The sequence below is a fragment of the Salvelinus fontinalis genome, chromosome 36, assembly GCF_029448725.1.
Source record: "Salvelinus fontinalis isolate EN_2023a chromosome 36, ASM2944872v1, whole genome shotgun sequence".
Taxonomy (NCBI): Eukaryota; Metazoa; Chordata; class Actinopteri; order Salmoniformes; family Salmonidae; genus Salvelinus; species Salvelinus fontinalis.
Genome location: NC_074700.1, coordinates 27,882,183 through 27,954,271, shown reverse-complemented (window position 1 = coordinate 27,954,271; position 72,089 = coordinate 27,882,183). Strand labels below are relative to the sequence as shown.

The 72,089-nt window shown below is 49.8% G+C and overlaps 2 protein-coding genes across 2 annotated transcripts in view; both read left to right on the top strand.

The window, feature by feature from the left end:
• The window catches only part of LOC129835554 (broad substrate specificity ATP-binding cassette transporter ABCG2-like), an 83,526-nt gene extending 77,454 nt beyond the window's left edge, over positions 1 to 6,072 (top strand). Inside the window, exons 13-15 of the mRNA XM_055901240.1 lie at positions 1,634 to 1,788; positions 3,145 to 3,314; positions 3,462 to 6,072. Coding sequence (XP_055757215.1) covers positions 1,634 to 1,788; positions 3,145 to 3,314; positions 3,462 to 3,609 — 473 coding nt within the window. The 3' untranslated portion in view covers positions 3,610 to 6,072. The remainder of the gene's footprint in view (positions 1 to 1,633; positions 1,789 to 3,144; positions 3,315 to 3,461) is intronic.
• A 7,966-nt stretch (positions 6,073 to 14,038) lies between these two features.
• LOC129835553 (broad substrate specificity ATP-binding cassette transporter ABCG2-like) lies at positions 14,039 to 48,725 on the top strand. The gene is made up of 16 exons (XM_055901239.1): positions 14,039 to 14,207; positions 14,901 to 15,121; positions 25,890 to 25,949; positions 26,803 to 26,917; positions 27,130 to 27,282; positions 27,363 to 27,520; positions 28,595 to 28,746; positions 29,391 to 29,492; positions 29,699 to 29,831; positions 30,011 to 30,128; positions 35,281 to 35,363; positions 37,747 to 37,836; positions 39,660 to 39,784; positions 46,573 to 46,727; positions 47,460 to 47,629; positions 47,777 to 48,725. Exons 2-16 carry the CDS (start codon positions 14,916 to 14,918, stop codon positions 47,922 to 47,924), a joined length of 1,968 nt encoding a protein of 655 aa, XP_055757214.1. The 5' UTR covers positions 14,039 to 14,207; positions 14,901 to 14,915; the 3' UTR covers positions 47,925 to 48,725.
• The last annotated feature ends 23,364 nt before the right edge of the window (positions 48,726 to 72,089 follow it).

Below are 72,089 nucleotides of genomic sequence, written 5' to 3'. Positions count from 1 at the left end.
CGCTAGGTAGACCCTCCACCCTCGTAGACACAGTGAACACTAACCCATGATCGGTGGGTAGACCCTTCACCCTCGTAGACACAGTGAACACTAACCCATGATCGCTAGGTAGACCCTCCACCCTCGTAGACACAGTGAACACTAACCCATGATAGCTGGGTAGACCCTTCACCCTCGTAGACACAGTGAACACTAACCCATGATCGGTGGGTAGACCCTCCACCCTCGTAGACACAGTGAACACTAACCCATGATCGGTGGGTAGACCCTACACCCTCGTAGACACAGTGAACACTAACCCATGATCGGTGGGTAGACCCTCCACCCTCGTAGACACAGTGAACACTAACCCATGATCGGTGGGTAGACCCTTCACACACACACACACACACACACACACACACACACACACACACACACACACACACACACACACACAAACCAATGAACGAACACACACACACACACATCATTAGTCATTGTCATGTCACATATTCTCTGTCTCTTCAGGTTTTAAGCTACAACAGTTCATGATCTAGTATTATATTTCTATGTTGTTTTCTAGAGTTGTATTTCTATGTTCTGATCTAGTATTATATTTCTGTTTTGTGAACTGGTATTGTATTTCTATGTTCTGATCGAGCATTGTATTTCTTTGTTCTAATCTAGTGTTATATTTCAGTTCTCGTCTAGTGTTATATTTCAGTTCTCATCTAGTATTGTATTTCTATGTTCTAATCTAGTATTATATTTCTCTGTTCTGGTAATTTATTATATTTATCTGTTCTGATCTAGTATTATTTTTCAGTTCTCATCTAGTGTTATATCTCTATGTTCTGCTCTAGTATTATATTTCTATGTTGTAATCTAGTATTACACTTCTCTGTTCTGATCTAGTATAATATGTATATTTTTATTTAATTTATTTTTATTTATTTTACCGTTATTTTACCAGGTAAGTTGACTGAGAACACGTTCTCATTTGCAGCAACGACCTGGGGAATAGTTACAGGGGAGAGGAGGGGGATGAATGAGCCAATTGTAAACTGGGGATTATTAGGTGACCATGATGGTTTGAGGGCCAGATTGGGAATTTAGCCAGGACACCGGGGTTAACACCCCTACTCTTACAATAAGTGCCATGGGATCTTTAATGACCTCAGAGAGTCAGGACACCCGTTTAACGTCCCATCCGAAAGACGGCACCCTACACACAGGGCAGTGTCCCCAATCACTGCCTTGGGGCATTGGGATATTTTATTAGACCAGAGGAAAGAGTGCCTCCTACTGGCCCTCCAATACCACTTCCAGCAGCATCTGGTCTCCCATCCAGGGACTGACCAGGACCAACCCTGCTTAGCTTCAGATATGGTCTGATCTAGTATATTTCTGGTCTGATCTAGTATATTTCTGTTCTGATCTAGTATATTTCTGGTCTGACCTAGTATATTTCTGGTCTGATCTAGTATAATATGTATGTGGTCTGATCTAGTATATTTCTGTTCTGATCTAGTATATTTCTGGTCTGATCTAGTATATTTCTGTTCTGATCTAGTATAATATTTATATGGTCTGATGTAGTATATTTCTGTTCTGATCTAGTATATTTCTGTTCTGTTTCTATATTCTCCAGGGTTTAAAGCTACAGTGGAGGCCTTCTTCCTGTTCATGTTGACCGTAGCTCTGGTAGCCTATACAGCTACTGCTATGACCATGGCGATTTCAGCTGACCAAAGTGTTGTGGCGATCGCCAACATCTTCATGACCATATCCTTCGTCTTCATGATGGTGAGAGAGAGGCTAAATCATTTGTGATTGTTTCCTTAACTTGTTTTGCCAATGTTAGCATGTGTTTCCCATGCCAATGAAGAACCTTTGAATTGAATTGAGACACACACACACACATACACACACACACACACACACACACACACACACACACACACACACACACACACACTAATATGAGATGATTTTAAACATCAAACATTATGTTGCTCTCCTCTTCTTCTCCCCACCTCCCACTCCACTCCCCTTCCCTCCTCTCCTCTCCTCCCACTCCCACTCCCCTCCCCCCTATTCTCTCCCCTCCCCTCTCCTCCCACTCACACTCCCCTCCTCTCCCCTTCTCTCCCACTCCCCTCTCCTCCCACTCCCGCTCCCCTCTTCCCCTTCCCTCCCTCCTCTTCTCTCCACTCCCCTCCTCCTCTCCTCCTCCTCTTCCCACTTCACTCCCCTCCCTCTTCTCTCCCCTCCCCTCCCCTTCACTCCCCTCCCCTTCTCTCCCCTCCCCTCCCCTCCTCTCCCCTCCCCTCCCCTCCTCTTCACTCCCCTCCCCTCCCCTCCTCTTCTCTCCCCTCCACTCCCCTCCCCTCCCTCTCCCCTCCCCTCCCCTCCCCTCCCCTCCCCTTCTCTCCCCTCCACTCCCCTCCCCTCCCTCTCCCCTCCCCTCCCCTCCCCTCCACTCCTCTTCTCTCCCACTCCTCTTCTCTCCCCTCCACTCCCCTCCCCTCCCTCTCCCCTCCCCTCCCCTCCCCTCCCCTCCCCTTCTCTCCCCTCCACTCCCCTCCCCTCCCTCTCCCCTCCCCTCCCCTCCCCTCCACTCCTCTTCTCTCCCCTCCTCTTCTCTCCACTCCCCTCCTCTTCTCTCCTCTCCCCTCCCCTCCCCTCCCCTCCACTCCCCTCCCCTCCCTCTCCCCTCCCCTCCCCTCCCCTCCACTCCTCTTCTCTCCCCTCCCCTCCTCTTCTCTCCACTCCCCTCCTCTTCTCTCCTCTCCCCTCCCCTCCCCTCCTCTTCTCTCCTCTCCCCTCCCCTCCCCTCCTCTTCACTCCCCTCCCCTCCCTCTCCCCTCCCCTCCCCTCCCCTCCCCTCCTCTTCACTCCCCTCCCCTCCCTCTCCCCTCCCCTCCCCTCCCCTCCCCTCCCCTTCTCTCCCCTCCACTCCCCTCCCCTCCCTCTCCCCTCCCCTCCCCTCCCCTCCACTCCTCTTCTCTCCCCTCCCCTCCTCTTCTCTCCACTCCCCTCCTCTTCTCTCCTCTCCCCTCCCCTCCCCTCCTCTTCACTCCCCTCCCTCTCCCCTCCCCTCCCCTCTCCTCCCCTCCTCTTCTCTCCCCTCCCCTCCTCTCCCCTCCCCTCCCCTATCAGATCTTCTCAGGCCTGTTGGTGAACCTGCCCAGTATTGTTGATTGGCTAGCCTGGTTCCAGTACCTCAGCATCCCTCGGTACGGACTAACGGCTCTCCAGATTAATGAGTTTGTAGGCCTGCAGTTCTGTGGAGACATTCCCCACAACGGCACCTTGCCCCCTGGTATGACGTAAGTGATAATGTCCCACTATACCTTTTTTAAATTATCCATTGATGTCAGGAGAGTTATTTTACAAGGGAGAGCTGTCTCTCAGTGAGATTCTCCACAATTGAGGTGTTTGTTTCTGAGGTAGGAACCTTTCTATCCTGTGTCCAGGTGCACGGGGGAAGACTTTCTGAAGAACCAGGGGATCGACTACACCACGTGGGGGCTGTGGCAGAATCACGTTGCCCTGGCGATCATGACCGTAATCTTCCTGGCGATCGCGTACCTCAAACTACGTTTCACCAAGAAGTTCACATAGAGGTCAGGGGTCACAGGTTAAGCCTATTGTACACCTTCACCTTCCTGTTCCGTCCCCTTTGTCCGCTCAAACGAAATGCTGCAATATCCAACTTCCACTTCTGTCCGCATGGGACTCTGAAATGTCTGCATGGACTCTGAAATGTCAGCATTTACTCGGAAATGTCTGCATTTACTCTGAAATGTCTGCATGGATTCTGAAATGTCAGCATTTACTCTGAAATGTCTGCATTTACCCTGAAATGTCTGCATTTACTCTGAAATGTCTGCATTTACTTTGAAATGTCAGCATGGACTCTGAAATGTCAGCATGGACCCTGAAATGTCAGCATGGACCCTGAAATGTCAGCGTGGACTCTGAAATGTCAGCGTGGACTCTGAAATGTCAGCATGGACCCTGAAATGTCAGCATGGACCCTGAAATGTCAGCATGGATTCTGAAATGTCAGCATGGATTCTGAAATGTCAGCATGGATTCTGAAATGTCAGCATGGATTCTGAAATGTCAGCATGGATTCTGAAATGTCAGCATGGATTCTGAAATGTCAGCATGGATTCTGAAATGTCAGCGTCCGAAGGACACTTTTCAAGGGAAGTGCGCAGATGCAGACGGGATGTTCGATTGAAGCCGAAGTTGAAATGAGGTATTTAGAGGTCAGGTGCAATGTTCCTGAGCAAATTTCAGGTCTATTGAGCGGAAACTTGAAAGTTGTGAGAATTCTGTGCAACTTCCGGCGCACGTTTCCAGTGAACACTGAGGCTGTACCAGTACAGTTTTAGACAGTAGCAAACAGGCTATTGTGGCTATTGGAGCATCATGTAGGCCTACCAACAAAACCAATGGAGTAAATCACATAATAGCTTTTGATTTTGCGCACAGAAATGCACTTTGATCTGAAAAGTGCCTCGCGGGTGATTGAAAGACGTGAGCTCCAGGTCAATAGAATTCTCTTCCGTTGTGGTTCTGTTTCAGCCTACAAACAAAATCACAGACTTAATCCAAGTTTGATTGTTTTTTTTGTTTGTTGCATTGAAAAGGGGTCTGCTATAATGTTGATTAGAGAATAAAACACTGATCTTTGTAGTACAAACTAAATGGGATGAATTTTCACTCAGTGAATATTTTAAATCTCTTGAGTCTCTCAGCATCCTGGTATTTCTGTTTTTTTATTTCTGGTATTCAATGATTTCTCCATCAATGTGTCTTATCTACAGATGTTTAAATCATGTCTCAAGATGTCTGGGATTATTTTTTAACCACTTCTGTTTTTTATGAAGTGCAATTTGTTTTATCGATGCAACACAACGTGTATTGATACCAAATATATTGATGATTTGGTGCGCTGTAAACACAGATACTAAATACTTATGCAGTAGTTCAAACGGTACCCTGTTCACTACTGTTGAACAGGGCCCCTAGGACTCTGGACACAAATAGTTCCCTACTGTTGAACAGGGCCCCTAGGACTCTGGACACAAGTAGTTCCCTACTGTTGAACAGGGCCCCTAGGACTCTGGACACAAATAGTTCCCTACAGTTGAACAGGGCCCCTAGGACTCTGGACACAAATAGTTCCCTACTGTTGAACAGGGCCCCTAGGACTCTGGACACAAGTAGTTCCCTACAGTTGAACAGGGCCCCTAGGACTCTGGACACAAGTAGTTCCCTACTGTTGAACAGGGCCCCTAGGACTCTGGACACAAGTAGTTCCCTACAGTTGAACAGGGCCCCTAGGACTAGACACAAGTAGTTCCCTACTGTTGAACAGGGCCACTAGGACTCTGGACACAAGTAGTTCACTACAGTTGAACAGGGCCCCTAGGACTCTGGACACAAATAGTTCCCTACTGTTGAACAGGGCCCCTAGGACTCTGGACACAAATTGTTCCCTACAGTTGAACAGGGCCCCTAGGACTCTGGACACAAGTAGTTCCCTACTGTTGAACAGGGCCCCTAGGACTCTGGACACAAGTAGTTCCCTACTGTTGAACAGGGCCCCTAGGACTCTGGACACAAATAGTTCCCTACTGTTGAACAGGGCCCCTAGGACTCTGGACACAAATTGTTCCCTACAGTTGAACAGGGCCCCTAGGACTCTGGAAACAAGTAGTTCCCTATGGTTGAACAGGGCCCCTAGGACTCTGGACACAAGTAGTTCACTACAAAGGGGCTAGGTTGCCGTTTTGGACACAGCACTAGACATTGTTTCTATTTACGTTTTGTACACTATCTACAGCACAGGAGGCTGGTGAGGGGAGGGCGGTGCATAATAATGGCTGGAATGGAATCAGTCACATGGAAACCACGTGTTTGCTACCAATCCCTTAATTCCGTTCCTGCCATAAATATGAGCCCTACCTCCCCAATTAAGGTACCACCAGCCACCTGTGAGGAACAGTATAAAAATGTTAATTAATTATGCAAATTATGCAATTATGCAAATAAAACACAATATCAACTTTGTACTTGTTCTATTTCCTCTCCTGTGTATCAACACACACACACACACGCACACACGCACACACGCACACACACAACACAACACAACACAACACAACACAACACAACACAACACAACACAACACAACACAACACAACACAACACCACACCACACCACACCACACCACACCACACCACACCACACCACACCACACCACACCACACCACACCACACCACACCACACCACACCACACCACACCACACCACACCACACCACACCACACCACACCACACCACACCACACCACAACACACACACACACACAGGTGAAAGAGAAAGAAGGAAGAGAGAGAGGGAGAGGGAGAGAGAGAGGAGGGACAGAGAGAGTGATAGAAGGCAGAGAGAGAAAGAGAAGGTAGAGAGAGTGAGAGAAGGGAGTGAGAGCAGGAAAGGGAGGAGAAAGAGAGTAAGAGAAGGGAGAGAGAGAGAGAGAGGGGGAGAGCAGGAAAGGGATAGAGAGAGAAGGTATAGAGAGATTATGAGAGAGGTGTTAAGAGAAGGGATAGAGAGAGAAGGTATAGAGAGATTATGAGAGAGGTGTTAAGAGAAGGGAGAGAGAGATTATGAGAGAGGTGTTAAGAGAAGGGATAGAGGGTATAGAGAGATTATGAGAGAGGTGTTAAGAGAAGGGATAGAGGGTATAGAGAGATTATGAGAGAGGTGTTAAGAGAAGGGAGAGAGATAGAAGGTATAGAGAGATTATGAGAGAGGTGTTAAGAGAAGGGATAGAGAGAGAGAGAGGGGGAGAGCCGGAAAGGGATAGAGAGAGAAGGTATAGAGAGATTATGAGAGAGGTGTTAAGAGAAGGGATAGAGAGATTATGAGAGAGGTGTTAAGAGAAGGGATAGAGGGTATAGAGAGATTATGAGAGAGGTGTTAAGAGAAGTTACAGAGAGATTATGAGAGAGGTGTTAAGAGAAGTTACAGAGAGATTATGAGAGAGGTGTTAAGAGAAGTTACAGAGAGATTATGAGAGAGGTGTTAAGAGAAGTTACAGAGAGATTATGAGAGAGGTGTTAAGAGAAGTTACAGAGAGATTATGAGAGAGGTGTTAAGAGAAGTTAAGAATTTGTATCATTATTTATTTAACCTTTATTTAACGAGGCAAGTCAGTTAAAAATAAATTCTTATTTACCATGACGGCCAAAGCCGGACAATGGAGGGCCAACTGTGCGCCGCCCTATGGGACTCCTAATCACGTCCGGTTGTGATACAGCCTGGAATCGAACCAGGGTGTCTGTAGTGAGATGCAGTGCCTTAGTCTGCTGCGACAACAGACTCCTACATTCCCTCAGTGAAAGCAATGTCCTGAGCAAATGTCAAATTGGCTTTTGTTTACCAAACTAATGTACAACAGACCACGTATACACCCTGCGTACCCTAATGGACAAACAAAACAAAACAAAAGCAAAGCCTTCTCATGTTTGTTGATTTTCAAAAAAAGCTGTTGATTAAATTTGGCACGAGGGTCTGCTATACAAATTGATGGAAAGAGGTGTTACCATTATAAAATCCATGAACACAAACAGTTAAAATGGCCAAAAACCACACACACACCAGGGGGTGAGACAGGGATAAATCTTGAGCCCCAACCTCTTCAACATACACTATATATGCACAAAAGTATGTGGACACCCCTTCAAATTTGTGGATTCGGCTCTTTCAGCCAAACCTATTGCTGACAGGTTGTATAAAATCGAGCACACAGCCATGCCATCTCCATAGACAAACATTGGCAGTAGACTGTCCTTTCTGAAGAGCTCAATGTCTTTCAATGTGACACAATCATAGGATGCCACCTTTCAAACAATTCAGTTTGTTAAATTTCTGCCCTGCTAGAGCTGCCCCGGTATTGTTATTGTGAATCTCCCAGGGAGCAGTGGGGTTAACTGCCTTGTTCAGGGGCAGAACGACAGATTTTTCACCTTGTCAGCTCTGGGATTCGAGCCAGCAACCTTTCAGTTACTAGCCAAAGGGGCTAACCGCTAGGCTACCTGTCGCCCCGTAAATGAGCTGTCCTCCCCTCAGCAGCCTCCACTGCTGTATAGTATCTGAGGAACTAAAAGCATCTGCATATATCATGACAACATTTTGTGTCATTTGTTTTGGTACGTTGTGGTCTCTGGCTAGGGTTTTTTCGGCTGTTCATGCACACAGAACATTTTCTGGAGGCAATCTGAAGTCTACACACCATTTCGTCAGTCATTGGTCAACAGTAGGGATTATTCAATGAAGTGTTTGTTGTCATTTCGACTACAGTTTTCATACACATTTCGTGTATGAAAAGAAATACTGCATCTTAGTTAGATGTAAAATTCCGCGACTAAGATCTCCTCGGCAAAAAAATGTCAAAAACCAATGACAGATTTCGTGAGTTATCTTGTGAGTTAAGCGTATACTGGCTACAGGGTCTCAAGATGGACAAACAGTACTGTTGCCGCTTTTTTTTTCTCAATTTTTTTAAAACGAAGGTCTTTCAAGGGCATATGCGAGCACACTCGTTCGGTTTGCCTAGCCGCGTTTAGCTAAACCGAAGCATGCGGAAGCCTTTAGGAAGACTGATGCCCAGCAAACCGGGAACATTCCCGGAACATTAGCTAAAATTCCCATTAAGTTCTAGTTAGGATTTTATCTAACATTAGGATGATAACAAATCTTAAAAACTATGTTTTTACCTGGTTAAATAAAGGTGAAATTAAAAATAAAAATACATTTTTTTTAAACCCAGCTGGAAACCATGTACTTTACCAGTGTATACCGTTCCACTCCAACCTTTACCATGAGGCCCGTCCTCCCCAATTAAGGTGCCCCCAACCTCCCGTGCTATACAGTCAAAATGTTTTTTGATAAGAAACTATTTTTATTGTTACATTTTATCCTTACATTCACCAAAAAAAAAATGTGCAAAACATCTGTAACAATCAAGACAGAGAATTCTCCAAAAAGTTCTCATTAGGTTTCCAGGTAAAAACACAATATACCAGAAATATTTTCTCAGCAAACCAAAAGTGGTTCTATGAAAGTTCCCAGAACGTTTGTTAGGTCACGGCAAATGTTCTCATAACACAAAAGCAGTCTGTTTAGTTCTTAGTTTTCTGGAACTGAGGAAGGAAGACCATGAATACAGCTGGAGCTGGACCAAGTTCATACCTGAGGAAGGGCGGTTGGGGACGGTGTGTGTGCCAAGTATTTTACTTACAGTGGGGTGTTGGGGGGTGGTGAATGTTATGTATGCCTGGTCTCTCTCCAACAACCAAACACAGCAGTGGTTTCATCTTGTGAAATAGTCCAGGTCTGGCTAATGCAAACTGTCTTAACCCAGGAGGGTGGGAGGACTAAGGTCAATGTAGAGTAACGTTAAAGATTTAACATTTAGAAATATTATAATGGGACTAGAGCTGGACCAAGTACATATGAAGACTATAATGGGACTAGAACTGGACCAAATTTTCTTGCCAGTGCTATTAACTATGATTAATCTGGTTTTGTAACATCAATGTCACTCTGGTCTCTCTCTCTCTTCCTTTCTCGCTCTCTCTGACCCTCCATCTCTCTCCCCCCCCTCTCATCTCTCATCCCCCTCTCTCTGACCCTCCATCTCTCTACCCCCCTCTCTCTCTACCCCCCTCCCATCTCTACCCCCCTCTCTCTACCCCACTCCCATCTCTCATCCCCCTCTCTCTGACCCTCCATCTATCTCCCCCCCTCTCTCTACCCCCCCTCCCATCTCTCATCCCCCTCTCTCTGACCCTCCATCTCTCTACCCCCCCTCTCTCTCTACCCCCTCCCATCTCTACCCCCTCTCTCTCTACCCCCCTCCCATCTCTCATCCCCCTCTCTCTGACCCTCCATCTCTCCCCCCCTCTCTCTCTACCCCCCTCCCATCTCTCATCCCCCTCTCTCTAACCCTCCCTAGCTCTTAATTCAATGGGCTTTATTGGCATGGGAAACAGGTTTACATTGCCAACGCAACTGAAATAGCGAATAAACAAAAGTGAAATAAACAATAACAAATTAAGAGTAAACATTACACTCACAAAAGTTCCAAAGAAATAAAGGCATTTCAGATGTCATATTATGTCCATATACGGTGTTGCAATGATGTGCAAATAGGTAAAGTACAAAAAGGGACAATAAATCAACTTAAATATGGGGGTGCAGTTCACAAATGGTGCTGCTGGTGTAACATAATACACCGGGAGTCAGGAAGCGGGTGCAGAAGGTGAGTTAAATAATGAAACCATACAGATGAACAAACATGAGAAGCGTACTGAGAGAAAAACAATACAGTTGAAGTCGGAAGTTTACATACACTTAGGTTGGAGTCATTAAAACTCGTTTTTTCAAACCACTCAACAAATTTCTTGTTAACACACTATAGTTTTGGAAAGTCGGTTAGGAACTCTACTTTGTGCATGACACAAGTCATTTTTCCAACAATTGTTTACAGGCAGATAATTTCACTTATAATTCCCTGAATCATAATTCCAGTGGGTCAGAAGTTTACATACACTAAGTTGACTGTGCCTTTAAACAACTTGGAAAATTCCAGAAAATTATGTCATGCTTTAGAAGCTTCTGATAGGCTAACTGACATCAATTGAGTCAATTGGAGGTGTACCTGTGGATGTATTTCAAGGCCTACCGTCAAACTCAGTGCCTCTTTGCTTGACATGATGGGAAAATCAAAAGAAATCAGCCAAGACCTCAGAAAAATAATTGTAGACCTCCACAAGTCTGGTTCATCCTTGGGAGCAATTTCCAAACGCCTGAAGGTACCACGTTGTGGGGGTGCTTTGCTGGTGACACTGTCAGTGATTTATTTAGAATTCAAGGCTCACTTAACCAGCATGGCTACCACAGCATTCTGCAGCAATACGCCATCCCATCTGGTTTGCGCTTAGTGGGACTATCATTTGTTCTTCAACAGGACAATGACCCAACACACCTCCAGGCTGTGTAAGGGCTATTTAACCAATGAGGAGAGTGATTGAGTGCTGCATCAGATGACCTGGCCTCCACAATCACCCGACCTCAACCCATTTGAGATGGTTTGGGATGAGTTGGACAGCAAAGTGAAGGAAAAGCAGCCAACAAGTGCACAGCATATGTGGGAACTCCTTCAAGACTGTTGGAAAGACATTCAATGTGAAGCTGGTTGAGAGAATGCCAAGAGTTAGCCAATCTGTCATCAAGGCAAAGGGTGGCTACTTTGAAGAATCTCAAATGTAAAAAATATTACGATTTGTTTAACACTTTTTTGGTTACTACATGATTCCATAGGTGCTATTTCATAGTTTTGATGTCTTCACTATTATTCTACAATGTAGAAAATATAAAAAATATAGAAAATCCCTTGAATGAGTAGGTGCGTCCTAACTTTTGACTGGTAATGTACGTACTGTATAGCTCTTTATCTCTGTCTCTCTCTCTCACTATCTCTTTCGCTGGTGGTGAGTTAGATAGATGGACGGACGGACGGACGGACGGACAGACAGATAGCACTCTCTCTTTCTCTGGTCGTGAGATGGATAGATAGATATCACTCTCTAGTGGTGCAATGTTAGAGAGACGTATTGTGGTTGTGTAACTGTACTTTACGATGTTGGGCCCTTCCTTTGGCCATGGAAAAACCCTGTGGGCCCTGGTCAAAAGTAGTGTACTACATAGGGAATATAATGCCAATGGGCCCTGATCAGTAGTAGTGCACTACATAGGGAATAGAATACAATTTAGGATACACCTTCAGATAGGTAGTTAACAAAAGGAAGAGCATGTCCACGCCCTTAGTACAAACTCTCCTGATACAGAATACCTGCCAGATAACACCTGTACAACATTTGACATTGTATAAGAGGACCTAGTGCTGCAAGGCCACACACACAATGGGATTTTGTGTGAGAGGTTATGCCTGCCATAAACAGGTGTCACTGTGTGTGTGTGTGTGTGTGTGTGTGTGTGTGTGTGTGTGTGTGTGTGTGTGTGTGTGTGTGTGTGTGTGCGCATGTGTGTGTGTGTGCGCATGTGTAATAAGGTGTAACCCTTATTTAAGGTAGCTCTGGGCCAGGGCGTTAGGTCTACAACGCGTGTAGTTAAGAGACATAACCTATATTTCTTGTTACAAAACCCTCGCTATAAAAGGGAATTATTCAATCCCATTTTACGGCCAGCCAGAGGTGGGTACATGTGTTCCGGTCATAAACCAACAGTCATAGTTAAATTCAAAATGGCACCACATTCCCTACATGGGCCCTGGTCAGAAATACAAACTCCAAGGCATTTTTAACTTAAATACCTTTAGAAAATTTTACTCAAAGTAAATGAAAAGTAATTATTACTTAAAAATGTTTGTGATACTGACTTAAAACTAAATGAGAAGTCACATAAACTAAAACATTTTCATTTTATGATTACAAATTAACTTTTTACCCAGCTTGCTGTACTGTAGGTAGATTTTTGGGGGGGATTGTTTTTAATATCTGTGTTTTTGCATGTACATTGAATGATTGATTGATAAATCGAATGCCACAGAAAGATAAAGAACATACTTTTTCCTAAACTAATCCAGTCATTTGTTGTTTAAATGGTAGTCTCCTCACACTGTTCCTAACCCTGGCAGTCATTCTGAATGCAGTTTGTGGTTGAATAAAAATGTAAACGGTTGGATATCCTAACTCTTGGCTGGATTCAAATAGGAATTACATATCACTTTGCAAGCCACTTTGACTTGCAGGAAGGGTTGCACAATTCTGGGAAATTTCCCAATTTTTTCCCCATAAAATCCAGGTTGGAAGGTAAATTGAAATCCTTCAACCAGGATTTTGGAAAGATCTGTGAAAGTTACTGGAATTTTGCAACCCTACTTGCAGGCCTGGTGTGGCCTGTAAACCACGAGTTTCATGCCACCGTATTAGGGTAAAGCTTAAAAAATAACAACTCACTTGGTGAAGACCACAGGACTGAACATGAACGAAATCAACCAGCTTGTCTCTAACCACGTTTACATCCACAGTTTCTATGGAAGTAAAGTCATTACTGTATTTAAAAAATAAAAATCACAACAGCTGTGATGAAAACAGGAAGTTTCGGAAACAATTTTTTTAAATGCCCGACAAATAATTTGTTTATTCAACATGGTGGGATGTGTTAGTAAAATTAATTATGGGAGAAATTGTAGCATAAAGGCCTTTGTGCGCAAATATTTATATAATAACCATCATATCGAAGTAAACTTCGAGTCACGGGATGATACTGTGTATGGTCCTCTCACTATAGTTTGATCGGCTACGTACATATCAAATAAATAATGAGGAACTTCACAGGGGGGTGAAAGTGCACAGTGATCTTGATTCTCCTGTCCAATAAATATAGAGGGTCTTTATTCTGGCGACATGATGATGGATATTATCATTTCGAAAACGTTGAACTTTAGATTGCTTTTTATTTACTACGTCAAAGCTTAAGTAAAAAAAAAGAACCGTACATGTTGTGTGTATACGTCATCACGCACTGATTTCTATCAGCGGTAAATCCATTTGTTGGAAATGCAACGTTTCTTTATGCCGGACTGCAGAATATTCACATGGAAATCTTTCGCCAATTGGATGGAAATATAACTTCTGTCACTAATAAATTCAGCCATGGGGAAATTATATTGGAGGCGGGGCGTTATTCAAAATGTTCACATTTGTACAAAAAAAAATCTTACCAGTTTGAGTAATGACTACAAAATCCCTTTTAGTAACTGTACTCAGATATATTAAGTAAAACAGGTTTCCTCAACAACAAAAATAATTGCATTGACAGCACATTGTGGTTTACACTGTGTAGGCAATAGGGCGTCATTTAGGACGTAAAAATATCCTGCCGCTGATCAAGCAGCTGTCCTGCTGTTATGTAGCGGTTTCCTCTTATCAAACTCTGACCGCACCGCAGGGCTGTAAAACTACAAAACGTGCTGAAGACACAGCAGCGCATTCATAGCTCTCCAGCTAGGTTAGACAACACACAGTTCCAAGTCCACCGCAAGGAGGATTACATAAATTGACACCGAGTAACGTTAGTAGTTTAGCGTCAACTTTCAATTACACGCGCAGGGTAAGTGACACTAAATATGTAGCCTATTTTTGATTGAACAATTATTGGCGCCTGAAAATGTTTGTTTTTAACGATAATGAATTAATGCTACAGTTGTTTAACTTAAAGATGGGAACGGTAGAGAGAAATGGGCAATGTTTACATGATATCACTTTACCTTAGCAGAAAGGCACCAGCCAAATGAACCCGTCATAATTATTCCCACAGGCTACCTCGCTGTCTCATTTCTGACAGACATATCCCTATAATTATTCCCACAGGCTACCTCGCTGTCTCATTTCAGACAGACATATCCCTATAATTATTCCCACAGGCTACCTCGCTGTCTCATTTCTGACAGACATATCCCTATAATTATTCCCACAGGCTACCTCGCTGTCTCATTTCTGACAGACATGTCCCTATAATTATTCCCACAGGCTACCTCGCTGTCTCATTTCAGACAGACATATCCCTATAATTATTCCCACAGGCTACCTCGCTGTCTTAGTTCTGACAGACATATCCCAGTAATTATTCCCACAGGCTACCTCGCTGTCTCATTTCTGACAGACATGTCCCTATAATTATTCCCACAGGCTACCTCGCTGTCTCATTTCAGACAGACATATCCCTATCGTTTCCCTAATAGGAGAGCCAAGTGCTCAGCATATGTGGGAACTCCTTCAAGACTGTCTATCATTTCCCTAATAGGAGAGCACCGTCAGAATGTCGGAGCAGTACATCAACCAGATCCCGGGGATTGAGGACACCGGAACTAACGGGACTCCTAAATATGAGTCTATTGATGCTGTCAAGTCCCTTCAAGGTTCAACCGTTAGTTTCCATAACATCCACTATAAGGTGACGCAGAGGAGCGGCTGTCTGTGTATCAAGAGGAAGACTACCACCAAAGACATTCTCATAGATCTGAAGTAAGTTGACTAGACGCTGTTGTTGAGATTTAATCAGGCCTATATATATATCTCTCTCTCCTATATATATCTATTTAAAATACAGTACCAGTCAAAAGTTTGGACACACCTACTCATTCAAGGGATTTTCTTTATTTTTAATATTTTTTACATTGTAGAATAATAGTGAAAACATCAAAACTATGAAATAACACATATGGAATCATGTGGTAACCAAAAAAGTGTTTTTGGTTACTACATATTTTTTTTATATTTGAGATTCTTCAAAGTTGCCACCCTTTGCCTTGATGACAGCTTTTCACACTCTTGGCATTCTCTCAATCAGCTTCATGAGGAATGCTTTTCCAATAGTCTTGAAGGAGTTCCCACATATGCTGAGCATTTGGCTGCTTTTCCTTCACTTTGCTGTCCAACTCATCCCAAACCATCTCAATTGGGTTGAGGTCAGGTGATTGTGGAGGCCAGGTCATCTAATGCAGCCCTCCATCACTCTCCTTATTGGTCAAATAGGCCTTACACAGCCTGGAGGTGTGTTGGGTCATTGTCCTGCTGAAAAACAAATGATAGTCCCACTAAGCCCAAACCAGATGGGATGGTGTATCGCTGCAGAATGCTGTGGTAGCCATGCTGATTAAGTGTGCCTTGATTTCTAAATAAATCCCTGACAGTGTCGCCAGCAAAGCACCCCCACACCTCCTCCTCCATGCTTCACGGTGGGAAAACCACACGTGGAGAACATCCGTTCACCTATTCTTCATCTCACAAAGACACAGCGGTTAGAATCTAAAATCTCAAATTTGGACTCATCAAACCAAAGAACAGATTTCCACCGGTCTAATGTCCATTGCTCTTGTTTCTTGGCCCAAGCAAGTCTCTTCTTCTTATTGGTGTCCTTTAGTAGTGGTTTCTTTGCAGCAATTCGACCATGAAGGCCTGATTCATGCGGTCTCATCTGAACAGTTGATGTTGAGATGCGTCTGTTACTTGAACTCTGGAGTATTTATTTGGGCTGCAATTTCTGAGGCTGGTAACAATAATGAACTTATCCTCTGCAGCAGAGGTAACTCTGGGTCTTCCTTTCCTGTGGCGGTCCTCATGAGAGCCAGTTTCATCATAGCGCTTGATGGTTTTTGCGACTGTACTTGAAGAAACGTTGAAAGTTCTTGAAATTTTCCGGATTGACTGACCTTCATGTCTTAAAGTAATGATGGACTGTCGTTTCTCTTTGCTTATTTGAGCTGTTCTTGCTATAATATGGACTTGGTCTTTTACCAAATAGGGCTATCTTCTGTATACCACCCCTACCATATCAATTTACTATAGGCTGTAGTCCTTAGACGAACCACATCAGTCTACTATACGCGACAGCCTTTACAGAGGAACCATATCAGTCGACTGTAGACTGTAGTCTTTACAGAGGAACCATATCAGTCTACTGTAGACTTTACAGAGGAACCATATCAGTCTACTGTAGACTTTACAGAGGAACCATATCAGTCGACTGTAGACTGTAGTCTTTACGGAGGAACCATATCAGTCAGAGAGAATGCTTTCTGATCCCATTATAATGATCCTATTATAATGGGGAGACTAGAATTCTATGTTTGAAATGTAAACCAACTCTTAAGTGGCTCTAGATAAGAGCGTCTGTTAAATGACTAAACATATCTGTTGTGCTCCTGTGTGTGTGTGTGTGTGAAGCGAATCCACCAGGGGAGGAGGGGACGTACATGTAAACATAAAAGACCACTCAGATCAAACGCATGACTCTAAATATTACCTTCTGTATCAGAGGAAGGAGGTTCTAGGTTCAGGAGACCGGCAGGAGGAGATGCTCACACACGCACACGCACACACACACACACACAGGCCAATACACGCACACGCACACACACACACACACACACACAGGCCAATACACACACACACACACACACACACACACACACACACACACACACACACACACACACACACACACACACACACACTACCCTAAATAATATTAAACCCAGACATTTCCTAAATAATACCTATTGAATCAGAGGAAGGAAAGGGACTGGTTCAGAGGCTCAGCAGGAGGACACACACACACACACACACACACGCTGGGGTCATGGGCCAGTACTATCCTAAAACCCCCTGCTTTCATAAGTCCATTATGTTAAATAAGGAAATTACTTTCAACGTGTAACAACAAACCATATCCCATGTTGATCCACTGGGAGACACGCCTACTCCCAGCTCCCATGTTGATCCACTGGGAGACACGCCTACTCCCAGCTCCCATGGTGATCCACTGGGAGTCACATCGAGAGGGGGAGCTGGGAGTAGGCGTGTCTCCCAGTGGATCACCATGGGAGCTGGGAGTAGGCGTGTCTCCCAGTGGATCACCATGGGAGCTGGGAGTAGGCGTGTCTCCCAGTGGATCACCATGGGAGCTGGGAGTAGGCGTGTCTCCCAGTGGATCACCATGGGAGCTGGGAGTAGGCGTGTCTCCCAGTGGATCACCATGGGAGCTGGGAGTAGGCGTGTCTCCCAGTGGATCACCATGGGAGCTGGGAGTAGGCGTGTCTCCCAGTGGATCACCATGGGAGCTGGGAGTAGGCGTGTCTCCCAGTGGATCACCATGGGAGCTGGGAGTAGGCGTGTCTCCCAGCGGATCACCATGGGAGCTGGGAGTAGGCGTGTCTCCCAGCGGATCACCATGGGAGACTGGAGAGGGGGAGCTGGTAGTAGGCGAGTCTCCCAGCAGATCACCTAGGATGTTACTATCGCTGTACTAAAACTTTAGATAAAACTATACTAAATATATTCACATCACCGAATACTTGATAGAAACACACTGTTTTGCAATGAAGGTCTACAGTAGCCTCAACAGCACTCTGTAGGTGTAGCCAGAGGACAGCTAGCTTCCGTCCTCCTCTGGGCACATTGACTTCAATACAAAACCTAGGAGGCTAATGATTCTCACCCCCTTCCATAGACTTACACAGTAATTATGACAACTTCTGAAGGACGTCCTCCAATCTATCAAAGGATCAGAGAACGAATCTAGCACTGAAAGCATAATCTACAACTAGCTAGCACTGCAGTGCATAAAATGGGATGAGTAGTTGAGAGAGAGAAACACAATAGTTTAACAGTTTTGAATAATTATTTTTTTCCAAAATTAAGGAGAAGCAAAAAGAGAGAGAGAGTGGGAAAGCTAGCTATATTTTATAGTAAAAAAATGTTTTCACTTGATTAGCTAGTGTCAAATAAAGCTAGCTAGTTTAGCCTACTCAAACACCCGGCTCAAACAAAGAAGGATGCTATGTTACCTAGTTGGCTATGGCTATCCGACACTGGAACTCTTCCAAGTCAAGGTAGGCTTTTAGTTTTATGAATGTATTGCCACCGGGGCCCGGCAGCGTATCTGGTAAACGGCTTGCTGCTGACTGTGACCTGTACTGCATAATTGTAGCGTGTTTACGAACACGTTCATTTTAGTGGCTATGTTGACTATGACGTGACAAGGATGTAGGCTGTGTGTATCGATTTAGTGGTTATGATATGAAGGTTTGGCTTGGAAATGTTTTTTTTTTCTTCGCCTGGTCACAGACAGCTGAAGTCCACAAGGGAAGGAAAGGAGTTGAGAGGAGGAGAGCGTGTGGAAAGATACGAGAAGAAATTAAACAGAGCCTCCAGAAAGTATTCAGACCCCTTGAATTTTCCACATTTTGTTACGTTACAGCCTTATTCTAAAAAAGTGTATATCATTCCCCCCCCCCCCCTCATCAATCTACACACAATACCCCATAATGACATCACAATACCCCATAATGACATCACAATAGCCTATAATGACAAAGCAAAAACAGGTTCTTAGAAATATCACATTTACGTAAGTATTCCGACCATTTACTCAGTACTTTGTTGAAGCACCTTTGGCAGCGATTACAGCCTTGAGTCTTGTGTATGATGCTACAAGCTTGGAAAACCTGTATTTGGGGAGTTTCTCCCATTCTTCTCTGCGGATCCTCTCAAGCTCTATCGGGTTGGATGGGGAGCGTCGCTGCACAGCTATTTTCAGGTCTCTCCAGATATTGATCGGGTTCAATCTCCCTACCTGCTCTGGCTGGGCCACTCAAGGACATTCAGAGATGTGTCCCGAATCCACTCCTGCGTTGTCTTGGCTGTGTGCTTAGGGTCGTTGTCCTGTTGGAAGGTGAACCTTCGCCCCATTCTGAGGTCCTGACTAGTCTCCCAGTCCCAGCAGCATGATTCTGCCACAACCATGCTTCACTGTCGGGATGGTGCCAGGGTTCCTCCAGATGTGACGCTTGGCGTTCAGGCCAAAGAGTTAAATCTTGGTTTCATCAGACCAGAGATTCTTGTTTCTCATGTGCCTTTTTCTGAGGAGTGGCTTCCGTCAACCACTCTACCGTAAAGACCTGATTGGTGGAATGCTACAGAGATGGTTGTCCTTCTGGAAGGTTCTCCCATCTCCATAGAGGAACTCTGGAGCTCTGTCAGAGTGACCACCGGGTTCTTGGTCACCTCCCTGATCAAGGGCCTTCTACCCCGATTGCTCAGTTTGGCCGGGCGGCCAGTTGTACGAAAAATCTGATTGGTTTCAAACTTGTTTCATTTAAGAAGAGGCCATTGTTATTGGGGACCTTGAGTGCTGCAGAAATGTTTTGGCACCCTTCCCCAGATATGTGCCTCGACACAATCCTGTCTCAGAGCTCTAAGGACAATTCCTTCGACCTCATGGCTTGGTTTTGATCTGACATGCTCGGTCAACTGTTGGACCTTTCCAAATTATGTCCAATTCATTGAATTTCTCACAGGTGGATTCCATTTTAGAAACTGTAGGTGCTGTTGGTGTTGACCCCTCACCTGAGTGATCGTGTGTGTGTGTGTGTGTGTGTGTGTTGCGTAAGAGAGAGCAGTCTGTGTGTTTACGTTTACTGTAGGCATTACATAGTCATATAACCAGCCACTTTTTTTCTTGTTGAGGAGCTGTGTGTAATTATTGTGTAATTATTAACTATAGTGTGTGTGAGAGGTGAACATCACCTGATATACCCCATTATACACTCCCTACCTACAGCAACATCACAACATCACCTGGTCCCGTGTGGCTCAGTTGGTAGAGCATGGCGCTTGCAACGCCAGGGTTGTGGGTTCAATTCCCACGGGGGGACCAGGGTTCAATTCCCACAGGGGGACCAGGATGAATATGTATGAACTTTCCAATTTGTAAGTCGCTCTGGATAAGAGCGTCTGCTAAATGACTTAAATGTAAATGTGATATACCTCATTATACACTCCCTACCTACAGCGACATCACCTGACATACCCCATTATACACTCCCTACCTACAGCGACATCACAACATCACCTGACATACCCCGTCCTTCAGCTCCCCTCAACCCCTCCAGCTATCTCTGAACACCATCCAGTCCCATCCTTCAGCTCCCCTCAACCCCTCCCATCTATCTCTGAACACCATCCAGTCCCATCCTTCAGCTCCCCTCCCATCTATCTCTGAACACCATCCAGTCCCATCCTTCAGCTCCCCTCAACCCCTCCAGCTATCTCTGAACACCATCCAGTCCCATCCTTCAGCTCCCCTCAACCCCTCCCATCTATCTCTGAACACCATCCAGTCCCATCCTTCAGCTCCCCTCAACCCCTCCCATCTATCTCTGAACACCATCCAGTCCCATCCTCCCCTCAACCCCTCCCATCCATCTCTGAACACCACCCAGTCCCATCCTTCAGCTCCCCTCAACCCCTCCCATCTATCTCTGAACACCATCCAGTCCCATCCTTCAGCTCCCCTAAACCCCTCCCATCTATCTCTGAACACCATCCAGTCCCACCCTCCCCTCAACCCCTCCCATCTATATCCTAACACCATCCAGTCCCATCCTTCAGCTCCCCTCAACCCCTCCCATCTATCTCTGAACACCATCCAGTCCCATCCTTCAGCTCCCCTCAACCCCTCCCATCTATCTCTGACCACCATCCAGTCCCATCCTTCAGCTCCCCTCAACCCCTCCCATCTATCTCTGACCACCATCCAGTCCCATCCTTCATCTCTCCTCAACCCCTCCCATCTATCTCTGAACACCATCCAGTCCCATCCTTCAGCTCCCCTCAACCCCTCCCATCTATCTCTGAACACCATCCAGTCCCATCCTTCAGCTCCCCTCAACCCCTCCCATCTATCTCTGAACGCCATCCAGTCCCATCCTTCAGCTCCCCTCCCATCTATCTCTGAACACCATCCAGTCCCATCCTTCAGCTCCCCTCCCATCTATCTCTGAACACCATCCAGTCCCATCCTTCAGCTCTACTCAACCCCTCCCATCTGTCTCTGAACACCATCCAGTTCTGGACCTTTCTATTCTCATAGTTTCTACAGATTGTAAATTAAAGTTAAACACATTTGTTAAGTTTTATTATAATATTGAAAGGTATACTTATCAAATCACCCAGTGTTGCTATTTGCTGCTTTACTGTAGCTCCAAGTAAATGTTGCACATTTTTGTTGTTGTTGCCATTCTTGAACTTGCGACCAAAAACAAACTACATATGAACAGTACCAAAACAAACAATTCTGTTCGCAGCAAAATCTGCAGAGCTGGTTGTATCTCCCATATATATATATATATATACACTGCTCAAAAAAATAAAAGGAACACTTAAACAACACAATGTAACTCCAAGTCAATCACACTTCTGTGAAATCAAACTGTCCACTTAGGAAGCAACACTGATTGACAATAAACTTCACATGCTGTTGTGCAAATGGAATAGACAAAAGGTGGAAATTATAGGCAATTAGCAAGACACCCCCCAAAACAGGAGTGATTCTGCAGGTGGTGACCACAGACCACTTCTCAGTTCCTATGCTTCCTGGCTGATGTTTTGGTCACTTTTGAATGCGGGCGGTGCTCTCACTCTAGTGGTAGCATGAGACGGAGTCTACAACCCACACAAGTGGCTCAGGTAGTGCAGTTCATCCAGGATGGCACATCAATGCGAGCTGTGGCAAAAAGGTGTGCTGTGTCTGTCAGCGTAGTGTCCAGAGCATGGAGGCGCTACCAGGAAACAGGCCAGTACATCAGGAGATGTGGAGGAGGCCGTAGGAGGGCAACAACCCAGCAGCAGGACCGCTACCTCCGCCTTTGTGCAAGGAGGTGCACTGCCAGAGCCCTGCAAAATGACCTCCAGCAGGCCACACAGTACCAGACAGAGGTTAAATGCAAAAATGTATGTGTGAGTAAAGAGGCAATAAAGAGATAATAAAATATTATTGTTCAAAAGTTATGTCTGTCATGTGAAACCTGCAACAAACATTGTTGTAAATGGGTGTAATTGTCAACTATCTTCCTCTGCAGTTGCTCACGTGTTTGAGTGAGCGACAGGGAGAAAGAGCTAGAGAGAAATGGGAGAAACTTTACGTTCTGTTGAATCAGGACACAATGGTTTTGCACTTGAAAATAAAAAGCTGAGTTAAAATAGGATTTGATTTGCTTTACAATCTTATATTTTTACAAGCGGTGCTATTTCAAGTTGATATGTTACCAGAAGAGGTTCCATTTCAAGTTGATATGTTACCAGAAGAGGTTCCATTTCAAGTTGATATGTTACCAGAAGAGGTTCCATTTCAAGTTGATATGTTACCAGAAGAGATTCCATTTCAAGTTGATATGTTACCAGAAGAGATTCCATTTCAAGTTGATATGTTACCAGAAGAGATTCCATTTCAAGTTGATATGTTACCAGAAGAGGTGCCATTTCAAGTTAATATGTTACCAGAAGAGATTCCATTTCAAGTTGATATGTTACCAGAAGAGGTGCCATTTCAAGTTGATATGTTACCAGAAGAGATTCCATTTCAAGTTGATATGTTACCAGAAGAGGTTCCATTTCAAGTTGATATGTTACCAGAAGAGGTGCTATTTCAAGTTGATATGTTACCAGAAGAGGTTCCATTTCAAGTTGATATGTTACCAGAAGAGATTCCATTTCAAGTTGATATGTTACCAGAAGAGATTCCATTTCAAGTTGATATGTTACCAGAAGAGGTTCCATTTCAAGTTGATATGTTACCAGAAGAGGTTCCATTTCAAGTTGATATGTTACCAGAAGAGGTTCCATTTCAAGTTGATATGTTACCAGAAGAGGTTCCATTTCAAGTTGATATGTTACCAGAAGAGGTGCCATTTCAAGTTGATATGTTACCAGAAGAGGTTCCATTTCAAGTTGATATGTTACCAGAAGAGGTTCCATTTCAAGTTGATATGTTACCAGAAGAGGTTCCATTTCAAGTTGATATGTTACCAGAAGAGGTGCCATTTCAAGTTGATATGTTACCAGAAGAGGTTCCATTTCAAGTTGATATGTTACCAGAAGAGATTCCATTTCAAGTTGATATGTTACCAGAAGAGATGCCATTTCAAGTTGATATGTTACCAGAAGAGATGCCATTTCAAGTTGATATGTTACCAGAAGAGGTTCCATTTCAAGTTGATATGTTACCAGAAGAGATGCCATTTCAAGTTGATATGTTACCAGAAGAGATTCCATTTCAAGTTGATATGTTACCAGAAGAGATGCCATTTCAAGTTGATATGTTACCAGAAGAGATTCCATTTCAAGTTGATATGTTACCAGAAGAGATGCCATTTCAAGTTGATATGTTACCAGAAGAGATTCCATTTCAAGTTGATATGTTACCAGAAGAGATGCCATTTCAAGTTGATATGTTACCAGAAGAGGTTCCATTTCAAGTTGATATGTTACCAGAAGAGGTTCCATTTCAAGTTGATATGTTACCAGAAGAGATTCCATTTCAAGTTGATATGTTACCAAAAGAGGTTCCATTTCAAGTTGATATGTTACCAGAAGAGATTCCATTTCAAGTTGATATGTTACCAGAAGAGGTTCCATTTCAAGTTGATATGTTACCAGAAGAGATTCCATTTCAAGTTGATATGTTACCAGAAGAGATTCCATTTCAAGTTGATATGTTACCAGAAGAGGTTCCATTTCAAGTTGATATGTTACCAGAAGAGATTCCATTTCAAGTTGATATGTTACCAGAAGAGATTCCATTTCAAGTTGATATGTTACCAGAAGAGATTCCATTTCAAGTTGATATGTTACCAGAAGAGGTTCCATTTCAAGTTGATATGTTACCAGAAGAGGTTCCATTTCAAGTTGATATGTTACCAGAAGAGGTTCCATTTCAAGTTGATATGTTACCAGAAGAGATTCCATTTCAAGTTGATATGTTACCAGAAGAGATTCCATTTCAAGTTGATCTGTTACTAGAAGAGGTGCTATTTCAATTGGATTTACTTACTCTACACTCTGAGAAAAAAGGCTTCCAAAGCGGTTTTCCGGCTGTCCCCATCAGACAACCTTTTTTGGGTTCCAGGTAGAACCGTTTTGGGTTCCAGGTAGAACCGTTTTGGGTTCCAGGTAGAACCGTTTTGGGTTCCAGGTAGAACCGTTTTGGGTTCCAGGTAGAACCGTTTTGGGTTCCAGGTAGAACCCTCTGTGGAAAGGGTTCTTCAGGTGCACGGGCTACTAACGTTATCAGGACAAAGGAAACCAGACACATGCTCATTGCGACACATGGAGCACTCCAAACAAAATACAATGGGGGGAAATAACAAAACTCAATGGTTATGAAATAAAAAAACTTGTTTCTCACTAGTGTAGTCTGTGGTGAACACCTCAAACAACGTTACCGGTCCGAGAATGAGAACCGGTAAATTACTGTAATTTACATGCATGTATTAAGAGAAATTAATGAATGAGAACCGGTAAATTACTGTAATTTACATGCATGTATTAAGAGAAATTAATGCAAATGATGGGGATTAACATTTACTAGGCCTACTGGTGACATATGTAATGGAGACTTGATAAAAAATAAATAAAAAAGAGCAAACAATTCACACAATGAAACACTGAATGCGCAAGAATTGGTGGAAGACAGCTGAGTGCATGCATTCTGGGAAAAGAGATTACCCCATATCTTCACCATACACCCCTCCCCCTTTCTTCTTGTTTCAACATTGTAGACTATACTCAAGATTATATTATCTTCACATATTGTAGACGCTTTTCACTGACCACATCAACTCAATCAGCTTGACCTATTGCCACGAGCACTACCTAAATCGCGGGCTTTCCACATAGACATAGACTTACACACTTGTACTTTTCCAACAACCCACAGCTATTTTAAAACAGTTAAATTAATGATCCCAGGTGGATAAGTCATGCACCTTGGTGAAGTATATTGAATGGTTTTATTTTGACGGGAGTAATTATTGTGATTTATTAATATTTGACCATGCTGGTCATTTATGAACATTTTGAACATCTTGGCCATGTTCTGTTATAATCTCCACCCGGCACAGCCAGAAGAGGACTGGCCAACCCTCATAGCCTGGTTCCTCTCTACGTTTCTTCCTAGGTTTTGGCCTTTCTAGGGAGTTTTTTTTCTACACCTGCATTGCTTGCTGTTTTGGGGTTTTCGGCTGGGTTTCTGTACAGCACTTTGAGACATCAGCTGATGTACGAATGGCTATATAAATACATTTGATTTGATTTGAAAAAAAAATTGATTTGATTGTAATTTTGGCGATACTGTTTTACCAACTGCCAACCGTTCTCTCGGAGAACATCTGCGGGGGCATCAGATTTGTTGTCCAGCTCAGCACTAACAGATGTTTGTTTCCTGTCTCTACAGCGGTCTGATGAAACCAGGGCTGAACGCTATCATGGGGGCCACAGGAAGCGGGAAGTCATCGTAAGTGACATTTTCAGCTGACTCTGTGAACTAACATTATGTGTAATGGTTGTGATGTGGTTGTTTAAAAAAAGTTTGTATGATAGTTGTGTTATAGTTGTGTTGTAGTTGTGTAAAGGTTGTGTTGTAGCTGTGTAAAGGTTGTGTTGTAGCTGTGTAAAGGTTGTGTTGTAGCTGTGTAAAGGTTGTAGTTGTGTAAAGGTTGGGGTTGTATTATAGTTGTGTTGTATTATAGTTGTGTAAAGGTTGGGGTTGTGTTGTATTATAGTTGTGTAAAGGTTGGGGTTGTGTTGTATTATAGTTGTGTAAAGGTTGTGTTGTAGTTGTGTAAAGGTTGTAGTTGTGTAAATGTTGTGTAAAGGTCGGGGTTGTATTAGTTATGTAAAGGTTGTGTTGTGTAAAGGTTGTGTAAAGGTCGGGGTTGTATTATAGTTGTGTAAAGGTTGTGGTTGTATTATAGTTGTGTAAAGGTTGTGGTTGTATTATAGTTGTGTAAAGGTTGTGGTTGTATTATAGTTGTGTAAAGGTTGTATTATAGTTGTGTTGTGTAAAGGTTGGGGTTGTAGTTGTGTAAAGGTTGGGGTTGTAGTTGTGTAAAGGTTGTGTTGTAGTTGTGTAAAGGTTGTGTTGTGTTGTGGTTGTGTTGTGTTATAGTTGTGTAAAGGTTGTGGATGTGTTGTGTAAAGGTTGTGGTTGTGTTGTAGTTGTGTAAAGGTTGTGGTTGTGTTGTAGTTGTGTAAAGGTTGTGGTTGTATTATAGTTGTGTAAAGGTTGTGTTGTAGTTGTGTAAAGGTTGTGTTGTAGTTGTGTAAAGGTTGTGGTTGTATTATAGTTGTGGATGTGTTGTGTGCAGGTTTCTGGATGTCCTGGCAGCCAGGAAGGACCCAGCAGGTCTGGCTGGAGAGGTGTTGATAGACGGAGCTCCTCAACCTCCCAACTTCAAATGTCTCTCAGGATATGTGGTCCAGGTAGAGGACTGACACACACACACACACACACACACACACACATACACACACACACACACACACCAGTGACCAGACTATAGTTACGAGTGTCTGGTCTTCTCTCTCTCTCACTCTCTCATTCCCTCCTCTCCCCCTCACTCTTTCTTTCTCTCAATCTATCCCCCCCTCTCTTTCTCTCTCTCGCCCCCCCCCCCCACCCCACCAACCGTCAGGATGATGTGGTGATGGGGACTCTGACTGTGAGGGAGAACTTCCGTTTCTCTGCTGCGTTGCGTCTCCCGTCCTCCGTCAGCCAGAAGGAGAAGGAGGACAAAGTCAACCGACTCATCACAGAACTGGGCCTCACTAAAGTAGCAGACTCACGGGTCAGTGTGGACGGGTGTGTGGAGGGGGATGGGGGGACAGAGAGAGTGTGTGACTATGAATGTGTGTATTCTGTCTCCAGGTTGGTACCCAGTTGATCAGGGGTATATCAGGAGGGGAAAGGAAGAGGACAAACATCGGTATGGAACTGATCATCGACCCTCCTGTTCTCTTTCTGGATGAACCCACCACAGGCCTGGACGCTAGCACAGCTAACTCTGTACTACTACTGCTCAAGAGGTAGAACCTGGGTATTGTAGTTCTAATATTGTAGGGTTAGTCTGGGTATTGACGTTTTAATATTGTAGGGTTAGTCTGGGTATTGTAGTTCTAACAATGTAGGGTTAGTCTGGGTATTGTAGTCCCCTTTCTGGATGAACCCACAACCGGCCTGGACGCTAGCACACCTAACTCTGTACTACTACTGCTCAGGAGGTAGAAACTGGGTATTGTAGTTCTAATATTGTAGTTCCAATACTGGGGGGGTCAGTCTGGGTATTGTAGTCTGAATATTGTAGTGCTAATATTGGGGGGTTAGTCTGGGTATTGTAGTCTGAATATTGTAGTGCTAATATTGCGGGGTTAGTCTGGGTATTGTGGTCTGGGTATTGTAGTGCTAATACTGGGGGGTTAGTCTGGGTATTGTAGTGCTAATACTGTGGGGTTAGTCTGGGTATTGTAGTACTACTACTGGGGGGTTAGTCTGGGTATTGTAGTACTACTACTGGGGGGTTAGTCTGGGTATTGTAGTGCTAATACTGGGGGGTTAGTCTGGGTATTGTAGTGCTAATACTGGGGGGTTAGTCTGGGTATTGTAGTGCTAATACTGGGGGGTTAGTCTGGGTATTGTAGTACTAATACTGGGGGGTTAGTCTGGGTATTGTAGTGCTAATACTGGGGGGTTAGTCTGGGTATTGTAGTACTAATGCTGGGGGTTAGTCTGGGTGTCGCAGTCTGGGTGTCGTAGTCTGGGTGGGTGGGTATTGTAGTCTGGGTATTGTAGTGCTAATACTGCGGGTTAATCTGGGTATTGTAGTCTGGTTGTTGTAGTCTAGGTTTTGTAGTCTGGGTATTGTAGTGCTAATACTGCGGGTTAGTCTGGGTATTGCAGTCTGGGTATTGCAGTCTGGGTGGGTGGGTGTTGTAGTCTGGGTGTTGTAGTCTGGGTATTGTAGTGCTAATACTGCGGGTTAGTCTGGGTGTTGCAGTCTGGGTGTTGCAGTCTGGGTGGGTGGGTGTTGTAGTCTGGGTATTGTAGTCTGGGTGTTGTAGTCTGGGTGTTGTAACACTAACCTCCTCCTCTCTCTCTATCAGGATGTCTAGTCATGGCCGTACCATCATCCTGTCCATCCACCAGCCTCGTTATTCCATCTACCGTCTGTTTGACAGTCTGACTCTGCTGGTTAGCGGTAAACAGGTTTACCACGGCCCCGCTCAGAGGGCTCTGGACTACTTCTCTGACATCGGTGAGACTAAGTCATTACAAATGCCACGTTTCTAGTTCACACTCCTCCTGCTAACCAGACAGTGGAGTCTCAGCTCTCTGCTGATAAACCAGGTTATGAAATGTCTAGAGTTACTAAACAGTTATTATATCCATCATTCTATTGTCTCTCTTTAGAGGTTAATAAGATGAGATGCATTTTTGGTGTGTTACCTTCGGACGGCAGGGACAGGTATTGGAATCCGGCTCGAAGGACCAAATTGTTACGAGAATTATGTTCTCAATGTTCATAAACCAATTCAATTAAACGACTCAGTCTGCTAAATCAGGATTTGTAAGATACTGATTTGAAATGAAAACACAGAGGCCCAGTCTACAGTAGTCAAATGTTTATTTACGAGAGCGCTCCCCTGTTGTACAAAAGCAATTCATTTTATACTGGCTCCTCACGCACACACATTCACACTAACATCAGCACACAATGTCCTGCTACCCAGCTCCACATTATGAAATGTCTAGAGTTACTAAACAGTTATATCCATCATTCCATTGTCTCTCTTTAGAGGTTACTAAGATGAGATGTATTTCAGATACATTCAGTGTATCAATGTTTCAACCTTATCTGTATCTATAAACAATGTAATTACAACTGTCATCGTTACCCAGGGTACACTTGTGAACCCCACAACAACCCGGCTGACTTCTTCCTGGACGTGATCAATGGAGATTCTACCGCAACCGCCTACGATAAGATAAAGGAAGCAGACGGTGAGTTCTGATTGGCTAAGGAGCAGGAGAGTCAGTGGGCAGGATCAGTCAGGTCATCCAATGGAATGCATATTTTGTCTCTTCATATTCTCCCTCCCTAACTTTGTTTACCCGCCATTGACCTCTGTTCTGGCCCCTCTATCCCTTCCCCTCCCGTCTTCTCCACCCCACCAACCCCCCCCCCCCCCCCCCCCCCCCCCCCCCAGACTCGGACCCAGACAGGGTAACCAGTTCCAGGCAGAACATCGAGGACCATCTGGTCCAGGAGTACCGGGGGAGTCAGTTCTATGGAGAGACCAAGGCCCAGTTAGAACGCATCACCATGAACAGAGAGTACAGGTAATAACACACACACTCGCGCTCTCTCTCTGTGTCTCTCTCTCTCTCTGTCTATTTCTCTGTCTGTCGGTCTCTCTGTCTGTCTGTCGGTCTCTCTGTCTGTCGGTCTCTGTCTGTCTGTCTCTGTCTGTCTGTCTGTTCTCTGCATGTTAATGGACAATCTTCTTGTTGTTCTCCAGTGTGAAGACTCCCTCTCGGACCATCACGTACAACACCTCCTTCTCTACTCAGTTCAGATGGGTCCTGAAGAGAACCTTTACTAACCTCATCCTCAACCCTCAGACATCCTTCGCTCAGGTGTGTGTCTACGTCTCTCTGTGTGTCTAGGGGGGGAATAGTGCAAACTGTAAAGTTTGGTGGAGGAGGAATAATGGTCTGGTGCTGTTGTCCATGGTCCGGGCCCCTTAGTTCTAGTGAAGAGAAATCTTAACCTTACAGCATACAATGACATGCAAGATGATTCTGTGCTTTCAACTTTGTGGCAACAGTTTGGGGAAGGCCCTTTCCTGTTTCAGCATGACAATGCCCCCGTGCACAAAGCCAGGTCCATACAGAAATGGTTTGTTGAGATCATTGTGGAATAACTTGACTGGTCTGCACAGAGCCCTAAACTCAACCTCATCGAACACCTTTGGGATGAATTGGAACGCCGACTTCAAGCCAGGCCCTAACTGCCAAACATCAGTGCCTGACCTCACTGATGCTCTTGTGGCTGAATGGAAGCAAGTCCCCTCAGCAATGTTCCAACATCTAGTGGAAAGCCTTCCCAGAATAGTGGAGGCTGTTACAGCAGCAAAGGGGGGGACCAACTCCATATTAATGCCTTCCCAGAAGAGTGGGGGCTGTTTTAGCAGCAAAAGGGGGGGACCAACTCCATATTAATGCCCATGGTTTTGGAATGAGATGTTCGAGGAGCCGGTGTCCACATACTTTTGATCATATAGTGTATAAGAAAGCTCAGGAAAGATATATATATATATATATATACAGTACTATATATTTTGATTTGTGTTTTTTTTCTTCATAGTTTTGATGTCTTCACTATTATTCTACAGTGTAGAAAATAGTAAAAATAAAGAAAAACCCTTGAATGAGTAGGTGTGTCACTTGTGGGGGTCGTAGAGAAAAACGGAGAACACCATGGTGTTCGTCAGTCTCCACTTTCCACAGTGGCGTCGTATTGCTTAGTGGACATCCAGCCAACGGTGGGGAAGCATTGGAGTCGCCGTGGACCAGAATCCACTGTGGAACGCGTTGGGCACCATGTAGAGTCCATGACCCTACCAACTGTGGGGAAGCATTGGAGTCGCCGTGGACCAGCATCCACTGTGGAACACTTCGTCACCATGTAGAGTCCAAGACCCTACCAACTGTGGGGAAGCATTGGAGTCGCCGTGGACCAGAATCCACTGTGGAACGCTTTGGGCACCATGTAGAGTCCATGACCCTACCAACTGTGGGGAAGCATTGGAGTCGCCGTGGACCAGAATCCACTGTGGAACGCGTTGGGCACCATGTAGAGTCCATGACCCTACCAACTGTGGGGAAGCATTGGAGTCGCCGTGGACCAGCATCCACTGTGGAACACTTCGTCACCATGTAGAGTCCAAGACCCTACCAACTGTGGGGAAGCATTGGAGTCGCCGTGGACCAGAATCCACTGTGGAACGCTTTGGGCACCATGTAGAGTCCATGACCCTACCAACTGTGGGGAAGCATTGGAGTCGCCGTGGACCAGAATCCACTGTGGAACGCGTTGGGCACCATGTAGAGTCCATGACCCTACCAACTGTGGGGAAGCATTGGAGTCGCCGTGGACCAGCATCCACTGTGGAACACTTCGTCACCATGTAGAGTCCAAGACCCTACCAACTGTGGGGAAGCATTGGAGTCGCCGTGGACCAGAATCCACTGTGGAACGCTTTGGGCACCATGTAGAGTCCATGACCCTACCAACTGTGGGGAAGCATTGGAGTCGCCGTGGACCAGAATCCACTGTGGAACGCGTTGGGCACCATGTAGAGTCCATGACCCTACCAACTGTGGGGAAGCATTGGAGTCGCCGTGGACCAGCATCCACTGTGGAACACTTCGTCACCATGTAGAGTCCAAGACCCTACCAACTGTGGGGAAGCATTGGAGTCGCCGTGGACCAGAATCCACTGTGGAACGCTTTGGGCACCATGTAGAGTCCATGACCCTACCAACTGTGGGGAAGCATTGGAGTCGCCGTGGACCAGAATCCACTGTGGAACGCGTTGGGCACCATGTAGAGTCCATGACCCTACCAACTGTGGGGAAGCATTGGAGTCGCCGTGGACCAGCATCCACTGTGGAACACTTCGTCACCATGTAGAGTCCAAGACCCTACCAACTGTGGGGAAGCATTGGAGTCGCCGTGGACCAGAATCCACTGTGGAACGCGTTGGGCACCATGTAGAGTCCATGACCCTACCAACTGTGGGGAAGCATTGGAGTCGCCGTGGACCAGCATCCACTGTGGAACACTTCGTCACCATGTAGAGTCCAAGACCCTACCAACTGTGGGGAAGCATTGGAGTCGCCGTGGACCAGAATCCACTGTGGAACGCTTTGGGCACCATGTAGAGTCCATGACCCTACCAACTGTGGGGAAGCATTGGAGTCGCCGTGGACCAGCATCCACTGTGGAACACTTCGTCACCATGTAGAGTCCAAGACCCTACCAACTGTGGGGAAGCATTGGAGTCGCCGTGGACCAGAATCCACTGTGGAACGCTTTGGGCACCATGTAGAGTCCATGACCCTACCAACTGTGGGGAAGCATTGGAGTCGCCGTGGACCAGAATCCACTGTGGAACGCGTTGGGCACCATGTAGAGTCCAAGACCCTACCAACTGTGGGGAAGCATTGGAGTCGCCGTGGACCAGAATCCACTGTGGAACGCTTTGGGCACCATGTAGAGTCCATGACCCTACCAACTGTGGGGAAGCATTGGAGTCGCCGTGGACCAGCATCCACTGTGGAACGCGTTGGGCACCATGTAGAGTCCATGACCCGACCAACTGTGGGGAAGCATTGGAGTCGCCGTGGACCAGAATCCACTGTGGAACGCGTTGGGCACCATGTAGAGTCCATGACCCTACCAACTGTGGGGAAGCATTGGAGTCGCCGTGGACCAGAATCCCCGTGGAACACTTCGTCACCATGTAGAGTCCATGACCCTACCAACTGTGGGGAAGCATTGGAGTCGCCGTGGACCAGAATCCACTGTGGAACGCGTTGGGCACCATGTAGAGTCCATGACCCGACCAACTGTGGGGAAGCATTGGAGTCGCCGTGGACCAGAATCCACTGTGGAACGCGTTGGGCACCATGTAGAGTCCATGACCCGACCAACTGTGGGGAAGCATTGGAGTCGCCGTGGACCAGAATCCACTGTGGAACGCGTTGGGCACCATGTAGAGTCCATGACCCTACCAACTGTGGGGAAGCATTGGAGTCGCCGTGGACCAGAATCCTCGTGGAACACTTCGTCACCATGTAGAGTCCATGACCCTACCAACTGTGGGGAAGCATTGGAGTCGCCGTGGACCAGAATCCACTGTGGAACGCGTTGGGCACCATGTAGAGTCCATGACCCGACCAACTGTGGGGAAGCATTGGAGTCGCCGTGGACCAGAATCCACTGTGGAACGCGTTGGGCACCATGTAGAGTCCATGACCCGACCAACTGTGGGGAAGCATTGGAGTCGCCGTGGACCAGAATCCACTGTGGAACGCGTTGGGCACCATGTAGAGTCCATGACCCTACCAACTGTGGGGAAGCATTGGAGTCGCCGTGGACCAGCATCCACTGTGGAACACTTCGTCACCATGTAGAGTCCAAGACCCTACCAACTGTGGGGAAGCATTGGAGTCGCCGTGGACCAGAATCCACTGTGGAACGCTTTGGGCACCATGTAGAGTCCATGACCCTACCAACTGTGGGGAAGCATTGGAGTCGCCGTGGACCAGAATCCACTGTGGAACGCGTTGGGCACCATGTAGAGTCCATGACCCTACCAACTGTAGGGAAGCATTGGAGTCGCCGTGGACCAGCATCCACTGTGGAACACTTCGTCACCATGTAGAGTCCAAGACCCTACCAACTGTGGGGAAGCATTGGAGTCGCCGTGGACCAGAATCCACTGTGGAACGCTTTGGGCACCATGTAGAGTCCATGACCCTACCAACTGTGGGGAAGCATTGGAGTCGCCGTGGACCAGAATCCACTGTGGAACGCGTTGGGCACCATGTAGAGTCCATGACCCTACCAACTGTGGGGAAGCATTGGAGTCGCCGTGGACCAGCATCCACTGTGGAACACTTCGTCACCATGTAGAGTCCAAGACCCTACCAACTGTGGGGAAGCATTGGAGTCGCCGTGGACCAGAATCCACTGTGGAACGCTTTGGGCACCATGTAGAGTCCATGACCCTACCAACTGTGGGGAAGCATTGGAGTCGCCGTGGACCAGAATCCACTGTGGAACGCGTTGGGCACCATGTAGAGTCCAAGACCCTACCAACTGTGGGGAAGCATTGGAGTCGCCGTGGACCAGAATCCACTGTGGAACGCGTTGGGCACCATGTAGAGTCCATGACCCGACCAACTGTGGGGAAGCATTGGAGTCGCCGTGGACCAGAATCCACTGTGGAACGCGTTGGGCACCATGTAGAGTCCATGACCCTACCAACTGTGGGGAAGCATTGGAGTCGCCGTGGACCAGAATCCCCGTGGAACACTTCGTCACCATGTAGAGTCCATGACCCTACCAACTGTGGGGAAGCATTGGAGTCGCCGTGGACCAGCATCCCCGTGGAACACTTCGTCACCATGTAGAGTCCATGACCCTACCAACTGTGGGGAAGCATTGGAGTCGCCGTGGACCAGCATCCCTGTGGAACACTTCGTCACCATGTAGAGTCCATGACCCTACCAACTGTGGGGAAGCATTGGAGTCGCCGTGGACCAGCATCCCTGTGGAACACTTCGTCACCATGTAGAGTCCATGACCCGACCAACTGAGGCTGTTCTGAGGGCAAAAGGGGATGCAACTCAATATTAGGAAGGTGTTTTTAATCTTTAGTCCACTCAGTGTCAATATATATATATGAGATTATGGTTCACAGAAAGAACTATGTCTGTTGACCGACCGATATACTCACACGTTAAAAACACACACACCGACCAACAGACCGACTGACACAAACACGTTAAAAACACACACTTGGACCGACCGACACACACATAAAATAATAATAGACTGATACACAAATGTTAAATACACACACAGACTGACCTACCTACCCACCTACCTACCCACCTATCTAACTATTAATCTAATCTACCCACCTACCTACCTACCTACCTATTAACATAATCTATCTATCTACTAACTAACTGACTATCTCTCTATCTCTCCCAGATTGGAGTGACTGTATTCCTGGCCCTCATCGTTGGGGCAATATTCTTTGGAGTGAAGAATGACCAGAGTGGCTTACAGAACAGGTCTGTGTGTATGTTTTTGTGTGTGTGTGTTTTAACAGGTGTGTGTGTTTTTAATACAGTAATACATGCCATTTAGCAGACTCTCTCTTCCATAGCGACCTGTTTTCTTATAGGTGGCCCCAGCAGGGATAGGGCTGTGGCTCCAGCAGGGATAGGGCTGTGGCCCCAGCAGGGATAGGGCTGTGGCCCCAGCAGGGATAGGGCTGTGGCCCCAGCAGGGATAGGGCTGTGGCCCCAGCAGGGATAGGGCTGTGGCCCCAGCAGGGATAGGGCTGTGGCCCCAGCAGGGATAGGGCTGTGGGGGCCAGCTGGTTATTGTCTTGCAAAAGTCTGCCTGTCTCATGGTAACTGGCCGTTAATTAACATAAACACGGTTAGAATCTCCACGCTGATGATGGAACATCTACATTTTAAATCCACTATTTATTTTAGTTCTAAAGAAACAGTATGATATGAAGAAAATGTATTTCAGAAGAACAGAATATGAGTTGGTCTACTGACTGTTATCTGTCTATGCTCCATGTTATAGACTGTAGACTTGTTCATTTATCAGACTAGATACTGTATGTTATCTGGCTATGTTATAGACTGTAGACTTGTTCATTTATCAGACTAGATACTGTATGTTATCTGTCTATGCTCCATGTTATAGACTGTAGACTTGTTCATTTATCAGACTAGATACTGTATGTTATCTGGCTATGATATAGACTGTAGACTTGTTCATTTATCAGACTAGATACTGTATGTTATCTGGCTATGATATAGACTGTAGACTTGTTCATTTATCAGACTAGATACTGTATGTTATCTGGCTATGTTATAGACTGTAGACTTGTTCATTTATCAGACTAGATACTGTATGTTATCTGGCTATGATATAGACTGTAGACTTGTTCATTTATCAGACTAGATACTGTATGTTATCTGGCTATGATATAGACTGTAGACTTGTTCATTTATCAGACTAGATACTGTATGTTATCTGGCTATGATATAGACTGTAGACTTGTTCATTTATCAGACTAGATACTGTATGTTATCTGGCTATGATATAGACTGTAGACTTGTTCATTTATCAGACTAGATATGCTTATAAGTCCCGTGCCATTATTTTATATTACAGGATTATATAGTATGAAGAATAAAATTGAAAGGATATTTTTCCCATTCGGGAGCGAGCGCATATAAAGTGACTATGTTGAGCGTAAAAGTGATGATTTGAAACAGGTGCTCGACCCCGGTTTTAAAGTTTTTTTTGTCAACTTTATTTTGTGAATGATACAAACCTTAGAATGCCTTCAGAAATCAAAACGTATATGGGCAGCATGATGCGACTATAGGATATTGATGTTCCCGAGAGTCGCAAAAACAAAGGTTGCTTTTCGTTCCTCGTTGTCAGGCTGCACACACACACACACACACGCTGTTCTCTCATCAAGTGATCATATTTTCACCCATCAAACTATTCTGAATTTAATCTTGTATTTACTAATATGTCAAATTAGTTTCGATTTTAGAATGGCCCATTTTATCAAACGCACAGGAACAGAGGCAAGACAAATACGTGTCATCAGTATGCGCTGGAATGGAGGTGATTTATTAGTTAATCTCCCCCCCCCCCACTGACGTCAGGTAGACTACTCCGGTCATTTCGCTGCGCAACAAGTGATATTCCGTCCAAATTCTGTATACCATGGGCTCTCCAACCCTGTTCCTGCAGCTACCCAGTGCCTCATTTGCGAAACCAAGTGAAATCTGTTTGGGAACATCGATAGTAACATGTTTTTCAAAAGGAAAGCTATTTAATTAAAGTGTTTACAGCCTCTCTCTCTGCGCGCTGGAGAAAGGAATGAAGGAGAGAGGGGAGGGGATGGATACTCACAGTAGCTAAAAGTAAGATGGCATCTTATTAATTATGAAAATGCACTATAATTAAGCTATTCAAAATCAAATACAAATGCGGTAGGCTATGTATTGTATAACGGCACAATCATTATAATATATATTTTTTTAAATACTTTTTTTTTGCGGGACAATAGAGCCCTGAGTACCAGGCCAATAAGGACCTGATGATCGTTAGCGAGTTGGGTATAAGAGTGCGCAAGAGGAGATTACTGTGACTCAACAGTCATGTAGAATTTGACAACGGTCATGAGTCATGTGACTGCCAGTTCGGAGGTAATACCGTCCCCACAACAGCCCTAAGCAGGAATTGAATGAAGTTGTATATGTTCCACAGTGAGTGTGTTTAACGTGTGTGTTGAATGTGTGTGTATTTAACGTGTTTGTGTGTGTGTTGTATGAGTGTGTGTGTGTTGAATATTTGTGTGTTTAATGTGTGTGTGTGTGTGTGTGTGTGTGTGTGTGTTGTTTCTACCAGGATGGGTGCTCTATTCTTCATCACCACCAATCAGTGTTTCAGTTCCCTGTCTTCTGCTGAGCTCTTCATCACCGAGAGAAAACTGTTCATGTGAGTAACACACACACACACACACACACACACACACACACACACAGAGCCAGGTCACCCATGATACAAGTCAGTATTCGACATCCATCCATGTCTGAGGACATCGGGAGATGACGTGGTAACCGGCCACTTGGGGCAACACTGAGATCTGTTACCTTGAAGCTGGTTTCCACTAGGGGTAACACTGAGATCTGTTACCTTTAAGCAGGTTTCCACTAGGGGCAACACTGAGATCTGTTACCTTGAAGCAGGTTTCCACTAGGGGTAACACTGAGATCTGTTACCTTTAAGCAGGTTTCCACTAGGGGCAACACTGAGATCTGTTACCTTGAAGCAGGTTTACACTAGGGGCAACACTGAGATCTGTTACCTTTAAGCAGGTTTCCACTAGGGGCAACACTGAGATCTGTTACCTTTAAGCTGGTTTCCACTAGGGGCAACACTGAGCAGGTTTCCACTAGGGGCAACACTGAGATCTGTTACCTTTAAGCAGGTTTCCACTAGGGGCAACACTGAGATCTGTTACCTTTAAGCAGGTTTCCACTAGGGGCAACACTGAGATCTGTTACCTTTAAGCAGGTTTACACTAGGGGCAACACTGAGATCTGTTACCTTTAAGCAGGTTTACACTAGGGGCAACACTGAGATCTGTTACCTTTGAGCAGGTTTCCACTAGGGGCAACACTGAGATCTGTTACCTTTAAGCAGGTTTCTACTAGGGGCAACACTGAGATCTGTTACCTTTAAGCAGGTTTCCACTAGGGGCAACACTGAGATCTGTTACCTTTAAGCTGGTTTCCACTAGGGGCAACACTGAGATCTGTTACCTTTAAGCAGGTTTCTACTAGGGGCAACACTGAGATCTGTTACCTTTAAGCAGGTTTCCACTAGGGGCAACACTGAGATCTGTTACCTTTAAGCAGGTTTCCACTAGGGGCAACACTGAGATCTGTTACCTTGAAGCAGGTTTCCACTAGGGGCAACACTGAGATCTGTTACCTTTAAGCTGGTTTCCACTACGGGCAACACTGAGATCTGTTACCTTTAAGCAGGTTTCCACTAGGGGCAACACTGAGATCTGTTACCTTGAAGCAGGTTTCCACTAGGGGCAACACTGAGATCTGTTACCTTTAAGCAAGTTTCCACTAGGGGCAACACTGAGATCTGTTACCTTTAAGCAGGTTTCTACTAGGGGCAACACTGAGATCTGTTACCTTTAAGCAGGTTTCCACTAGGGGCAACACTGAGATCTGTTACCTTGAAGCAGGTTTCCACTAGGGGCAACACTGAGATCTGTTACCTTTAAGCAGGTTTCTACTAGGGGCAACACTGAGCAGGTTTCCACTAGGGGCAACACTGAGATCTGTTACCTTTAAGCAGGTTTCCACTAGGGGCAACACTGAGATCTGTTACCTTTAAGCAGGTTTCCACTAGGGGCAACACTGAGATCTGTTACCTTTAAGCTGGTTTCCACTAGGGGCAACACTGAGATCTGTTACCTTGAACTTCTCTGGGATGCTAACGTCCCACTTGGCCAAAAGCCAGTAAAAATGCAGAGTGCCAATTTCAAATAAATTACTATAAAAATCAAACTTTCATGAAATCACACATTAAAGACACCAAATTAAAGCTACACTTGTGAATCCAGCCAACATGTCTGATTACAAAAATGATTTACGGCGAAAGCACACCTTGCGATTTATGTTAGGTCAGTACATAGCCACAGAAAAACACTCCTCTCCATCTCCAGTCATGAGTAAGTACATCAGCGGTTACTACAGAGTATCAGTCTAACTCTCTCCCTCTCTCATCTCCATCTCCAGTCATGAATACATCAGCGGTTACTACAGAGTATCAGTCTACTTCCTGTGTAAGATACTCAGTGACATCATAACCTTAAGGACGCTCCCTGCCATCTTCTTCAGCTGTGTGGCTTACTTCATGATCGGTGGGTAGACCCTCCACCCACGTAGACACAGTGAACACTAACCCATGATCGGTGGGTAGACCCTTCACACACACACACACACACACACACACACACACACACATCATTCTAGAGTGTGTGACTGTGTTCTGATCTAGTATTATATTTCTATGTTCTGATCTAGTATTGTATTTCTATGTTCTGATCTAGTATTATATTTTATGTTCTGATCTAGTATTATATTTCTCTGATCTAGTATTTCATTTCTATGTTCTGATCTAGTATAATATTTATATGTTCTGATCTAGTATTATATTTCTCTGATCTAGTATTATATTTCTATGTTCTGATCTCGTATTATATTTCTGTTCTGATCTAGTATTATATTTTATGTTCTGATCTAGTATTATATTTCTCTGATCTGATCTAGTATTATATTTCTCTGATCTGGTATTATATTTCTATATTCTGATCTGGTATTATATTTCTATGTTCTGATCTAGTATAATATTTTTATTTAACCCTTATTTTACCAGGTAGGTTGACTGAGAACACATTCTCATTTATTCATATAAAATAACATTTTATTGGTCACATACCCGTGTTTATCAGATTGCGTGTGTAGCGAAATGCTTGTGCTTCTAGCTCCGACAGTGCAGTAAAATCTAACAGTTTCACAACATATACTCAAAATACACGTAAATCTAAGTAAGAAATGGATTAAGAATATATATATATACATATATACCAGAGCGGCATTGGACTAAAATACAGTGGTATAGAGTACAGTGCCTCCCGGGTGGTGCAGTGGTCTAGGGCACTGCATCGCAGTGCTAGCTGCGCCACCAGAGTCTCTGGGTTCGCGCCCAGGCTCTGTCGCAGCCGGCCGCAACCGGGAGGTCCGTGGGGCGACGCACAATTGGCATAGCGTCGTCCGGGTTATGGAGGGTTTGGCCGGTAGGGATATCCTTGTCTCAGTATGTAAAATGTAATAAAATGTATGCACTCTACTGTAAGTCGCTCTGGATAAGAGCGTCTGCTAAATGACTAAAATGTAATGTAAAAATGTACAGTATACTTATGAGATGAATGCTGCAAGATACGGAGACATTATTAAAGTGGCTAGTGTTTCATTTCCTTAAAGTGACCAGTGATTCCTAATCTATGCCTATTGGCAGCAGCCTCTGATGTGCTAGTGGTGGCTGTTTAGCAGTCTGATGGCCTTGAGATAGAAGCTGTTTATCAGTCTCTCAGCCCCTGCTTTGATGCACCTGTACTGACCTCGCCTTCTGGATGATAGCGGGGTGAACAGGCAGTGGCTCGGGTGGTTGTTGTCCTTGATGATCTTTTTGGCCTTCCTATTGCATTGTGTGCTGTAGGTGTCCAGGAGGGCAGGAGGTTTGCCCCCGGTAATGCCTTGTGCAGACCTCACTACTCTCTGGAGAGCCTTACGGTTGTGGGTGGTACAGTTGCCGTACTAGGTGGTGATACAGCCCGACAGGATGCTCTCGATTGTGCATCTGTAAAAGTTTGAGGGTTTTAGGTGACAAGCCAAATTTCTTTAACCTCCTGAGGTTGAAGAGGTTCTGTTGTGCCGCCTTCACCACACTGTCTGTGTGGGTGGACCATTTCAGTTTGTGATGTGTACGCCGAAGAACTTGAAGCTTTCCACGGCTGTCCCGACGTTGTGGATAGGCGGGTGCTCCCTCTGCTGTTTCCTGATGTCCACAATCATCTCCTTATTTTTGTTGACTTTGAGTGAAAGGTTATTTTTCTGGTACCACACTCCCAGATCCCTCACCTCATCCCTGTAGGCTGTCTCATCATTGTTGGTAATCAAGTCTAATAAATCAAATCATTATTTTTGTCACATGCGCCGAATAGTGTAGACCTCACCGTGAAATGAAACTTACAAGCCCTTAAACAACAGTGATGTTCAAGAAGAGTTAAGAAAATATTTACCAAATAAACAAAAAAAATTTTTTATTAATAAGTAACACAATAACGAGGCTATATACAGGGGGTACCGGTACCGAGTCAGTGTGCCGGGGTACAGGTTAGTTGAGGTAATTTGTACATGTAGTTAGGGGTGAAGTGACTACGCAAAGATAAAACAGCGAGTAGCAGCAGTGTACAAAACAAATGGAAGGGAGGGGGTCAATGTAAATGGTCGTGCCCTCTTCACGACTGTCTTGGTGTGTTTGGACCATGATAGTTTGTTGGTGATGTGGACATCAAGGAACTTGAAACTCTCAACCCGTTCCACTACAGCCCCGTCGATGTTAATGGGGGCCTGTTCGGCCCACCTTTTCCTGTAGTCAACGATCATCTCCTTTGTCTTGATCACATTGAAGGAGAGGTTGTTGTCCTGGCACCACACGGCCAGGTCTCTGACCTCCTCCCTATAGGCTGTCTCATCGTTGTCAGGTCTCTGACCTCCTCCCCTATAGGCTGTCTCATCGTTGTCAGGTCTCTGACCTCCTCCCCTATAGGCTGTCTCATCGTTGTCAGGTCTCTGACCTCCTCCTCTATAGGCTGTCTCATCGTTGTCAGGTCTATGACCTCCTCCCTATAGGCTGTCTCATCGTTGTCAGGTCTCTGACCTCCTCCCCTATAGGCTGTCTCATCGTTGTCAGGTCTCTGACCTCCTCCCCTATAGGCTGTCTCATCGTTGTCAGGTCTCTGACCTCCTCCCCTATAGGCTGTCTCATCGTTGTCAGGTCTCTGACCTCCTCCCTATAGGCTGTCTCATCGTTGTCAGGTCTCTGACCTCCTCCCTATAGGCTGTCTCATCTTTGTCAGGTCTCTGATCTCCTCCCTATAGGCTGTCTCATCGTTGTCAGGTCTCTGACCTCCTCCCCTATAGGCTGTCTCATCGTTGTCAGGTCTCTGACCTCCTCCCCTATAGGCTGTCTCATCGTTGTCAGGTCTCTGACCTCCTCCCCTATAGGCTGTCTCATCGTTGTCAGGTCTCTGACCTCCTCCCTATAGGCTGTCTCATCGTTGTCAGGTCTCTGACCTCCTCCCTATAGGCTGTCTCATCTTTGTCAGGTCTCTGATCTCCTCCCTATAGGCTGTCTCATCGTTGTCAGGTCTCTGACCTCCTCCCCTATAGGCTGTCTCATCGTTGTCAGGTCTCTGACCTCCTCCCCTATAGGCTGTCTCATCGTTGTCAGGTCTCTGACCTCCTCCCTATAGGCTGTCTCATCGTTGTCAGGTCTCTGACCTCCTCCCTATAGGCTGTCTCATCGTTGTCAGGTCTCTGACCTCCTCCCTATAGGCTGTCTCATCGTTGTCAGGTCTCTGACCTCCTCCCTATAGGCTGTCTCATCGTTGTCAGGTCTCTGATCTCCTCCCTATAGGCTGTCTCATCGTTGTCAGGTCTCTGACCTCCTCCCTATAGGCTGTCTCATCGTTGTCAGGTCTCTGACCTCCTCCCTATAGGCTGTCTCATCGTTGTCAGGTCTCTGACCTCCTCCCTATAGGCCGTCTCATCGTTGTCAGGTCTCTGACCTCCTCCCTATAGGCCGTCTCATCGTTGTCAGGTCTCTGACCTCCTCTCTCTATAGGCCGTCTCATCGTTGTCAGGTCTCTGACCTCCTCCCTATAGGCCGTCTCATCTTTGTCAGGTCTCTGATCTCCTCCCTATAGGCTGTCTCATCGTTGTCAGGTCTCTGACCTCCTCCCCTATAGGCTGTCTCATCGTTGTCAGGTCTCTGACCTCCTCCCCTATAGGCTGTCTCATCGTTGTCAGGTCTCTGACCTCCTCCCTATAGGCTGTCTCATCGTTGTCAGGTCTCTGACCTCCTCCCTATAGGCTGTCTCATCGTTGTCAGGTCTCTGACCTCCTCCCTATAGGCTGTCTCATCGTTGTCAGGTCTCTGACCTCCTCCCTATAGGCTGTCTCATCGTTGTCAGGTCTCTGATCTCCTCCCTATAGGCTGTCTCATCGTTGTCAGGTCTCTGACCTCCTCCCTATAGGCTGTCTCATCGTTGTCAGGTCTCTGACCTCCTCCCTATAGGCCGTCTCATCGTTGTCAGGTCTCTGACCTCCTCTCTATAGGCCGTCTCATCGTTGTCAGGTCTCTGACCTCCTCTCTATAGGCCGTCTCATCGTTGTCAGGTCTCTGACCTCCTCCCTATAGGCCGTCTCATCGTTGTCAGGTCTCTGACCTCCTCCCTATAGGCTGTCTCATCGTTGTCAGGTCTCTGATCTCCTCCCTATAGGCTGTCTCATCGTTGTCAGGTCTCTGACCTCCTCCCCTATAGGCTGTCTCATCGTTGTCAGGTCTCTGACCTCCTCCTCTATAGGCTGTCTCATCGTTGTCAGGTCTCTGACCTCCTCCTCTATAGGCTGTCTCATCGTTGTCAGGTCTATGACCTCCTCCCTATAGGCCGTCTCATCGTTGTCAGGTCTCTGACCTCCTCCCTATAGGCCGTCTCATCGTTGTCAGGTCTCTGACCTCCTCCCTATAGGCCGTCTCATCGTTGTCAGGTCTCTGACCTCCTCCCTATAGGCTGTCTCATCGTTGTCAGGTCTCTGACCTCCTCCCTATAGGCTGTCTCATCATTGTCAGGTCTCTGACCTCCTCCCTATAGGCTGTCTCATCGTTGTCAGGTCTCTGATCTCCTCCCTATAGGCTGTCTCATCATTGTCAGATCTCTGACCTCCTCCCTATAGGCTGTCTCATCGTTGTCAGGTCTCTGACCTCCTCCCTATAGGACGTCTCATCGTTGTCAGGTCTCTGACCTCCTCCCTATAGGCTGTCTCATCGTTGTCAGGTCTCTGACCTCCTCCCTATAGGCCGTCTCATCGTTGTCAGGTCTCTGACTTCCTCCCTATAGGCCGTCTCATCATTGTCGGTGATCAGGCCTACCACTATTGTGTTGTCAGCAAACTTAATGATGGTGTTGGAGTCATGTTGGCCACACAGTCGTAGGTAAACGGGGAGTACAGGAGGGGACTAAGTACACACCCCTGAGGGGCCCCAGCATTTGATGATCAGCGTGGCAGACATGTTGTTGCCTACCCTTACCACCTGGGGAGAATGCTGTTCATTGACTAGTGCCCACGAAGCTCATCACTAAGCAAAACAGTTCTGTAGTGTAGCATCCACGTCATCGGACCACTTCCATATTGAGTGAGTCAAAGGTGGTCTAGAATTTTTTTGGGGGGGTGAAACTGATTTGCCCGCATTAAAGTTCCCGGCCACTAGGAGCGCAGCTTCTGGGTGAGCATTTTCTTGTTTGCTTAGGCCTTTTTGATTTGGTTGAGTGCAATCTTAGTGCCAGTATCGGTCTGTGGTGGTGAATAGACAGCTACGAATAATATAGATGAGAACCACTCCTCGTCTTACCAGAAGTAGCTTCTCTGTTCTACCGGTGCATTGAAAATCCCTCCAGCTCTATATTATCCGGGTCGTCGTTCAGCCACGACTCGGTGAAACATAAGATATTACAGTTCTTATTGTCCCGTTGGTAGGGTAATCGTAGGTCATCCATTAAATTGTTTTGATTGCATGTGAGCAAGTAGAATTGATGGCAGAGGTGAGTGCTACTACTGTTGTGTCGTCTGCAAACTTGATGATTTGAGTTGGAGGTGTGCTCGGCCACGCAGTCGTGGGTGAACAGGGAGTAAAGGAGGGGGCTGAGAACACACCCTTGTGGGGCCCCAGTGGTGAGGATCAGCGGGGTGGAGGTGTTGTTTCCTACCTTTCACCACCCTGAGGATGACCCGTCAGGAAGTCCAGGACCCAGTTGCACAGGGCGGGGTTCAGACCCAGGGTCTTGAGCTTAATGATGATCTTGGAGGGTACTATGGTGTTGAATGCTGAACTATAGTTCAATGAACAGCATTCTTACAGGTATTTCTCTTGTCCAGATGGGTTAGGGCAGTGTGGTTGCGATTGCGTCGTCTGTGGACCTATTGGGGCGGTATGCAAATTGAATTGGGTCTGGGGTGTCAGGTAGGGTGCAGTTGATTTGATCCTTGACTAGTCTCTCAAAGCACTTCATGATGACAGAAGTGAGTGCTACTGATAGTCATTTAGTTGTTACCTTAGCTTTCTTGGGTACAGGGACAGTGGTGGCCATCTTGAAGCATGTGGGGACAACAGACTGGGATAGGGATTGAATATGTCCGTAAACACACCAGCCAGCTGGTCTGCGCGTCTGGACCGGCCACCTTGCGAGGATTAACACGCTTAAGTGTCTTACTCACGTCGGCCACAGAGGAGAGCCCACAGTCCTTAATAGGGGCGGTGGCACTGTATCATCCTCAAAGGTGTTCAGCCTGTCCTTTTACCTTTTATCATTTTTTATTTGACCTTTTTTTTAACTCGGCAAGTCAGTTAAGAACAAATTATTTTTTTCAACGACAGCCTAGGAACAGTAGGTTATAACTGCCTTGTTCAGAGGCAGAACGTCAGATTTTAACCTTGTCAGCTCAAGTATTTGATCTAGCAACCTTTCGGTTACTAGTCCAACGCTCTAACCACTAGGCTACCTGCCTTCCCCCTCTAACCACTAGGCTACCTGCCTTCCCTCTCTAACCACTAGGCTACCTGCCTTCCCCCTCTAACCACTAGGCTACCTGCCGCCCCTACACTCTTACCACTAGGCTTCCTGCCGCCCCAATCCGTTCGTGATTGTCTGTTGATCCTGCCACATACGTCTCGTGTCTGAGCCGTTAAATTTACAGAAATACCTGGGGAATAGTTACAGGGGAGAGGAGGAGGGATGAATGAGCCAAGGTATATGGTCTGATCTAGTACATTTCTGATCTAGTATTACATTTCTATATTCTCCAGGGTATAAAGCTACAGTGGAGGCCTTCTTCGTGTTCATGTTGACCGTAGCTCTGGTAGCCTATACAGCTACTGCAATGACCATGGCAATTTCAGCTGACCAGAGTGTTGTGGCGATCGCCAACATCTTCATGACCATATCCTTCGTCTTCATGATGGTGAGAGAGAGACTAATTCATTTGTGATTGTTTCCTTAACTTGTTTTGGCAATGTTAGCATGCGTTTCCCATGCCAATGAAGCCCCTTTGAATTGAATTGAGACACACACACACTAATATAAGATGATTATAAACATGAAAATGTATGTTGCTCTCCTCCTCTTCCCCTCTTCTCTCCCTTCCCCTCTTCTCTCCCTTCCCCTCTTCTCTCCCTTCCCCTCTTCTCTCCCTTCCCCTCTTCTCTCCCTTCCCCTCCTCTTCTCTCCTCTCCCCTCCTCTTCTCTCCCCTCCCCTTCTCTCCCCTCCACTCCCCTCCCCTCCCCTCCCTCTCCCCTCCCCTCCCCTCTCCTCCCCTCCTCTTCTCTCCCCTCCTCTTCTCTCCTCTCCTCTCCTCTCCACTCCCCTTCTCTCCCCTCCCCTCCTCTCCCCTCCCCTCTCCTCCCCTCCTCTTCTCTCCCCTCCTCTTCTCTCCTCTCCTCTCCCCTCCCCTCCCCTCCCTCTCCCCTCCCCTCCCCTCTCCTCCCCTCCTCTTCTCTCCCCTCCTCTTCTCTCCCCTCCCCTCCTCTTCTCTCCCCTCCCCTTCTCTCCCCTCCCCTCCTCTCCCCTCCCCTCCCTCTCCCCTCCCCTCCCCTCTCCTCCCCTCCTCTTCTCTCCCCTCCTCTTCTCTCCTCTCCTCTTCTCTCCACTCCCCTTCTCTCCCCTCCCCTCCTCTCCCCTCCCCTCCCCTATCAGATCTTCTCAGGCCTGTTGGTGAACCTGCCCAGTATTGTTGATTGGCTAGCCTGGTTCCAGTACCTCAGCATCCCTCGGTACGGACTAACAGCTCTCCAGATTAATGAGTTTGTAGGTCTGCAGTTCTGTGGAGACATTCCCCACAACGGCACCTTGCCCCCTGGTATGATGTAAGTGATAATGTCCCACTATACCTTTTTTAAATGATCCATTGATGTCAGGAGAGTTATTTTACAAGGGAGAGCTGTCTCTCAGTGAGATTCTCCACAATTGAGGTGTTTGTTTCTGAGGTAGGAACCTTTCTATCCTGTGTCCAGGTGCACGGGGGAAGACTTTCTGAAGAACCAGGGGATCGACTACACCACGTGGGGGCTGTGGCAGAATCACGTTGCCCTGGCGATCATGACCGTAATCTTCCTGGCCATCGCGTACCTCAAACTACGTTTCATCAAGAAGTTCACATAGAGGTCAGGGGTCACAGGTTAAGCCTATTGTACACCTTCACCTTCCTGTTCCGTCCCCTTTGTCCGCTCAAACGAAATGCTGCAATATCCAACTTCCACTGAAATGTCAGTTCCACAGAACACTTGTTAAAGGAGCAAAAAGTTTGATTGAAGCGGAAGGTGAAATTAGGCATTAGACGTCAGAGGTCATCATCATCATCCAAGAGCTATTGTGCCAAACCAATAAATTCAATGATTTCTCCACCAAATGTGTCTTATCTACAGATGTTTAAATCATCTCTCAAGATGTCTGGGATTATTTTTTAACCACTTCTGTTTTTTTATGACGTGCAATTTGTTTTATCGATGCAACACAACGTGTATTGATACCAAATATATTGATGATTTGGTGCGCTGTAAACACAGATACTAAATACTTATGCAGTAGTCCAAAAGGTACCCTGTTCACTACTGTTGAACAGGGCCCCTAGGACTGTGGACACAAGAAGTTTACTATAAAGGGACTAGGGTGCTGTTTAGGACACAGTCCTAGACATTGTTTCTATTAGCGTTTTGTACACTCCGTTTAAACGCTTCTACACTAACACATGATCGACAGCTCAGGAGGCTGGTGAGGGGAGGGCGGTGCATAATAATGGCTGGAATGGAATCAGTCACATGGGAACCACGTGTTTGCTACCAATCCCTTAATTCTGTTCCCATGCCATAACTATGAGCCAATCCTCCCCACCAGCCACCTGTGATGAACAGTATAACAATGATAATTATGCAAAAAATAAAGAAGAATAAATTGTAATATCAACTTTGTACTTGTTGTATTTCCTCTCCTATGTATATTTTAGTATCAACACACACACACACACACACACACACACACACACAACGTTCCCTCAGATGAAAAGACTAAGGCTTGTGTCCATGGCAACACAGCGTATCAGGTTGTGTGTGTTTGGAAACCCTGTTCCCCTGGGGTGCTAATCGGCGTTGAGGCAAGAGGAGAGAGAGAGATCACATGGAGGACAACAGACGCTTAAGAACACTACACACATACTAAAGTGGCTACTGTTGTATACGTTAAGTGTCCCCCTCTCTCTTGTCCCACCACCTTGTGGAGGAGTCATACCCCCTAACCACACCACCCTGTGGAGGAGTCATACCCCCTAACCACACCACCACCACCACCCTGTGGAGGAGTCATACCCCCTAACCACACCACCACCCTGTGGAGGAGTCATACCCCCTAACCACACCACCACCACCACCCTGTGGAGGAGTCATACCCCCTAACCACACCACCACCCTGTGGAGGAGTCATACCCCCTAACCACACCACCACCCTGTGGAGGAGTCATAACCCCTAACCACACCACCACCACCACCCTGTGGAGGAGTCATACCCCCTAACCACACCACCACCCTGTGGAGGAGTCATACCCCCTAACCACACCACCACCACCACCCTGTGGAGGAGTCATACCCCCTAACCACACCACCACCACCCTGTGGAGGAGTCATACCCTCTAACCACGCCACCACCACCACCCTGTGGAGGAGTCATACCCCCTAACCACACCACCACCACCACCACCACCCTGTGGAGGAGTCATACCCCCTAACCACACCACCACCCTGTGGAGGAGTCATACCCCCTAACCACACCACCACCACCCTGTGGAGGAGTCATACCCCCTAACCACACCACCACCACCCTGTGGAGGAGTCATACCCCGTAACCACACCACCACCCTGTGGAGGAGTCATACCCCCTAACCACACCACCACCCCCCTGTGGAGGAGTCATACCCCCTAACCACACCACCACCCCCCTGTGGAGGAGTCATACCCCCTAACCACACCACCACCCCCCTGTGGAGGAGTCATACCCCCTAACCACACCACCACCACCCTGTGGAGGAGTCATACCCCCTAACCACACCACCACCACCCTGTAGAGGAGTCATACCCCCTAACCACACCACCACCCTGTGGAGGAGTCACACCCCCTAACCACACCACCACCACCCTGTGGAGGAGTCATACCCCCTAACCACACCACCACCACCCTGTGGAGGAGTCATACCCCCTAACCACACCACCACCACCCTGTAGAGGAGTCATACCCCCTAACCACACCACCACCACCACCCTGTGGAGGAGTCATACCCTCTAACCACACCACCACCACCCTGTGGAGGAGTCATAACCCCTAAACACACCACCACCACCACCCTGTAGAGGAGTCATACCCTCTAACCACACCACCACCACCCTGTGGAGGAGTCATACCCTCTAACCACACCACCACCACCCTGTGGAGGAGTCATACCCCTTAACCACACCACCACCACCCTGTAGAGGAGTCATACCCCCTAACCACACCACCACCACCCTGTGGAGGAGTCATACCCTCTAACCACACCACCACCACCCTGTGGAGGAGTCATACCCCCTAACCACACCACCACCACCCTGTGGAGGAGTCATACCCCCTAACCACACCACCACCACCACCCTGTGGAGGAGTCATACCCCCTAACCACACCACCAACACCCTGTAGAGGAGTCATACCCCCTAACCACACCACCAACACCCTGTAGAGGAGTCATACCCCCTAACCACACCACCACCACCCTGTGGAGGAGTCATACCCCCTAACCACACCACCACCACCCTGTGGAGGAGTCATACCCCCTAACCACACCACAACCACCACCCTGTGGAGGAGTCATACCCCCTAACCACACCACCACCACCCTGTAGAGGAGTCATACCCCCTAACCACACCACCACCACCCTGTGGAGGAGTCATACCCCCTAACCACACCACCACCACCCTGTGGAGGAGTCATACCCCCTATCCACACCACCCTGTGGAGGAGTCATACCCCCTATCCACACCACCCTGTGGAGGAGTCATACCCCCTAACCACACCACCACCACCACCCTGTGGAGGAGTCATACCCCCTAACCACACCACCACCACCCTGTGGAGGAGTCATACCCCCTAACCACACCACCCTGTGGAGGAGTCATACCCCCTAACCACACCACCACCACCCTGTGGAGGAGTCATACCCCCTAACCACCACCACCACCACCCTGTTGAGGAGTCATACCCCCTAACCACACCACCACCCTGTGGAGGAGTCATACCCCCTAACCACACCACCACCACCCTGTGGAGGAGTCATACCCCCTAACCACACCACCACCACCCTGTGGAAGAGTCATACCCCCTAACCACACCACCACCACCCTGTGGAGGAGTCATACCCCCTAACCACACCACCCTGTGGAGGAGTCATACCCCCTAACCACACCACCACCACCACCCTGTGGAGGAGTCATACCCCCTAACCACACCACCACCACCACCCTGTGGAGGAGTCATACCCCATAACCACACCACCACCACCACCCTGTAGAGGAGTCATACCCCCTAACCACACCACCACCCTGTGGAGGAGTCATACCCCCTAACCACACCACCACCACCCTGTGGAGGAGTCATACCCCGTTACCACACCACCACCACCCTGTGGAGGAGTCATACCCCCTAACCACACCACCACCACCACCCTGTGGAGGAGTCATACCCCATAACCACACCACCACCCTGTGGAGGAGTCATACCCCCTAACCACACCACCACCACCACCCTGTGGAGGAGTCATAACCCCTAACCACACCACCACCACCACCCTGTGGAGGAGTCATAACCCCTAACCACACCACCACCACCACCCTGTGGAGGAGTCATACCCCCTAACCACACCACCACCCTGTGGAGGAGTCATACCCCCTAACCACACCACCACCACCACCCTGTGGAGGAGTCATACCCCCTAACCACACCACCACCACCCTGTGGAGGAGTCATACCCTCTAACCACGCCACCACCACCACCCTGTGGAGGAGTCATACCCCCTAACCACACCACCACCACCACCACCACCCTGTGGAGGAGTCATACCCCCTAACCACACCACCACCCTGTGGAGGAGTCATACCCCCTAACCACACCACCACCACCCTGTGGAGGAGTCATACCCCCTAACCACACCACCACCACCCTGTGGAGGAGTCATACCCCGTAACCACACCACCACCCTGTGGAGGAGTCATACCCCCTAACCACACCACCACCCCCCTGTGGAGGAGTCATACCCCCTAACCACACCACCACCCCCCTGAGGAGGAGTCATACCCCCTAACCACACCACCACCCCCCTGTGGAGGAGTCATACTCCCTAACCACACCACCACCACCCTGTGGAGGAGTCATACCCCCTAACCACACCACCACCACCCTGTGGAGGAGTCATACCCCCTAACCACACCACCACCACCTGTGGAGGAGTCATACCCCCTAACCACACCACCACCACCCTGTAGAGGAGTCATACCCCCTAACCACACCACCACCCTGTGGAGGAGTCACACCCCCTAACCACACCACCACCACCCTGTGGAGGAGTCATACCCCCTAACCACACCACCACCACCCTGTGGAGGAGTCATACCCCCTAACCACACCACCACCACCCTGTGGAGGAGTCATACCCCCTAACCACACCACCACCACCCTGTAGAGGAGTCATACCCCCTAACCACACCACCACCCTGTGGAGGAGTCACACCCCCTAACCACACCACCACCACCCTGTGGAGGAGTCATACCCCCTAACCACACCACCACCACCCTGTGGAGGAGTCATACCCCCTAACCACACCACCACCACCCTGTAGAGGAGTCATACCCCCTAACCACACCACCACCACCACCCTGTGGAGGAGTCATACCCCCTAACCACACCACCACCACCCTGTGGAGGAGTCATACCCTCTAACCACGCCACCACCACCACCCTGTGGAGGAGTCATACCCCCTAACCACACCACCACCACCACCACCACCCTGTGGAGGAGTCATACCCCCTAACCACACCACCACCCTGTGGAGGAGTCATACCCCCTAACCACACCACCACCACCCTGTGGAGGAGTCATACCCCCTAACCACACCACCACCACCCTGTGGAGGAGTCATACCCCGTAACCACACCACCACCCTGTGGAGGAGTCATACCCCCTAACCACACCACCACCCCCCTGTGGAGGAGTCATACCCCCTAACCACACCACCACCCCCCTGTGGAGGAGTCATACCCCCTAACCACACCACCACCCCCCTGTGGAGGAGTCATACCCCCTAACCACACCACCACCACCCTGTGGAGGAGTCATACCCCCTAACCACACCACCACCACCCTGTAGAGGAGTCATACCCCCTAACCACACCACCACCCTGTGGAGGAGTCACACCCCCTAACCACACCACCACCACCCTGTGGAGGAGTCATACCCCCTAACCACACCACCACCACCCTGTGGAGGAGTCATACCCTCTAACCACACCACCACCACCCTGTGGAGGAGTCATACCCCCTAACCACACCACCACCACCACCCTGTGGAGGAGTCATACCCCCTAACCACACCACCAACACCCTGTAGAGGAGTCATACCCCCTAACCACACCACCAACACCCTGTAGAGGAGTCATACCCCCTAACCACACCACCACCACCCTGTGGAGGAGTCATACCCCCTAACCACACCACCACCACCCTGTGGAGGAGTCATACCCCCTAACCACACCACCACCACCACCCTGTGGAGGAGTCATACCCCCTAACCACACCACCACCACCCTGTGGAGGAGTCATACCCTCTAACCACGCCACCACCACCACCCTGTGGAGGAGTCATACCCCCTAACCACACCACCACCACCACCACCACCCTGTGGAGGAGTCATACCCCCTAACCACACCACCACCCTGTGGAGGAGTCATACCCCCTAACCACACCACCACCACCCTGTGGAGGAGTCATACCCCCTAACCACACCACCACCACCCTGTGGAGGAGTCATACCCCGTAACCACACCACCACCCTGTGGAGGAGTCATACCCCCTAACCACACCACCACCCCCCTGTGGAGGAGTCATACCCCCTAACCACACCACCACCCCCCTGTGGAGGAGTCATACCCCCTAACCACACCACCACCCCCCTGTGGAGGAGTCATACCCCCTAACCACACCACCACCACCCTGTGGAGGAGTCATACCCCCTAACCACACCACCACCACCCTGTGGAGGAGTCATACCCCCTAACCACACCACCACCACCCTGTGGAGGAGTCATACCCCCTAACCACACCACCACCACCCTGTAGAGGAGTCATACCCCCTAACCACACCACCACCCTGTGGAGGAGTCACACCCCCTAACCACACCACCACCACCCTGTGGAGGAGTCATACCCCCTAACCACACCACCACCACCCTGTGGAGGAGTCATACCCCCTAACCACACCACCACCACCCTGTGGAGGAGTCATACCCCCTAACCACACCACCACCACCCTGTGGAGGAGTCATACCCCCTAACCACACCACCACCCTGTGGAGGAGTCATACCCCCTAACCACACCACCACCACCCTGTGGAGGAGTCATACCCCCTAACCACACCACCACCACCCTGTGGAGGAGTCATACCCCCTAACCACACCACCACCACCCTGTGGAGGAGTCATACCCCCTAACCACACCACCACCACCACCCTGTGGAGGAGTCATACCCCCTAACCACACCACCACCACCCTGTGGAGGAGTCATACCCTCTAACCACGCCACCACCACCACCCTGTGGAGGAGTCATACCCCCTAACCACACCACCACCACCACCACCACCCTGTGGAGGAGTCATACCCCCTAACCACACCACCACCCTGTGGAGGAGTCATACCCCCTAACCACACCACCACCACCCTGTGGAGGAGTCATACCCCCTAACCACACCACCACCACCCTGTGGAGGAGTCATACCCCGTAACCACACCACCACCCTGTGGAGGAGTCATACCCCCTAACCACACCACCACCCCCCTGTGGAGGAGTCATACCCCCTAACCACACCACCACCCCCCTGTGGAGGAGTCATACCCCCTAACCACACCACCACCCCCCTGTGGAGGAGTCATACCCCCTAACCACACCACCACCACCCTGTGGAGGAGTCATACCCCCTAACCACACCACCACCACCCTGTGGAGGAGTCATACCCCCTAACCACACCACCACCCTGTGGAGGAGTCATACCCCCTAACCACACCACCACCACCCTGTGGAGGAGTCATACCCCCTAACCACACCACCACCACCCTGTGGAGGAGTCATACCCCCTAACCACACCACCACCACCCTGTGGAGGAGTCATACCCCCTAACCACACCACCACCACCACCCTGTGGAGGAGTCATACCCCCTAACCACACCACCAACACCCTGTAGAGGAGTCATACCCCCTAACCACACCACCAACACCCTGTAGAGGAGTCATACCCCCTAACCACACCACCACCACCCTGTGGAGGAGTCATACCCCCTAACCACACCACCACCACCCTGTGGAGGAGTCATACCCCCTAACCACACCACCACCACCACCCTGTGGAGGAGTCATACCCCCTAACCACACCACCACCACCCTGTAGAGGAGTCATACCCCCTAACCACACCACCACCACCCTGTGGAGGAGTCATACCCCCTAACCACACCACCACCACCCTGTGGAGGAGTCATACCCCCTATCCACACCACCCTGTGGAGGAGTCATACCCCCTAACCACACCACCACCACCACCCTGTGGAGGAGTCATACCCCCTAACCACACCACCACCACCCTGTGGAGGAGTCATACCCCCTAACCCACCACCACCCTGTGGAGGAGTCATACCCCCTAACCACACCACCACCACCCTGTGGAGGAGTCATACCCCCTAACCACACCACCACCACCCTGTGGAGGAGTCATACCCCCTAACCACACCACCACCCTGTGGAGGAGTCATACCCCCTAACCACACCACCACCACCCTGTGGAGGAGTCATACCCCCTAACCACACCACCACCACCCTGTGGAGGAGTCATACCCCCTAACCACACCACCACCACCCTGTGGAGGAGTCATACCCCCTAACCACACCACCACCCTGTGGAGGAGTCATACCCCCTAACCACACCACCACCACCACCCTGTGGAGGAGTCATACCCCCTAACCACCACCACCACCACCCTGTGGAGGAGTCATACCCCATAACCACACCACCACCACCACCCTGTAGAGGAGTCATACCCCCTAACCACACCACCACCCTGTGGAGGAGTCATACCCCCTAACCACACCACCACCACCCTGTGGAGGAGTCATACCCCGTTACCACACCACCACCACCCTGTGGAGGAGTCATACCCCCTAACCACACCACCACCACCACCCTGTGGAGGAGTCATACCCCCTAACCACACCACCACCCTGTGGAGGAGTCATACCCCCTAACCACACCACCACCACCACCCTGTGGAGGAGTCATACCCCCTAACCACACCACCACCACCACCCTGTGGAGGAGTCATACCCCCTAACCACACCACCACCACCCTGTGGAGGAGTCATACCCCCTAACCACACCACCACCACCACCCTGTGGAGGAGTCATACCCCCTAACCACACCACCACCACCCTGTGGAGGAGTCATACCCTCTAACCACGCCACCACCACCACCCTGTGGAGGAGTCATACCCCCTAACCACACCACCACCACCACCACCACCCTGTGGAGGAGTCATACCCCCTAACCACACCACCACCCTGTGGAGGAGTCATACCCCCTAACCACACCACCACCACCCTGTGGAGGAGTCATACCCCCTAACCCCACCACCACCACCCTGTGGAGGAGTCATACCCCCTAACCACACCACCACCCTGTGGAGGAGTCATACCCCCTAACCACACCACCACCACCCTGTGGAGGAGTCATACCCCCTAACCACACCACCACCACCCTGTGGAGGAGTCATACCCCCTAACCACACCACCACCACCCTGTGGAGGAGTCATACCCCCTAACCACACCACCACCACCCTGTGGAGGAGTCATACCCCCTAACCACACCACCACCACCCTGTGGAGGAGTCATACCCCCTAACCACACCACCACCACCCTGTGGAGGAGTCATACCCCCTAACCACACCACCACCACCCTGTAGAGGAGTCATACCCCCTAACCACACCACCACCCTGTGGAGGAGTCATACCCCCTAACCACACCACCACCACCCTGTGGAGGAGTCATACCCCCTAACCACACCACCACCACCCTGTGGAGGAGTCATACCCCCTAACCACACCCACCACCACCCTGTGGAGGAGTCATACCCCCTAACCACACCACCACCACCCTGTGGAGGAGTCATACCCCCTAACCACCCACCACCACCACCCTGTGGAGGAGTCATACCCCCTAACCACACCACCCCACCACCCTGTGGAGGAGTCATACCCCCTAACCACACCACCACCACCCTGTGGAGGAGTCATACCCCCTAACCACACCACCACCACCACCCTGTGGAGGAGTCATACCCCCTAACCACACCACCACCACCCTGTGGAGGAGTCATACCCCCTAACCACGCCACCACCACCACCCTGTGGAGGAGTCATACCCCCTAACCACACCACCACCACCACCACCACCCTGTGGAGGAGTCATACCCCCTAACCACACCACCACCCTGTGGAGGAGTCATACCCCCTAACCACACCACCACCACCCTGTGGAGGAGTCATACCCCCTAACCACACCACCACCACCCTGTGGAGGAGTCATACCCCGTAACCACACCACCACCCTGTGGAGGAGTCATACCCCCTAACCACACCACCACCCCCCTGTGGAGGAGTCATACCCCCTAACCACACCACCACCACCCTGTGGAGGAGTCATACCCCCTAACCACACCACCACCACCCTGTGGAGGAGTCATACCCCCTAACCACACCACCACCACCCTGTGGAGGAGTCATACCCCCTAACCACACCACCACCACCCTGTGGAGGAGTCATACCCCCTAACCACACCACCACCACCCTGTGGAGGAGTCATACCCCCTAACCACACCACCACCACCCTGTGGAGGAGTCATACCCCCTAACCACCACCACCACCACCCTGTGGAGGAGTCATACCCCCTAACCACACCACCACCACCCTGTGGAGGAGTCATACCCCCTAACCACACCACCACCACCCTGTGGAGGAGTCATACCCCCTAACCACACCACCACCACCCTGTGGAGGAGTCATACCCCCTAACCACACCACCACCACCCTGTGGAGGAGTCATACCCCCTAACCACACCACCACCACCACCCTGTGGAGGAGTCATACCCCCTAACCACACCACCACCACCCTGTGGAGGAGTCATACCCCCTAACCACACCACCACCACCCTGTGGAGGAGTCATACCCCCTAACCACACCACCACCACCCTGTGGAGGAGTCATACCCCCTAACCCACCACCACCACCCTGTGGAGGAGTCATACCCCCTAACCACACCACCACCACCACCCTGTGGAGGAGTCATACCCCCTAACCACACCACCACCACCCTGTGGAGGAGTCATACCCCCTAACCACACCACCCCTGTGGAGGAGTCATACCCCCTAACCACACCACCACCACCCTGTGGAGGAGTCATACCCCCTAACCACCACCACCACCACCCTGTGGAGGAGTCATACCCCCTAACCACACCACCACCCTGTGGAGGAGTCATACCCCCTAACCACACCACCACCACCCTGTGGAGGAGTCATACCCCCTAACCACACCACCACCACCCTGTGGAGGAGTCATACCCCCTAACCACACCACCACCACCCTGTGGAGGAGTCATACCCCCTAACCACACCACCACCCTGTGGAGGAGTCATACCCCCTAACCACACCACCACCACCACCCTGTGGAGGAGTCATACCCCCTAACCACACCACCACCACCACCCTGTGGAGGAGTCATACCCCCTAACCACACCACCACCACCACCCTGTAGAGGAGTCATACCCCCTAACCACACCACCACCCTGTGGAGGAGTCATACCCCCTAACCACACCACCACCACCCTGTGGAGGAGTCATACCCCGTTACCACACCACCACCACCCTGTGGAGGAGTCATACCCCCTAACCACACCACCACCACCACCCTGTGGAGGAGTCATACCCCCTAACCACACCACCACCCTGTGGAGGAGTCATACCCCCTAACCACACCACCACCACCACCCTGTGGAGGAGTCATAACCCCTAACCACACCACCACCACCACCCTGTGGAGGAGTCATACCCCCTAACCACACCACCACCCTGTGGAGGAGTCATACCCCCTAACCACACCACCACCACCACCCTGTGGAGGAGTCATACCCCCTAACCACACCACCACCACCCTGTGGAGGAGTCATACCCTCTAACCACGCCACCACCACCACCCTGTGGAGGAGTCATACCCCCTAACCACACCACCACCACCACCACCACCCTGTGGAGGAGTCATACCCCCTAACCACACCACCACCCTGTGGAGGAGTCATACCCCCTAACCACACCACCACCACCCTGTGGAGGAGTCATACCCCCTAACCACACCACCACCACCCTGTGGAGGAGTCATACCCCGTAACCACACCACCACCCTGTGGAGGAGTCATACCCCCTAACCACACCACCACCCCCCTGTGGAGGAGTCATACCCCCTAACCACACCACCACCCCCCTGTGGAGGAGTCATACCCCCTAACCACACCACCACCCCCCTGTGGAGGAGTCATACCCCCTAACCACACCACCACCACCCTGTGGAGGAGTCATACCCCCTAACCACACCACCACCACCCTGTGGAGGAGTCATACCCCCTAACCACACCACCACCACCCTGTGGAGGAGTCATACCCCCTAACCACACCACCACCACCCTGTAGAGGAGTCATACCCCCTAACCACACCACCACCCTGTGGAGGAGTCATACCCCCTAACCACACCACCACCACCCTGTGGAGGAGTCATACCCCCTAACCACACCACCACCACCCTGTGGAGGAGTCATACCCCCTAACCACACCACCACCACCCTGTGGAGGAGTCATACCCCCTAACCACACCACCACCACCCTGTAGAGGAGTCATACCCCCTAACCACACCACCACCCTGTGGAGGAGTCACACCCCCTAACCACACCACCACCACCCTGTGGAGGAGTCATACCCCCTAACCACACCACCACCACCCTGTGGAGGAGTCATACCCCCTAACCACACCACCACCACCCTGTGGAGGAGTCATACCCCCTAACCACCCACCACCACCACCCTGTGGAGGAGTCATACCCCCTAACCACACCACCACCACCCTGTGGAGGAGTCATACCCCCTAACCACCCACCACCACCACCCTGTGGAGGAGTCATACCCCCTAACCACACCACCACCACCCTGTGGAGGAGTCATACCCCCTAACCACACCACCACCACCCTGTGGAGGAGTCATACCCCCTAACCACACCACCACCACCCTGTGGAGGAGTCATACCCCCTAACCACACCACCACCACCCTGTGGAGGAGTCATACCCCCTAACCACACCACCACCACCCTGTGGAGGAGTCATACCCCCTAACCACACCACCACCACCCTGTGGAGGAGTCATACCCCCTAACCACACCACCACCACCCTGTGGAGGAGTCATACCCCCTAACCACACCACCACCACCCTGTGGAGGAGTCATACCCCCTAACCACACCACCACCACCCTGTGGAGGAGTCATACCCCCTAACCACACCACCACCACCCTGTGGAGGAGTCATACCCCCTAACCACACCACCACCACCCTGTGGAGGAGTCATACCCCCTAACCACACCACCACCACCCTGTGGAGGAGTCATACCCCCTAACCACACCACCACCACCCTGTGGAGGAGTCATACCCCCTAACCACACCACCACCACCCTGTGGAGGAGTCATACCCCCTAACCACACCACCACCACCCTGTGGAGGAGTCATACCCCCTAACCACACCACCACCACCCTGTGGAGGAGTCATACCCCCTAACCACACCACCACCACCCTGTGGAGGAGTCATACCCCCTAACCACACCACCACCACCCTGTGGAGGAGTCATACCCCCTAACCACACCACCACCACCCTGTGGAGGAGTCATACCCCCTAACCACACCACCACCACCCTGTGGAGGAGTCATACCCCCTAACCACACCACCACCACCCTGTGGAGGAGTCATACCCCCTAACCACACCACCACCACCCTGTGGAGGAGTCATACCCCCTAACCACACCACCACCACCCTGTGGAGGAGTCATACCCCCTAACCACACCACCACCACCCTGTGGAGGAGTCATACCCCCTAACCACACCACCACCCTGTGGAGGAGTCATACCCCCTAACCACACCACCACCACCCTGTGGAGGAGTCATACCCCCTAACCACACCACCACCACCCTGTGGAGGAGTCATACCCCCTAACCACACCACCACCCTGTGGAGGAGTCATACCCCCTAACCACACCACCACCACCCTGTGGAGGAGTCATACCCCCTAACCACACCACCACCACCCTGTGGAGGAGTCATACCCCCTAACCACACCACCACCACCCTGTGGAGGAGTCATACCCCCTAACCACACCACCACCACCCTGTGGAGGAGTCATACCCCCTAACCACACCACCACCACCCTGTGGAGGAGTCATACCCCCTAACCACACCACCACCACCCTGTGGAGGAGTCATACCCCCTAACCACACCACCACCACCCTGTGGAGGAGTCATACCCCCTAACCACACCACCACCACCCTGTGGAGGAGTCATACCCCCTAACCACACCACCACCACCCTGTGGAGGAGTCATACCCCCTAACCACACCACCACCACCCTGTGGAGGAGTCATACCCCCTAACCACACCACCACCACCCTGTGGAGGAGTCATACCCCCTAACCACACCACCACCACCCTGTGGAGGAGTCATACCCCCTAACCACACCACCACCACCCTGTGGAGGAGTCATACCCCCTAACCACACCACCACCACCCTGTGGAGGAGTCATACCCCCTAACCACGCCACCACCACCCTGTGGAGGAGTCATACCCCCTAACCACACCACCACCACCCTGTGGAGGAGTCACCACCACCCACCACCCTGTGGAGGAGTCATACCCCCTAACCACACCACCACCCTGTGGAGGAGTCATACCCCCTAACCACACCACCACCACCCTGTGGAGGAGTCATACCCCCTAACCACACCACCACCACCCTGTGGAGGAGTCATACCCCCTAACCACACGACCACCACCACCCTGTGGAGGAGTCATACCCCCTAACCACACCACCACCACCACCCTGTGGAGGAGTCATACCCCCTAACCACGCCACCACCACCACCCTGTGGAGGAGTCATACCCCCTAACCACACCACCCCCACCACCCTGTGGAGGAGTCATACCCCCTAACCACACCACCACCACCCTGTGGAGGAGTCATACCCCCTAACCACACCACCACCACCCTGTGGAGGAGTCATACCCCCTAACCACACCACCACCACCCTGTGGAGGAGTCATACCCCCTAACCACGCCACCACCACCCTGTGGAGGAGTCATACCCCCTAACCACACCACCACCACCCTGTGGAGAGTCACACCACCACCACCCTGTGGAGGAGTCATACCCCCTAACCACACCACCACCACCCTGTGGAGGAGTCATACCCCCTAACCACACCACCACCACCCTGTGGAGAGTCACACCACCACCACCCTGTGGAGGAGTCATACCCCCTAACCACACCACCACCACCCTGTGGAGGAGTCATACCCCCTAACCACACCACCACCACCCTGTGGAGGAGTCATACCCCCTAACCACACCACCACCACCCTGTGGAGGAGTCATACCCCCTAACCACACCACCACCACCCTGTGGAGGAGTCATACCCCCTAACCACACCACCACCACCCTGTGGAGGAGTCATACCCCCTAACCACACCACCACCACCCTGTGGAGGAGTCATACCCCCTAACCACACCACCACCACCCTGTGGAGGAGTCATACCCCCTAACCACACCACCACCACCCTGTGGAGGAGTCATACCCCCTAACCACACCACCACCACCCTGTGGAGGAGTCATACCCCCTAACCACACCACCACCACCCTGTGGAGGAGTCACACCACCCACCACCCTGTGGAGGAGTCATACCCCCTAACCACACCACCACCACCCTGTGGAGGAGTCATACCCCCTAACCACACCACCACCACCCTGTGGAGGAGTCATACCCCCTAACCACACCACCACCACCCTGTGGAGGAGTCATACCCCCTAACCACCACCACCACCACCCTGTGGAGGAGTCATACCCCCTAACCACACCACCACCACCACCCTGTGGAGGAGTCATACCCCCTAACCACCCACCACCACCACCCTGTGGAGGAGTCATACCCCCTAACCACACCACCCCACCACCCTGTGGAGGAGTCATACCCCCTAACCACACCACCACCACCCTGTGGAGGAGTCATACCCCCTAACCACACCACCACCACCCTGTGGAGGAGTCATACCCCCTAACCACACCACCACCACCCTGTGGAGGAGTCATACCCCCTAACCACACCACCACCACCCTGTGGAGGAGTCATACCCCCTAACCACACCACCACCCTGTGGAGAGTCACACCACCACCACCCTGTGGAGGAGTCATACCCCCTAACCACACCACCACCACCCTGTGGAGGAGTCATACCCCCTAACCACACCACCACCACCCTGTGGAGGAGTCATACCCCCTAACCACACCACCACCACCCTGTGGAGGAGTCATACCCCCTAACCACACCACCACCACCACCCTGTGGAGGAGTCATACCCCCTAACCACACCACCACCACCCTGTGGAGGAGTCATACCCCCTAACCACACCACCCCACCACCCTGTGGAGGAGTCATACCCCCTAACCACACCACCACCACCCTGTGGAGGAGTCATACCCCCTAACCACACCACCACCACCCTGTGGAGGAGTCATACCCCCTAACCACCACCACCACCACCCTGTGGAGGAGTCATACCCCCTAACCACACCACCACCACCCTGTGGAGGAGTCATACCCCCTAACCACCACCACCACCCTGTGGAGGAGTCATACCCCCTAACCACACCACCACCACCCTGTGGAGGAGTCATACCCCGTTACCACACCACCACCACCCTGTGGAGGAGTCATACCCCCTAACCACACCACCACCACCACCCTGTGGAGGAGTCATACCCCCTAACCACACCACCCACCCTGTGGAGGAGTCATACCCCCTAACCACACCACCACCACCACCCTGTGGAGGAGTCATACCCCCTAACCACACCACCACCACCACCCTGTGGAGGAGTCATACCCCCTAACCACACCACCACCCCTGTGGAGGAGTCATACCCCCTAACCACACCACCACCACCACCCTGTGGAGGAGTCATACCCCCTAACCACACCACCACCACCCTGTGGAGGAGTCATACCCTCTAACCACGCCACCACCACCACCCTGTGGAGGAGTCATACCCCCTAACCACACCACCACCACCACCACCACCCTGTGGAGGAGTCATACCCCCTAACCACACCACCACCCTGTGGAGGAGTCATACCCCCTAACCACACCACCACCACCCTGTGGAGGAGTCATACCCCCTAACCACACCACCACCACCCTGTGGAGGAGTCATACCCCGTAACCACACCACCACCCTGTGGAGGAGTCATACCCCCTAACCACACCACCACCCCCTGTGGAGGAGTCATACCCCCTAACCACACCACCACCCCCCTGTGGAGGAGTCATACCCCCTAACCACACCACCACCCCCCTGTGGAGGAGTCATACCCCCTAACCACACCACCACCACCCTGTGGAGGAGTCATACCCCCTAACCACACCACCACCACCCTGTGGAGGAGTCATACCCCCTAACCACACCACCACCACCCTGTGGAGGAGTCATACCCCCTAACCACACCACCACCACCCTGTAGAGGAGTCATACCCCCTAACCACACCACCACCCTGTGGAGGAGTCACACCCCCTAACCACACCACCACCACCCTGTGGAGGAGTCATACCCCCTAACCACACCACCACCACCCTGTGGAGGAGTCATACCCCCTAACCACACCACCACCACCCTGTGGAGGAGTCATACCCCCTAACCACACCACCACCACCCTGTAGAGGAGTCATACCCCCTAACCACACCACCACCCTGTGGAGGAGTCACACCCCCTAACCACACCACCACCACCCTGTGGAGGAGTCATACCCCCTAACCACACCACCACCACCCTGTGGAGGAGTCATACCCCCTAACCACACCACCACCACCCTGTAGAGGAGTCATACCCCCTAACCACACCACCACCACCACCCTGTGGAGGAGTCATACCCTCTAACCACACCACCACCACCCTGTGGAGGAGTCATACCCCCTAACCACACCACCACCACCACCCTGTAGAGGAGTCATACCCTCTAACCACACCACCACCACCCTGTGGAGGAGTCATACCCCTTAACCACACCACCACCACCCTGTAGAGGAGTCATACCCCCTAACCACACCACCACCACCCTGTGGAGGAGTCATACCCTCTAACCACACCACCACCACCCTGTGGAGGAGTCATACCCCCTAACCACACCACCACCACCCTGTGGAGGAGTCATACCCCCTAACCACACCACCACCACCACCCTGTGGAGGAGTCATACCCCCTAACCACACCACCAACACCCTGTAGAGGAGTCATACCCCCTAACCACACCACCAACACCCTGTAGAGGAGTCATACCCCCTAACCACACCACCACCACCCTGTGGAGGAGTCATACCCCCTAACCACACCACCACCACCCTGTGGAGGAGTCATACCCCCTAACCACACCACCACCACCACCCTGTGGAGGAGTCATACCCCCTAACCACACCACCACCACCCTGTAGAGGAGTCATACCCCCTAACCACACCACCACCACCCTGTGGAGGAGTCATACCCCCTAACCACACCACCACCACCCTGTGGAGGAGTCATACCCCCTATCCACACCACCCTGTGGAGGAGTCATACCCCCTAACCACACCACCCCCACCACCCTGTGGAGGAGTCATACCCCCTAACCACACCACCACCATCCTGTGGAGGAGTCATACCCCCTAACCACACCACCCTGTGGAGGAGTCATACCCCCTAACCACACCACCACCACCCTGTGGAGGAGTCATACCCCCTAACCACCACCACCACCACCCTGTTGAGGAGTCATACCCCCTAACCACACCACCACCCTGTGGAGGAGTCATACCCCCTAACCACACCACCACCACCCTGTGGAGGAGTCATACCCCCTAACCACACCACCACCACCCTGTGGAAGAGTCATACCCCCTAACCACACCACCACCACCCTGTGGAGGAGTCATACCCCCTAACCACACCACCCTGTGGAGGAGTCATACCCCCTAACCACACCACCACCACCCTGTGGAGGAGTCATACCCCCTAACCACCACCACCACCACCCTGTTGAGGAGTCATACCCCCTAACCACACCACCACCCTGTGGAGGAGTCATACCCCCTAACCACACCACCACCACCCTGTGGAGGAGTCATACCCCCTAACCACACCACCACCACCCTGTGGAGGAGTCATTCCCCCTAACCACACCACCACCACCCTGTGGAGGAGTCATACCCCCTAACCACACCACCACCACCCTGTGGAGGAGTCATACCCCCTAACCACACCACCACCACCCTGTGGAGGAGTCATACCCCCTAACCACACCACCACCACCCTGTGGAGGAGTCATACCCCCTAACCACACCACCACCACCCTGTGGAGGAGTCATACCCCCTGACCACACCACCACCACCCTGTGGAGGAGTCATACCCCCTAACCACACCACCACCACCCTGTGGAGGAGTCATACCCCCTAACCACACCACCACCACCCTGTGGAGGAGTCATACCCCCTAACTACACCACCACCACCCTGTGGAGGAGTCATACCCCCTAACCACACCACCACCACCCTGTGGAGGAGTCATACCCCCTAACCACACCACCACCACCCTGTGGAGGAGTCATACCCCCTAACCACACCACCACCACCCTGTGGGGGAGTCATACCCCCTAACCACGCCACCACCACCCTGTGGAGGAGTCATACCCCCTAACCACACCACCACCACCCTGTGGAAGAGTCACACCACCACCACCCTGTGGAGGAGTCATACCCCCTAACCACACCACCACCCTGTGGAGGAGTCATACCCCCTAACCACACCACCACCACCCTGTGGAGGAGTCATACCCCCTAACCACACCACCACCACCCTGTGGAGGAGACATACCCCCTAACCACACGACCACCACCACCCTGTGGAGGAGTCATACCCCCTAACCACACCACCACCACCACCCTGTGGAGGAGTCATACCCCCTAACCACGCCACCACCACCACCCTGTGGAGGAGTCATTCCCCCTAGCCACACCACCCCCACCACCCTGTGGAGGAGTCATACCCCCTAACCACACCACCACCACCCTGTGGAGGAGTCATACCCCCTAACCACACCACCACCACCCTGTGGAGGAGTCATACCCCCTAACCACACCACCACCACCCTGTGGGGGAGTCATACCCCCTAACCACGCCACCACCACCCTGTGGAGGAGTCATACCCCCTAACCACACCACCACCACCCTGTGGAAGAGTCACACCACCACCACCCTGTGGAGGAGTCATACCCCCTAACCACACCACCACCACCCTGTGGAGGAGTCATACCCCCTAACCACACCACCACCACCCTGTGGAAGAGTCACACCACCACCACCCTGTGGAGGAGTCATACCCCCTAACCACACCACCACCACCCTGTGGAGGAGTCATAACCCCTGACCACACCACCACCACCCTGTGGAGGAGTCATACCCCCTAACCACACCACCACCACCCTGTGGAGGAGTCATACCCCCTAACCACACCACCACCACCCTGTGGAGGAGTCATACCCCCTAACTACACCACCACCACCCTGTGGAGGAGTCATACCCCCTAACCACACCACCACCACCCTGTGGAGGAGTCATACCCCCTAACCACACCACCACCACCCTGTGGAGGAGTCATACCCCCTAACCACACCACCACCACCCTGTGGGGGAGTCATACCCCCTAACCACGCCACCACCACCCTGTGGAGGAGTCATACCCCCTAACCACACCACCACCACCCTGTGGAAGAGTCACACCACCACCACCCTGTGGAGGAGTCATACCCCCTAACCACACCACCACCCTGTGGAGGAGTCATACCCCCTAACCACACCACCACCACCCTGTGGAGGAGTCATACCCCCTAACCACACCACCACCACCCTGTGGAGGAGACATACCCCCTAACCACACGACCACCACCACCCTGTGGAGGAGTCATACCCCCTAACCACACCACCACCACCACCCTGTGGAGGAGTCATACCCCCTAACCACGCCACCACCACCACCGTGTGGAGGAGTCATTCCCCCTATCCACACCACCCCCACCACCCTGTGGAGGAGTCATACCCCCTAACCACACCACCACCACCCTGTGGAGGAGTCATACCCCCTCACCACACCACCACCACCCTGTGGAGGAGTCATACCCCCTAACCACACCACCACCACCCTGTGGGGGAGTCATACCCCCTAACCACGCCACCACCACCCTGTGGAGGAGTCATACCCCCTAACCACACCACCACCCTGTGGAAGAGTCACACCACCACCACCCTGTGGAGGAGTCATACCCCCTAACCACACCACCACCACCCTGTGGAGGAGTCATACCCCCTAACCACACCACCACCACCCTGTGGAGGAGACATACCCCCTAACCACACGACCACCACCACCCTGTGGAGGAGTCATACCCCCTAACCACACCACCACCACCACCCTGTGGAGGAGTCATACCCCCTAACCACGCCACCACCACCACCCTGTGGAGGAGTCATTCCCCCTAGCCACACCACCCCCACCACCCTGTGGAGGAGTCATACCCCCTAACCACACCACCACCACCCTGTGGAGGAGTCATACCCCCTAACCACACCACCACCACCCTGTGGAGGGGTCATACCCCCTAACCACCACCACCACCACCCTGTTGAGGAGTCATACCCCCTAACCACACCACCACGACCCTGTGGAGGAGTCATACCCCCTAACCACACCACCACCACCCTGTGGAGGAGTCATTCCCCCTAACCACGCCACCACCACCCTGTGGAGGAGTCATTCCCCCTAACCACGCCACCACCACCCTGTAGAGGAGTCATATCCCCTAACCACACCACCACCACCCTGTGGAGGAGTCATACCCCTTAACCACACCACCACCACCCTGTGGAGGAGTCATACCCCCTAACCACACCACCACCACCCTGTGGAGGAGTCATACCCCCTAACCACACCACCACCACCCTGTGGAGGAGTCATACCCCCTAACCACACCACCACCACCCTGTGGAGGAGTCATACCCCCTAACCACACCACCACCACCCTGTGGAGGAGTCATACCCCCTAACCACACCACCACCACCCCCACCACCCTGTGGAGGAGTCATACCCCCTGACCACACCACCCCCACCCTGTGGAGGAGTCATACCCCCTAACCACACCACCACCACCCTGTGGAGGAGTCATACCCCCTAACCACACCACCACCACCCTGTGGAGGAGTCATACCCCCTAACCACACCACCACCCTGTGGAGGAGTCATACCCCCTAACCACACCACCACCACCCTGTGGAGGAGTCATACCCCCTAACCACACCACCACCACCCCCACCACCCTGTGGAGGAGTCATAACCCCTAACCACACCACCACCACCACCCTGTGGAGGAGTAACCTGTGAACCCCCCCAACATCTGACCACAAAACCACCACGAGCAACGGTCAAAGCTAAGACCACAACCAGAACAACAATGTTAAACACAACCACTATTTACCAAAACCGTTGGTCACCCCTCAACCATCCCTTCCCAAAGTTGAACTTCCTCCTACTTTTGGCCAATTGCAGTCCAGCTTTGTCCAGTTACAACTTGCACAATGGTTTCAGACTCCCTGATCATTGGCTTTTGCCTAGACACAGACTGTTCTCTCAGCCAATCGGAAGGATCCCTGGTATTGTGATGCAATAACTTCCATGGTAATGTAGAATGTTTATTCAAATTATGCTAATTGATGTGGCTCATGCTGTGGAATGTATATTTTTTTTTTTTGAAATGTCAGTTGAGTTCGTTCAACAAATCACAGCACATATTGATGGGTACACTTCCTGCTTTTACTTCCTGCTTTGCTTCTATGGTTACACTTTCAATGGTCGCCATTATGCCATCACAGACTTGAATGAGGACGCCCGCTCTATACATTCCAATTCTATATGGTATGGATGCTGGACATATTCAGAAGCAGATTCATTGGACAGATAATATTGTAATTATATGACAATTATAACATTAGTATATGTATCAACTATCACCATATCAAAATATCTATCAAAATTCAAATAATTAATCATAAAATACACCGCTGTTGTGACTGGTTAAAGGCTCTGGTTAAAGGCTCTGGTTAAAGGCTCTGGTTAAAGGCTCTGGTTAATTAAAGTCTCTGGTTAATTAAAGTCTCTGGTTAATTAAAGTCTCTGGTTAATTAAAGTCTCTGGTTAAAGTCTCTGGTTAAAGGCTCTGGTTAAAGGCTCTGGTTAAAGGCTCTGGTTAATTAAAGGCTCTGGTTAATTAAAGGCTCTGGTTAATTAAAGGCTCTGGATAAAGGCTCTGGTTAAAGGCTCTGGTTAAAGGCTCTGGTTAAAGGCTCTGGTTAAAGGCTCTGGTTAAAGGCTCTGGTTAATTAAAGTCTCTGGTTAATTAAAGGCTCTGGTTAAAGTCTCTGGTTAATTAAAGGCTCTGGTTAAAGTCTCTGGTTAATTAAAGGCTCTGGTTAAAGGCTCTGGTTAAAGGCTCTGGTTAAAGGCTCTGGTTAATTAAAGGCTCTGGTTAAAGGCTCTGGTTAAAGGCTCTGGTTAAAGGCTCTGGTTAAAGGCTCTGGTTAAAGGCTCTGGTTAAAGGCTCTGGTTAATTAAAGGCTCTGGTTAAAGGCTCTGGTTAAAGGCTCTGGTTAAAGGCTCTGGTTAAAGTCTCTGGTTAATTAAAGGCTCTGGTTAAAGGCTCTGGTTAAAGGCTCTGGTTAAAGGCTCTGGTTAAAGGCTCTGGTTAAAGGCTCTGGTTAATTAAAGGCTCTGGTTAATTAAAGGCTCTGGTTAAAGGCTCTGGTTAATTAAAGGCTCTGGTTAAAGGCTCTGGTTAATTAAACGCTCTGGATAAAGGCTCTGGATAAAGGCTCTGGATAAAGGCTCTGGTTAAAGGCTCTGGTTAAAGGCTCTGGTTAAAGGCTCTGGTTAATTAAAGGCTCTGGTTAAAGTCTCTGGTTAAAGGCTCTGGTTAAAGGCTCTGGTTAAAGGCTCTGGTTAAAGGCTCTGGTTAAAGGCTCTGGTTAAAGGCTCTGGTTAAAGGCTCTGGTTAAAGGCTCTGGTTAAAGGCTCTGGTTAAAGGCTCTGGTTAAAGGCTCTGATTAATTAAAGGCTCTGGTTAAAGGCTCTGGTTAAAGGCTCTGGTTAAAGTCTCTGGTTAAAGTCTCTGGTTAAAGTCTCTGGTTAATTAAAGTCTCTGGTTAAAGGCTCTGGTTAAAGTCTCTGGTTAAAGGCTCTGGTTAAAGTCTCTGGTTAAAGGCTCTGGTTAAAGGCTCTGGTTAAAGGCTCTGGTTAAAGTCTCTGGTTAATTAAAGTCTCTGGTTAATTAAAGTCTCTGGTTAAAGGCTCTGGTTAAAGGCTCTGGTTAAAGGCTCTGGTTAAAGGCTCTGGTTAAAGGCTCTGGTTAAAGGCTCTGGTTAAAGGCTCTGGTTAAAGGCTCTGGTTAAAGGCTCTGGTTAAAGGCTCTGGTTAATTAAAGGCTCTGGTTAAAGGCTCTGGTTAATTAAAGGCTCTGGTTAAAGGCT

Excerpts from the sequence above, each read along its gene's own strand:
- LOC129835553 (XM_055901239.1), top strand. The coding sequence starts at position 14,916 with ATGTCGGAGCAGTACATCAACCAGATCCCGGGGATTGAGGACACCGGA. Across the intron at positions 29,493-29,698 it reads TAAGATAAAGGAAGCAGACG|ACTCGGACCCAGACAGGGTA; the intron begins GTGAGTTCTGAT and ends CCCCCCCCCCAG. Across the intron at positions 47,630-47,776 it reads ACCTTGCCCCCTGGTATGAT|GTGCACGGGGGAAGACTTTC; the intron begins GTAAGTGATAAT and ends TCCTGTGTCCAG.